The 72089-nt window shown below is 42.8% G+C and overlaps 1 protein-coding gene across 1 annotated transcript; it reads left to right on the top strand.

Annotated features, from left to right (window-relative positions):
• Window positions 1-37000: 37000 nt before the first annotated feature.
• On the top strand, window positions 37001-60722 carry LOC309554607 (uncharacterized protein; the record flags this gene model as incomplete). The annotated part of the gene is made up of 3 exons (XM_082256328.1): window positions 37001-37072; window positions 43554-44127; window positions 60676-60722. The coding sequence occupies 3 exons, from the start codon at window positions 37001-37003 to the stop codon at window positions 60720-60722; spliced, it is 693 nt and encodes a 230-aa protein (XP_082112454.1).
• Between the last annotated feature and the right edge of the window lie 11367 nt (window positions 60723-72089).

Below are 72089 nucleotides of genomic sequence, written 5' to 3'. Positions count from 1 at the left end.
GTGGTGTATCTGGACTTCGCAAAGGCCTTTGACACCGTTCCTCACAAACGCTTACTGTACAAACTAAGGAAGGTAGGTATGGATCATAAGGTGAGTACCTGGATAGAGACCTGGCTCCAGGGGAGAGTCCAGAGGGTGGTGATTAATGGGGAGTACTCGGATTGGGCGGGTGTGGAAAGTGGGGTCCCCCAGGGTTCTGTCCTGGGACCAATCCTGTTTAATTTATTCATAAATGATCTAGAGGAGGGGATATCTAGTACAATCTCAGTATTTGCAGATGATACTAAATTAGGCATGCCAATATCTTCTATGCAGGATGTGGAAATCTTGCAAGCAGACCTGAACAAAATAACGGGGTGGGCAACCACATGGCAGATGAGGTTTAATGTAGAAAAATGTAAAGTAATGCACTTGGGTGCCAGAAACCAGAAAGCAAGCTATTCACTAGGGGGTGAACCTCTGGGTGAGTCTAGGATGGAAAAGGACTTGGGGGTACTGGTAGACAACAGGCTTGGCAGTGGCATGCAATGCCAAGCCGCCGCAAGCAAAGCCAACAGAATACTGGGATGTATAAAAAGGGGGATTCACTCCAGAAATAAAGAGATTATTCTCCCGCTCTACAAGACTCTGGTCCGGCCACATCTGGAGTATGCTGTCCAGTTCTGGGCACCGGTCCGCAGGAAGGATGTGCTGGAACTGGAGAAAGTCCAGAGGAGGGCAACAAAAATAATTAGGGGAATGGAGGACATCGGCTATGAGGAAAGACTACAAGCACTGAACCTATTCTCTCTGGAGAAGAGACGATTGAGGGGGGATATGATATCAATGTACAAATACTGTACTGGCGACCCTAGCATAAGGAACAAACTATTCAGAGAAAGGGAATACAATAAGACACGTGGCCACTCACTAAAACTTGAGGAAAGGCGGTTTAACCTTAAAGTGCGTAAGGGGTTCTTCACTGTAAGAGCGGTAAGGATGTGGAATTCTCTTCCACAAGCAGTCGTATCAGCGGGGAGCATAGATAGTTTCAAAAAACTATTAGATGTACACCTTAAAGACCACAACATACAGGGGTACACAATGTACGGTTAAAAGCAAACACACACGCATCATGGGTTGAACTGGATGGACTTGTGTCTTTTTTCAACCTCACTAACTATGTAACTATGTAACTATGTAACTATTCAAAGTCAAGAGACAACAGTATTCATCCAAAACATCTCTAATCTTGTTCACTCTGCACTACATTGTGGCCCCTACCCCTAACCCTCAATGTATCCGTGCATATATGTCTGTTTCTTGTGAGATTTCAAGTTAAAGTGCACCAAACACCATTTTACATGAAATAAAGTGCAATTACATACATCTTTGGACTTCTTGAAACATTTGGTAATAAAAGCCCCATTGTGGAAATACACCCGTTAATTATATGCACATTTAAAGAGACAGCACCTTTTTCCAAAAAAACCTCTAATCTTGTTCCCAGTGCACTGCATTATGTCCCCATCATACACATTGGCTGAGCCGTTGATTAGGAGCAAAAGAAAGGTGCGGTTAAGCAAAAAAGTCATTTTTGAAGGTTTGGTATGCTGTCATTCTGGTTCTGGACATGCTACAGAGCTGAAACTTCACAGGTACACCTTTTAGAACCCCCAGACACTAAATCCAAAGAAATCTCTTTTTTTTTTTTTTTTTAATTTTTTCAATAATTGGCTATCTATCAAAAACGACAATTTTTAAGAACTTTTTTTTGTGTGATTAATAGTCCCTGGGGCATGACCCAGAACCCTAGGCACTTTTTAGGGGCATTTATTGGGTTTTAGGGCTTAAAAATGGTGTTTTTTGATTACAGAAGTTCGGGTCCCATTGATTTCAATGGGGTTCTGAAATCCGAACCGAACTTTCGTGAAGTTCGGGTGTTCTGGTCGAACCGAACTTTTCAAAAGTTCGATCATCCCTAGTAATTAAATCAGTAGGCATAAAGGAGAGAAAAATCTGAAAAGCCACCAGGCCCACGATAGAACTGGTGGCTAGGATCTCTGCCATGTAACACTGCTCTATGGCCGTTTCGCGTGAAGACGCTTCCTCAGGAGCAGCTTTCATGCATGTCAGAGTGTCTTTATATATGGTATCCTCACCTGTTTAATTAATTCCCTTGTTTGGGGACACTGGAAACAAATACGGAGCGTCACTTCCGGTTCTGGAGCCATTTTTAATGATGTAATTTCCTGTTTTGATCATAGAGACGTCAAAGGAAATCATAGAGAGGCGGCCGGAACGTCACTTCCGGTTTAAGCACCATCTTAATTTCCTTATTCCCTGTTGTAATGCAGTCTGAACAGCGGCCGGATCGTCATTTCCAGTATCGCTGTACCTAGACTGCATACACCACCGGTGACGAAAAAAAACAGAAAAAAATCTCGTCCCCATTTTGGTGGTGTATGGAAAACTGAGTTCAATATATTTATTTATATACCTTTTTGCACTTATACTGTATATATGCTCATATATGTTTCATTGTTTTATGTTTTAAGCGCTGCAACCTATATATATTTTTTCACATGTTTTCAGTGTTTTTATATTCACACTGTTTGCAAGCTGCTAGTAGAGTATTTTAAGGTGCTGACTTCACTTTATTATTTTAGGTGAAGATATATTACATTTTTGTGGTCCGTCAGAATCATAAAAGGTTTTAGGGTCTCTTCCAAGAGATGTCTCCACTTGGCCAGTGCCAGTTTAATTGGTTGCCCACATCATAAATTATTTCCGCAGGAGAACATTTTTTCAAAAAAAAAAATGCGGCTGTGTGAATCTTGCCAGATCTTGGTTGTCTTTGAGATAACACAGCCCCAGCTCCCACTTCAGAGGCATCCACTTCAACAATATACTGAATATCTGGGTTGGGATGCTGGAGAACTGGAGCCATGCTAAATATTTCCTTTAATTTCTGAAAAGCAAATACAATTACAGTTTGCCCCTTTCTTGGTCATAGCAGTAAGGGGGGTAGCAATGGTAGCAAACATTTTTATGAAGCATCTGTAATAATTGGCAAACCACAGGAAACTTTGGACCCCTTTTAGAGTGTTTGGTTGGGGCCACTGGAGAACAGCCATCAGTTTTTGTGGATCCATTTGGAAACCTTCAGGACTTATGATATACCCCAAGAGGTATATCATACCTGAGTTTTATGAAAAGCACACTTGTTAAACTTGGCATAAATGTGGTTTTCACGTAAGCGCTGTAACACCTGCTTCACTTGAAAAACATGTTCCTGGTAAGATTTCGAAAAAAGATTAATGTCATCTTGGTATATTATGACAAATGGGTTCCTGAAGTATTGGAACAGTTCATTCATGAAACATTGGAAAACATCAGGGGCATTGCAGAGACCAAATGGCATAACTAGATATTCATAATGCCCATACCGAGTATTAAAAGTGGTCCTCCACTCATCACCTTCCTTTACTCAAATCAAGTTATATGCCCCCGTAAGTCCAGTTTTGTAAAAATAGTAGCTCCTTTTAACACTTCAAATAACTCCAGACTGAGAGGCAAAGGGTAAGAATCTTTTACAGTAATTTGATTCAGTCCTCGATAATCAATGCATGGCCTAAGACCTCCATCATTCTTTTCAATAAAGAAGAATCCTGCCCCAACAGGTAAAGAGTAACGGCGGACAACACTTCTCTTTAAACTGTCCTGTATGTATTCCTCCAAAGACTTCTGCTCTGCCTGAGACAGAGGATACGCCTTTCCTCTGGGAAGAAGTGCTCCAGGAATCAGGTTGATTGCACAGTCAAAGGTACGGTGTGGAGGTAGGACTTCTGCTTTCTGTTTGCAGAATACAGCTGCAAAATGTGAGTATTCATGTGGCAATGTAGGTGATGTCTTCACAGAAGCCAAGATACCTGAGTTTAGTCTCTGGTGGTGATGGATGCAATTCAATAGACAGGCAGACCCCCGGCATGTTAATTCTCCATTTGGCCAGTCAAAAGATGGGTTATGTTGTAGCAACAAGGGTTAACCCAGAATCATAGGCAGGTAGGGAGATTCAATTATAGATACAGTAGTAGATAAAGTTATCTTCTCCTTGTGCAGGGCACTGATTTGAAGGATATGATTTCATTTAATGTTAGCTGTAAGCAAAAAACGCATACAGGAAATACTAGAACACTTAACTTTAAAAGAGCAAATTTTCCAAGGATGAGGGCTGCTCTCCAGTATTTAGACTTGGAGGAATATTGGCAAAGGATGCAGCAGTTCCAAAACAAGTTAAAAATGCTAAGAATTAAGTTAAGAATGCTTTACACAGCGTATAAGGGTGATGTCACAGCACAACGGGAATCTAACAGGGGAAGAGGTGAAAGTCATCCTCCTCCTACCATGACCACGCCGGCAAGGACAGGACGCTTTACAGACGTGTTGTTGATGGAGGACATGCAGAGCTTTTTAAATCCTTTGCATCGCCACAGCCCTTTGGGGTCCACCCTCAGAGAACGACTCGACCGACAGGTAGCAGACTACCTCGCATTCACTGCTGATATTGACACTCTGAGGAGCGATGAACCCCTTGACTACTGGGTGTGCAGGCTTGACCTGTGGCCTGTGCTATCCCAATTTGCGATAGAACTTCTGGCCTGCCCCGCTTCAAGTGTCCTGTCAGAAAGGACCTTCAGTGCAGCAGGAGGTATTGTCACTGAGAAGAGAAGTCGCCTAGGTCAAAAAAGTCTAGATTACCTCACCTTAATTAAGATGAATGAGGCATAGATCCCGAAGGGACTGACAGTGGGGGATGCATTTGACTAAAACTGGCCTGATGAAATGCCTTGGGCTAAAAATGGTCCACACGCTGCTGTATTTAATCTCTGCATGCTGGATGACTTGCGTGACTACCAAGTAGGGTTCAAGCCGCAATGTTTTAGTGCACTTTCTGCCTGGAAAACCTAATTTTTCAGGCATGTGTACATGCCTAATTTTTCTGGCCTCTGGTGCTGCACTGTGGCTGCAAAAACAAAACAAAAAAAAGGCACATACATGTGTCAATTCCCCTTCGTGATCGTTACCTTGTTGTGGTGAAGGGGCTTGCATATCACAATGAAGCGATCACCTCTATGAGTGTGTTGGCAATGTTGGCACACCCCAGATGATAAGGTCGTTGCTTCATTGTGAATCGACTAAAAGCGATCGGCTGGATAATTTTTCATAGAAAAAGCATTAATTTTCTTTGTGATCATCTAAGGTGATCATTAAAGCCTACTAGGCCAACAATGGGCCCACACTGCAGAATCATTGTTTTCTGGGTCACTTAACTGTCACTGAACTATCTCAGCATGACCATAGGCTTTGAAAAACCACCATCGCCTGCAATCTCCCAAACGTGCACACGAGCACAGTCATCACTACACCAAGATTTACGCATAGAGGAATAAAATTTATATCAACTATGGGTTTGGGGTCTATATGCCTGTATTTCATCCAGTGTCATTTACTGTTATGTGTTATTACCACCCGGCTACGACTTACTGTGTTGGATGTATTTCTTTCTTTTCGTTTTTCTGTTGTTTGTAACGAAAAAGTTTTTCTAATAAAAATTATCTGATTTAAAAAAACTCTTTGCGATTGTCTAAAATCTATTCGATACACATCCCCTAAAAGGAGACGTAACAGGGATTAAACTGATAAGAATAGTACTACTTAACTCATATAGGATGGCACAGTACATTGCACGGCGCACGCGCAGTGCCCCAAATTGGAAGTAAAAGGACCGACTAACCATCTTTTTCCATCTCCCGGTTCCTAAAATCTATTCCATACACCGACCCCTGATAGGGGACAAAACAGAGATTAAACTGGTAAGAACAGATTTTTTTAATTTAAAAAAAAGAGGACAGCCTCTGCGGAGCTGGGTATTTTTTGGCCGCGTTACTGAATGCTCATGCACAATGGCTGTAGGCTCATGCGTCCTTTTGCAGAGGTGACAAACCTGGTCAGTCAAACCCAAGGCAACATCATCAACCTCATCCCATATGCATTTTTTCTGGAGCGTGCCCTGCGAAGAGTGCTGGATCAGGCCGTAGATGAGCATGAAGAGGAAGAGTTGTGGTCACCATCACCACCAAAATCAGCCTTGTCGTTGTCAATTGCTGGACCTGCGGCAAAGCAGAGAGAGGAGTCTGAAGAAGAGGAGTCAGAGGAGGAAGGTGGCTTTGAGGAGGTGGAAGACCAACCACAGCAGGCGTCCCAGGATGCTTATTGTCACCTTTCGGGGACCCTTGGTGTTGTACGTGGCTGGGTGGAAGAAGAGACCTTCAATGACGTCAGTGAGGACAAGGAACGGGACATGGCTAGCTTGGTATCCAACCTTGTGCAAATGGGGAGTTTGCGGTTGTGCAAATGGACTGTTTGGGGTTGTTTGCGGTGCGTTAAAGGGGGAATTTGGTCTGTCAGAGTTTGGTCTGTCACTGTGAACCGGGCGTAACCCTTACACTACCTGAGCGATACAACATCATACCTGATCGTATACACACACTGGATGTTTTAAAGCACGTTATTCCAAACAATTTAGGAATGTTAGGTGATTTATGCCCTTTATGGATTAAAACCCGACTCTGTATCAACTACGTAATTTTCCATGGGAGTTTTGCCATGGATCCCCCTCCGGCATGCCACAGTCCGGGTGTTAGTCCCCTTGAAACAACTTTTCCATCACTATTGTGGCCAGAAAGAGTCCCTGTGGGTTTTAAAATTCGCCTGCCTATTGAAGTCTATGGTGGTTCGCCCGGTTCGCCCGTTCGCGAACATTTGCGGAAGTGTCACACTTTCGGGCTGGTCTTGACTCACATCCTGCAGGAGGTCTACACATCTACCCTCTTTTTCTTCATGAATCTTTCCATGACGGTGTTTCTTTTGCCACTTAATTACAGCTAAAATTCCTTGCCTATCAGTGCCTTTGGCCCTGGGTTTTTCCTGCCGTTTATTTGGTGGTCTCACTGATCCCCTCGGTTTGTCCTCCTCCCTTTGTTGCAATTGGGATTATGTCATACCTCCTTCCAACTATCCAGAGACCGGATTGTGCATATTTGATTGTCATGTATGGCTTTATCTATTTGACTTACCATCATTATAGGTACTTTGTACTCCACAAAATATGTTTAACACCCCTGAAGACAGATAACCTCCAGAAACGCGTAGGGTGTATTCATTATTACCATATGTGTCTTTGCCTATGTACCTATATACTCATATGATGATGTCATTTTACGGCTAGCCACCCACATGTTGTCCTATGTATTTATGTCATCTTTTGTATTTCCCATTTCCCTTTTATATACTTGTGTAAAAAAAAATTGAATTTTTTTATATAAAGATTATCGCTTTTTTGCTTTGATTAATATTTAAATTATGATTTAAGACCTAAAAACTCCCCCTGGGGGTTTTCCCTCTTTGTTCCTATGTTTCGGGATGCGGTCTTCTTAACTAACTCCATATTCCCCCAACCAGCCCTCTTTACGTTAAATTATATACCGGACACTTTCCCCACCTCTCTTTGGGGGGCCCACAAAGCGGTCCTGCGGAGTCACCTCATTCAATTGGGAGCCAATGTCAAAAGAGAGAGCCAAATTGACATTGATCGCCTTGAGGAAGAATTCAAGAGACTGAGCAAAGCCCATAAACGTAATCCGATGTCGGACTCCCTAGCGAAACTGGAAGAAATCAAACTATCTCTCAATCTGGCCCTCACTACCAAAGTGGAAAAGAGCTTACAATGGCAGGGTGCCCGAATTTATGCCTCTAAAGACAAACTTGGTGCTAAATTGGCTGCTAAATTGACCCCCAAGTACAGGGTGGTCTCCCTAGCCAAAATTAAATCAACTGCAGATGAACTCACTAGCAATCCAAATTTAATCATGGACTCTTTCCACTCCTTTTATTCCGCCCTTTATGCTGACCCGAATCCTAAGGCAAGTAATGTTATAGAATCCTTTTTGGACAGTGTGCCTCTCCCCCAACTCACAAACACCACATAATTCCCTCCTTGAAGCGCCTATCACTGAACAGGAAGTTTTAGACGTCATCAAAGCCCTCTCGCCAGGCCCTGATGGGTTCTCTAATTAATAGTCCTTTGCGGGCACCCTCTTCCCTTATTTAGCCAGGTTCTTCAACTCCCTCAGAGGGGGCACTCCACTGGATAGTTCATCTAATAAGGCTTATATTTTAGTCATTCCCAAACCGGGAAAAGACCACTCTGAAGTAGGGAACTATAGGCCCATTTCTCTCATCAACAACGATCTTAAAATCCTAACTTAAATTCTTGCGAACCGTCTGTCTAGCTTCATTAATAAATATATACATAAAGATCAGGTGGGATTTATTCCCGGACGACAGGGGCCTGACCAGATCAGGAGGATAATCTACGCTATCACATTGCTGAAATCGGTTTTATCCTATCCCTAGATTTACAAAAAGCCTTTGATTCTCTGTGGTGGCCTTTCCTCTTCACCACCCTTGAAAAATGGGGCTTCGGTCCCTCTTTCCTCTCTACACTCCAAGCCTTGTACTCCTACCCTATGGCTCAAGTAAGACTACAAAGCTTATACTCAGCAGACATCCCGATACGTAGAGGTACGAGGCAAGGCTGCCCGCTATCTCCACTTATCTTTGCCATTGCCCTGGAATCTTTGGCAATAGCCATACGTCAACATTCCGATATACAAGGCCTTAGATGTGGCAACACTATCCATGTGCCCTATTTGTGGATGACATACTACTATTTGTCACTGCTCCCCTTAATCTCCCTTCTTAATGATTTTGGTAATGTTTCTGGCCTCCGGGTTATCATGAGTAAATCCCTTGCCCTTAATATTAACCTTCCCATTCCCCTGGTAGCTCGCCTCAAGGACCACTTCCCCTTTTCATGGCATCTCAATGCTATACCGTACTTGGGGGTCTCTATTACTGCCTCTATAGACAAGCTCTACTCAGCCAACTATCCTTCCCTGATTAAAAGATTAACAGCTGATTTATCGGATTGGACTCAATGCAATATCTCCTGGTTAGGTAGAATCAATGTCATCAAAATGACTCTCCTTCCACGTATACTATACCTTTTCGTGCCCTCCCTATCCCAGTGATCAAGTCACACATATTGAAACTACAAACTAGTATTTTCAAATTCATTTGGGGTAGGAAGGGTCACAGATTGAACAGAAGCACACTTTATCGCTCCAGGAAACAAGGGGGTCTTGGGGTTCCAGACATCTGGAAATATTAAATGGCTCAATTCTCCATCATATACTCTAAGGGGGACAAGCCAGACTGGTTCCATATGGAGCGACAGACCATCCCTCTACACACTATTGACTACCTAGTATGGCGACCCCCCAACTCCCGCCCCCCCCCCCCATTTTGGCTCCTTCCCTCTCTCATTCTTTTACTCTCTGTGATTCTGTACATAGAACTCATAAAATTACCTCCCCTTGGGCCCCTCTCTCTCATATTTTTAACAATCCTGACTTTCCTTCGGGTACAGATATTAAAGCCTTTAAATGGTGGACAGACAAAGGCCTCTATAGAATAGGCCACTTTTTTGATCTGACGGGTCCTTTAACTTATCCTCACTGTTTAAATAAACTGAAGATGCCACCTGCAGAGAGATTCCATTTCTTCCAAATTACACACTTCCTCAGATCCTTACAGAAGGAGTTCCCAGAACCTTTTCAGGTTACCCCCTATGAACAATGGTGCTTGAAAATATATGACATCAAGGGTGGGATCTCACTAATTTATGCTGCTCTAATTGATTCACAGGACAAAACTGCCTATATGCTGAAATTGGAGAAGGACCTGAATACGGATTGGGACCTCTCTACCTGGCACAAATGTGCTGAGCGCGCCTTCTGAGGTATTCACAACATAGGGCTCATGGAAGCCAATACTAAAGTCCTAATGAGATGGTATATGGTACCCGCCCACCTAGCTGCAATTTTTCCCACAACCCCCCTGGTCTGCCTCCAGGGCTGTAACCTGATAGACTCCCTCTTACACACTTTCTGGGAATGTCCCAAAATCTGCAGCTTCTGGCACCATGTTTTTCGCATGACCCACCAAATTATGGGTATATCACTTAATCAATCGCCTGAATATGCTCTCTTATGCCACCATGTTCCGAAGGCCCCCAAGCATGCCCAATCCCTTATCTTCTACATCTTTCTTGGAGCAAAAATTACAATAGCTAAACAGTGGAAACTACCCACTGTCTCTTTCCATTTAGCTAATAATGACACAGGAGAAAATGTTTAGCATACTAAATGACTCCAAAGTCGAAATTTGAGAAGATCTGGGAACCTTGGGCATCCTTCCTGAATGTGACATTGTAAACATTAAAACATACCAACACAGCAAGATTTATATTGACAGCGCCTACTCGGTCCGGGGGGTCCTGACCACGGGAACTTATTTTTCTCTTCTTTTCACTCTATCATCTATTATTTTTCTCTTCTTCCTCTCTATCCTCCAGTTCCTCTGTTTTCTCCTGTTATCTCCCTTATTTTCCTTGGTTCTCCTCCATACTCTTCAACGGCCTCCTTCCAGATTTAATACGAAAACTCCTTCCGCTGCTTATCGCAAAACGACTTTATCACCGCCAAAAAGCTTTATGTTTGTAGAAGGCGGATATTATTAATAACCTCCCATATTTTGATTTTTTTTGTGATCGGTCCTTTCTTGAGTAGAACTTCATATTTGTGGCTAATTCCCCTGAGACACAGTGTGTTCCCTATTGGGGTGTCTCCGGAGACTTGGCCTGTACTATTGGGGTTCTTGCCCTTTTGTATTGGACCTTGTCCTAAGTTACTCGCAGTACCTTGTGCATTGCTTAACCTGCTCTACATAGTTTTTTCTGTTTCAGTGGTTTTGTGACCTTGTTTCGCCTCTGGTCCGCGTTCTATGATATTTGCAACCAATTTGTTTACTTTTTTGGTTTCTCAATTCTGTTAATCATTTTTTGAAAATCTAATAAAAATTATTGAAACCAAAATCCTGGGCAGTGAATGGTTTTCTAACGAAAATTACAAGAAACTATCTGAACTAGTTGCTCCACATATGGTATCAGTCTTCAACTTAGCCGCTACCTCTGGATCCCTACCTCCTGAAATGTCACATGCTGTAATTGTGACAATTCCCAAGCCCAACAAAGACCCCCCTATAGATACTAGTTATAGACCGATCACTCTTTTCAATACAAACATAAAAATCTATGCTACACTGCTTGCCTCTAGACTCCAAAAAGTGCTGACTACTCTTACCAACCTACACCAAGTGAGCTTTGCCTCAGGTCGTCAGGCCCCTGATGGGACCTGGGGACTATTAAACCTCATTACACAAGTTGGTTTCTCATAAATGCCTTCTCTGCTCCTTTCCTTGGATGCAGAGAAGGCATTTGACAGAGTTCACTGGGGATTTCTTGGAGAAGTACTACATAAATTTGGGGAAACGGGCTGGTTGCATTATGCCATTTTATTGCTTTATACTTCACTATTAGCAAATGTTCTTACGTCAGGCATCTTATCCAATACCATCCACATAACAAACAGAATGAGACAGGGTTGTCCCTTCTTGCCAATTAAATTTACACTAATCAAGGAGCACCTGGCAGAATGTATTAGGATGAATCCTATTATCACTGGTATTCCTATGGCTGGTCTTGAATACAAAATTAGTCTTTTGGGGATGACGTCATGCTCATAGTATCAAATCCAATATCCTCTTTATGGGAGATCCAAAATGTTTTGTCCCAAATTAGTGCTGCTTCCTTCTACAAAGTAAATGCCGCTAAATCCCAGATCTTAGGGCTAAATATCTTGACTCCTCTCAGAATCTCCCTAGCCAAATGATTTCTCTTTACCTGGGCCTCTAACTCTAGTATGTTCCTTCCAGCTCCCACCAAACATCTCCCAGTAACTTCCGATCATGCACGGTCTTTCGTAGCTGATTTTTCCCCGACGTACTGTGTACACATTAAACTAAAATTGGTCGTGCTGAGGACGGGCGATGAAAATTTTGGTGTTTGTCCCTCCGTTTTTTTTCGTTGAAGATGTCGGGATCGGCTGCTGAAAGTTGTGTACACATTAGCCAAAAATCGGACAATGTTACCTCGGGCGGGAATTTTCGGCAGATTTTCTACTAGTGTGTACCCACTTTACTGGGCACATATATCCCCCACCTGCCCAGGCACTTTCAGCGCTGTCACACTTTGAATGACAATTGCAGGGTCATGCAACACTGTGCCCAAATGACATTTTTATCACTTTTTCCACACAAATAGAGCTTTCTTTTGGTGGTATTTAATAACCATTGGGTTTTTTATTTTTTGCTAAACAAACACAAAAATATCGAAAATGTTGAAAAAAGAAAAACAGTTTTCATAGTTTGTTATAAAAGTTTTTAAACAGGTACATTTTCTCCTTCATTGATGTGTGCTTATGAGGCTGCACTGAAGTGCACTTTTAGGCTGCACTGATGTGAACTGATAGGCTGAACTGATAGGCACTGAAAATGTTGCACTGATGGGCACTGATAGGTGGCACTAATGGGCACTGATGAGGCAGCATTGGTGGGCACTGATCAAGAGGCACTGATGAAGCTGCACTGATAGGTGGTGCTGATAGGGGGCACCGATAGGTGGTACTGAAGTGCACTGATAGGCGGCACTGAAGGGAACTAACAGCGGCGCTGATAGGCAACACCGATAGGTGGAAGAGATGATGCACTGATATGTGGCACTGATGGGCACTGATAGGCACTGGTAGGTGGCACTAATAGGTGGCACTGATGATGAGGCACCGATGGACACTGATTGGTGGCACTGGTTGGGCACTGATCAAGAGGCAATGATGAGGCTGCCCAGATAGGTGGAAATGAAGGGCACTGATAGGCAGAACTGAAGGGCACTGAGAGGTGGCACTGATAGGCGACACTGGTAGGTGGCAATGATGGGCACTGATGAGCACTGGTAGGTAGCACTGCTATGTGGCACTGATAGGCACTAATTGGCAGCACTGATACGCACTGATTAGTGGCACTGGTGGGCACTGATAGGTGGCACAAATGGGCACTGGAAGGTGGCACTGATGGGCATTGGTTAGCAGTACTGCAGTAGGTGGCACTGGTTAGGAGCAATGGCAGGCACTGTTAGCAACACTGGCATGGGACCAATGTCCCTTTTACAGATGCCGGTAATTGGCTTATTTTTGTCTCCTCAAGCTGTTAGTAAAAAAAGCCTATTAATGGCTTCTGGCAGGGGACATGCGAGCAGTGCAGGAAGCGGGAGGAATCCCAATTATGCTCTCCCAGCAATTTAAGCCGGCGCTGTAGCCGTCTTTCGTGCCCAAGTGGTTAATGGAAGATAGAAAAATTATTCAAGCTAAAAAAAATTACAGATAAGGATATTAAAAATAGACAAAAATAACAGCAAAATAAATTTCTATTAAAAATTAAATTGTATGTGTATTCTCCTTAGGTGATGTAATCTGATCAGTTAATCTTTTGTCCATGATAACAATGAGTGGTGTTGAATTGTTCATACATTTAAATAAGCAATTGTTGCTATTAAAATTTTATCAGATTCGGATCTTTGAAGCTAGACCCAAATGTGGAATGTTCTTAATGGCTTTCTGATGACCATTAGCAAGCACTGGAGTAAGCATCCTGCTAAGAGTTTTTATGGCATCCAATTAGCCAGTTACAAAAACACCAGGCTAAGAAATGTTTTATGATTGTCATTAGGAAGATAGCAATTTTATGACATGCTTAATTGAATTCACTGCTTATCAAGGTTTTGGCTTGGCCAGTACTGCTCATGATAGTTCTTAACATTTATGATTCACTAATTTACAAGCTGTGTAGCCCTGCCCATGATGTTTAGGCATTCCATTGTCTACAGATGAGCTGCTGTAATGGAACTTAAGATGTTTTGACTGTGTAGGAAATTCTCTTATAATTGTTGGAGGGATAGATCTCCTTATCACTCAATTTGGGGCTCATCAGTTCTCCTTATCATCACAGGGCTGCAGCTCTATTCACATCTATTGATCCTGGGTAGAGGAAGTTACACGTTGAAGTAGGCCACTAATGACATGGAGAGATACACAAGTATTTGGGTGGGGAGGTAGGGATCTAGGTTAGATGGCTAGAGATGGAGGTCGATGGGTTTTTGTTAAAAGCTAAACTTTCCTAAATAAAACCAATGGATCAGCAAACTTTTTCTAATGCAACATCCCTCACAAATAATAGCTGTGCTACAGTAAGTGTGGAGTAGAACAAAAGTCAATTTTTAATTACAATGTATTTTGTGTAATGTCATTTATTTTTAGGTATATTGATTCAGGATAGACCCTTATTCATAAAATCACTAGTTCTAAACATACATATCATTTTACTGGAGATTATTGGATGTTAGCCAGTTATCATGGCTTTCATATTCTGTGCCGCAGAGCTATTTAAGCTCACTTTCAATCAACTTGTCAATTCGTGCTCAACAAGGAGTCCTGCCGGCATTAAATGTCATGTCTGTATTGTTTCTTATCTACTCATCAATATTTATCCATACCTATGATAGCATTGTTTAGCTGTGTGGTATATGTGTTTAATTTAGATTCTGAAGCACATGCTTTATTGGAATATTTGATTTTATTTTCCACCAGAACCAATAAAAACACAATACCAATTTTATCAATACTGTGATTTAAATAAAACAAAAGAGCAACAAACAGTATGTAACAAAATAAATAGTTTTTTGCCCCAATTGCAGAGGTGTCCACTACTCTAATGAGACTTATACACACCATTTGTGTATCTATACACTGGTTTATAGCTATCCATTGGAAATACTTCTCTATTCATAGTTACATAGTTACATAGTAGGTAAGGTTGAATAAAGACAATAGTCCATCTAGTTCACCCTGTGTAGGTGTGTGTGGCTGTAATCATCTCACATACCCCTGAATGTTCTGATCCTTGAGATGTAAGTCTAAGAGTCTTTTGAAAGCCACCATACTACCCGCAGAAACCACCTCTTGTGGTAGAGAATTCCACAATCTTGTTGCCCTAACAGTAAAGAACCCCCCGCGTTGCCTGAGGTTAAAACGCTTCTCCTCTAATCGCATTGTATGCCCTCGAGTCCTCATGCAATCCCTTCGAATGAACAGCTTTTTTTCTAAGCTGGGATCCCCATTAAGATATTTATAAATTGCTATCATGTCCCCCCTCAGACGTCTCTTCTCCAGGGAGAATAAATCGAGCGATTGTAGACGCTCTTCATAGTGAAGGTCCTCCAATCCCCTAATTAGTTTAGTTGCCCTTCTCTGGACTCTCTCCAGCTCCAACACATCCCTCGTGAGGACTGGCGACCAGAACTGGACGGAATACTCCAGATGCGGTCGGACCAGAGTTTTATAAAGTGGAAGGATTATAGTCTTATCTCTGGAATGCATCCCTTTCTTTATGCATGCTAATGTTCTGCTGGCTTTGGCAGCTGCCGCTTGACATTGCATGCTGTTGCCTAATCTATCATCAACCAAGACTCCCAGATCCTTCTCCATTTTTGATTCCCCCAAGGGTTCCCCTCCTAACGTGTATTGTGTTTTTATGTTTTTAGTCCCCAAGTGCAAAACCTTACACTTCTCCACGTTAAACCTCATTTGCCATGTCGTTGCCCACTCTGTAATTTTGTCCAGGTCATTCTGTAGGATATCTGCTTCATGTTGTGAAGTTATTGCCCTGGCCAATTTTGTGTCATCTGCAAAAACTGATATCGAACTACTGATCCCGACCTCAATGTTGTTTATGAATAAATTGAACAAGGTTGGTCCCAAGACTGAGCCTTGGGGGACCCCGCTTACCACCTCAGACCAGTCTGAGTATGTGCTGTTTATTACTACCCTTTGGACACGCCTTTTAAGCCAGTTCCGTATCCAAGAGCAAACCCTGCTATCGATACCTGCAGACCTTATTTTATAAATTAAGCGCTTGTGGGGAACTGTATCAAACGCCTTAGCGAAATCCAAGTACACCACATCCACTGGTCTCCCCCTATAAAGCTCACAGCTCACCTCCTCGTAGAATGTTAAGAGATTGGTTTGACAAGAACGCCCATTTGTAAACCCGTGCTGATTACTGCTGATGATGTTGTTGTCTTTAGCAAACTCTACGATATAGTCCCTTATCATCCCCTCCAGAAGTTTACATACTACTGATGTCAAACTGACAGGCCTATAATTTCCCGGGATATGCCTCTGGCCCTTTTTGAATATTGGAATCACGTTAGCTTTCTTCCAATCCCCTGGTACATCTCCTGTCCTAATACTGTCCGCAAAGATCAGGAACAGTGGTCTGGATATAACCTTACTGAGTTCCTTGAGTACTCTCGGATGTACGCCATCCGGGCCTGGTGATTTGTTTGTGTTAAGTTTATCCAGCCTTTCCCTGATTTCACCCTCTGTTAGCCATAGTGGCAAGTCCTGTGTATTACTACTAGCCATACAGTCATGGTCAGTGTACCCCTCCTTTTCCTGTGTAAAGACTGACGAGAAAAAAGCATTCAGCATGGTTGCTTTTTCAGTGTCCTCTGTAACCATCCTCCAATCCTATCCTATTCCTATTACACAGTTGAAAATAAGAGTTAACTCTATATGCCGTATGGAGAAAATATTTCATACTGTATACAATTCTATGTCCTTTTTGACTCTAAATGGGATTCCTGGTTCACACATTCGAATACATTCCTTAATTGACTGCATAACGCAGGGGTGGGGAACCTTTTTTCTGCCAAGGGCCATTTGGGTATTTATAAAATCATTCGGGGGCCGTACAAAATTATCAACTTAAATATTTGCCTGTTACATTTGGTCAAACATTTAATTAACTCACCCCTAATGTGATGGCTGCAACTGCTTCTCTTTGGTGTGGTGTGCGATGTTAGCTAGTATTGATGATGTTGCTACTTGCAACTGGTTTTCCAGGTTTGCGTCGGTCAGTCTGGAGCGCAGTCGACTTTGTGGTGGTAAGTTTTGAAAAGAACTGCTGGCAGGTAATGCTGGTGTGCATAGCTGGCTGGTACTGCTGGTGGGTACAGCTGGCTGGTACTGCTGTGGGTACTGCGGGCTCAGGATGGTACTGCTGGCTTGTACTGTGCTGTGGGTACTACTGGCTGGTACTGCTGTGTGTACTGCTGGCTCAGGCTGGTCCTGCTGGCTGGTACTGTGCTGTGGGTACTGCTGGATGGTACTGCTGGCTCAGGCTGGTACTACTGGCTAGTACTGCTGGCTGGTACTGCTGGCTCAGGCTGGTATTGCTGTGGGTACTGCTGGCTGGTATTGCTGTGGGTACTGCTGGCTGGTACTGTGCTGTAGGTACTGCTGGCTGGTACTGTTGTGGGTACTGCTGACTCTGGCTGGTGTGTGATGTTAGCTGGTATTGATGATGTTGCTACTCGCAACTGGTTTTCCAGGTTTGCGTCGGTCAGTCTGGAGCGCAGTCGACTTTGTGGTAGTAAGTTTTGAAAAGAACTGCTGGCAGGTAATGCTGGTGGGCATAGCTGGCTGGTACTGCTGGTGGGTACAGCTGGCTGGTACTGCTGTGGGTACTGCAGGCTCAGGCTGGTACTGCTGGCTTGTACTGTGCTGTGGGTACTGCTGGCTGGTACTGCTGTGTGTACTGCTGGCTCAGGCTGGTACTGCTGTGGGTATTGCTGATTCAGGCTGGTACTGTGCTGTGGGTATTGCTGGCTGGTACTGCCTTGGGTACTGCTGGCTCAGGCTGGTCCTGCTGGCTGGTACTGTGCTGTGGGTACTGCTGGCTGGTACTACTGGCTAGTACTGCTGGCTGGTACTGCTGGCTCAGGCTGGTACTGCTGGCTGGTATTGCTGTGGGTACTGCTGGCTGGTATTGCTGTGGGTACTACTGGCTGGTACTGTGCTGTAGGTACTGCTGGCTGGTACTGTTGTGGGTACTGCTGACTCTGGCTGGTACTGCTGTGAGTACTACTGGCTCTGGCTGGTACTGCTTTGGGTACTGCTGGTTCTGCTGTGGGTACTGCTGACTCTGGCTGGTACTGCTGGTTCTGGCAGGTACTGCTGGCTCTGGCTTATATTGCTGTGAGTACTGCTGGCTCTGGCTGGTACTGCTGGCTCTGACTGGTACTGCTGTGAGTACTGCTGGTTCTGGCTGGTACTGCTGTGAGTACTGATGGCTCTGGCTGGTACTGCTGGCTCTGGCTGGTACTGCTGTGTGTGCTGCTGGCGGGAAATGCTGGCTAGCAGCGGTGCCCCGCTGGAGGAAGAGGCGATGTTTCCTGTATTGGTCAAAGGCGGAGTGCATTTGATATCACTCCGCCTGTGACTCACTCAGACTGTCACAACGGATCCGGAACTATACGGGAAGCATTGGCTCCATTCTGACAGATCAGCTGAGAGACACAGACTCAGCTACACGGGGGGGCCGGACCAAATGACTTCAAGGGCCGCATACGGCCCCCGGGACATAGGTTCCCCACCCCTGGTGTAACGGATTGTACCTCATTATCCAATTGGTAGCCGTTATCTCAAAGCTCAATTTTCTTGATAAATTTTTACATATATTTTTGTAGTCTGTATTTGACCACTGTCATAGCTGTTTCCTCTATGTAAATTATTATTATTTGTTCTTGCCAAGTGTACACTTTTTTAATATGTACATCTTATTGTAGCTCTAATATACCCTGTCCAGTATGTTTCTACCAATATACGGTGTGTCTTTGTACCACATTTTTTCCCCAAATAAAAAGTTTGTTACATAAAAAAAATATATATATATACAGTGCCTTGTGAAAGTATTCAGCCCCCTTGAACTTTGCAACCTTTTGCCACATTTCAGGCTTCAAACATAAAGATATAAAACTGTAATTTTTGTGAAGAATCAACAACAAGTGGGACACAATCATGAAGTGGAACGAAATTTATTGGATATTTCAAACTTTGTTAACAAATAAAAACTGAAAAATTGGGCGTGCAAAATTATTCAGCCCCTTTACTTTCAGTGCAGCAAACTCTCTCCAGAAGTACAGTGAGGATCTCTGAATGATCCAATGTTGACCTAAATGACTAATGATGATAAATAGAATCCACCTGTGTGTAATCAAGTCTCCGTATAAATGCACCTGCACTGTGATAGTCTCAGAGGTCTGTTTAAAGCGCAGAGAGCATCATGAAGAACAAGGAACACACCAGGCAGGTCCGAGATACTGTTGTGGAGAAGTTTAAAGCCGGATTTGGATACAAAAAGATTTCCCAAGCTTTAAACATCCCAAGGAGCACTGTGCAAGCGATAATATTTAAATGGAAGGAGTATCAGACCACTGCAAATCTACCAAGACCTGGCCGTCCCTCTAAACTTTCAGCTCATACAAGGAGAAGACAGATCAGAGATGCAGCCAAGAGGCCCATAATCACTCTGGATGAACTGCAGAGATCTACAGCTCAGGTGGGAGACTCTGTCCATAGGAAAACAATCAGTCGTATACTGCACAAATCTGGCCTTTATGGAAGAGTGGCAAGAAGAAAGCCATTTCTTAAAGATATCCATAAAAAGTGTAATTTAAAGTTTGCCACAAGCCACCTGGGAGACACACCAAACATGTGAAAGAAGGTGCTCTGGCCAGATGAAACCAAAATTGAACTTTTTGGCAACAATGCAAAACGTTATTTTTGGCGTAAAAGCAACACAGCTCATCACCCTGAACACACCATCCCCACTGTCAAACATGATGGTGGTAGCATCATGGTTTGGGCCTGCTTTTCTTCAGCAAGGACAGGGAAGATGGTTAAAATTGATGGGAAGATGGATGGAGCCAAATACAAGACCATTCTGGAAGAAAAGACCTGAGACTGGGACGGAGATTTGTCTTCCAACAAGTCAATGATCCAAAACATAAAGCAAAATCTACAATGGAATGGTTCACAAATAAACATATCCAGGTGTTAGAATGGCCAAGTCAAAGTCCAGACCTGAATCCAATCGAGAATCTGTGGAAAGAACTGAAACGCTCTCCATTTAACCTCACTGAGTTCAAGCTGTTTTGCAAGGAGGAATGGGCAAAAATTTCAGTCTCTCGATGTGCAAAACTGATAGAGACATACCCCAAGCGACTTATAGCTGTAATCGCAGCAAAAGGTGGAGCTACAAAGTATTAACTTAAGGGGGCTGAATAATCCTGACCAGATGTCATATGACGGTGGCAGGATAATGCGCTCTGCGTGCCCCCTCCCGGCGGCGTGTCACTCTGACATAGGCTCTTTACCATTTGACCAGCTGTGTCCAATCACAGCTGGTCACATAGTACACAGGAAGAGCCATTGATCGGCTTTCCTTAGTTCGTGCCTGACAGGCACGAGTAGAGGAGAGCCGATCTGCGGCTCTCCTGACAGGGGGGGGGTCTGCACTGGTAATCAGAGCATTGATTACCAGTGCAGACCCTTGGGGGGGTGCCACTAGAACCACCCGGGATTCCCACACATGACCCCAGGGATGCCCACCATGGCCACCAGGGATGGCAATCAGGGCTCAGGGAGCCCTCACCTTCAGTGCTGCCTGCCAGTGCCCTCCCCATCAGTGCTGCCCACCAGTGCCCATCATTGCCATCTATCAGTGCTGCCCACCAGTGCCCATTATTGCCCACCAGTGCTGCCTATCAGTGCCCATTAGTGTCCATCAGTGCCACCTATCAGTGCCCACCAATGCTGCATATCAGTGCTACCTATCAGTGCCACATATTAGTGCCCATCAGTGCTGCATATCAGTGCCACATATTAGTGCCACCCCATCAGTGCCACCCCATCAGTGCCACCCCATCAGTGCCTCCTCATCAGTGCCTGTCAGTGCGGCCTCAACAGTGCTCATCAGTGCAGGAAAAAACATATCTATTTGCAAAATTGTATAACATAAACAAAAAAACTTTTTTTTTTCAAACTTTTCTGTATTTTTTTATTTGTTTATCAAAAAAGAAAAAATCTTGCGGTGATCAAATACCACCAAAAGAAAGCTCTATTTGTGGGGAAATAAATACATAAATTTGGTTTAGGTACAGTGTTGCATGACTGCGCAATTGTCATTCAAAATGCAACAGCGCTAAAAGCTGAAAATTGGCCTGGGCAGGAAGGGGGTGAAAGTGCTCTGTATTGAAGTGGTTAACTGGTATTCGCCATGCAAAGCTGTACCCAAACAAAATTTATGTCCTTTTTTAACACAAACAGAGCTTTCTTTTGGTGGTATTTGATTATCACTGGGCTTTTTATTTTTTGTGATATAAATGAAAAAAGAAATAAAATGTTGAAAAACAAAAGATATTTTCTAATTTCGGTATTAAAAAATATCCAATAAACTCAAATTTCATCATAAATTTAGACCAAAATGTATTTAGCTACATAATAAAAACAATCAGCGCAGACAAGAAATATGTGAATAAAAACTAAAAGCAGAAATGCATGCTGAACACCGACACAGGAAACACAGTGTAAATCCCAGACAGAAATAAATACAGTAAAATGGTGCAGCGCAAATCACATTCCACAGAGATTATTAAAATATCAGCAACAATAGGAAGATGGATAGAGGAACCGTCCATAAACACAGATAAAGTCCCAAAAGACCATTAAAGTGCATAGAATCCACATGAGGTGCTGGAATGCAGGAAATAATCAGTGTACATCCCCTTCACCAAAGGCACACTTATTATTTTCAGGTTCTTATATAGCACTGTCAATTTACGCAGCACTTTACATCTACATTGCACATTCACATCAGTTATGCGCTCACCTCAACATTTGACCCCTGTATTACCAGCGGGTCAAAAACGCAAACAGCATCAATCCTTCCAGTTAATGACACTACCAGGATACAGCAAACCTCCTAGGTCCAGCCGCTTCCCCAAGCTTGGAATTATTTTTCTGAAATTCTTTTTTCACTTAGGACTCTTTGGACAGTCCAACGTTGCCACAAACTCAGGACACAGGACCCAGAAACAGAGCACTAAGGGACACTGCCGCCCCCAGCGCAGACGCGTCACAGTTCTACATAGTCACTATGTAGACTGTCCAAAGAGTCCTAAGTGAAAAAAGAATTTCAGAAAAATAATTCCAAGCTTGGGGAAGCGGCTGGACCTAGGAGGTTTGTTGTATCCTGGTAGTGTCATTAACCGGAAGGATTGATGCTGTTTGCATTTTTGACCCGCTGGTAATACAGGGTCAAATGTTGAGGTGAGCGCATATGTGTGCCTTTGGTGAAGGGGATGTACACTGATTATTTCCTGTGTTCCAGCACCTCATGTGGATTCTATGCACCTTAATGATCTTTTGGGACTTTACCTGTGTTTATGGACAGTTCCTCTATCCATCTTCCTATTGTGGCTGATATTTTAATAATCTCTGTGGAATGTGATTTGCGCTGCACCATTTTACTGTATGTATTTATGTCTGGTAAAAATCCAAATAAGTGTATATTATTGGTTTGTGTGAAAGTTATTGTGTCTCCCAACTATGGTATATACAGTATACTGGAATTTATGCAGCTTTTACTTTCTGACTGCCTACCACATTTCTTGAGGTGCTAAAATGCTAGGGCAAAACAAAGTTGTCACTTAAATTATATATTGCTCATGCCATGCCATACCATGGGTATATGTCAATTACATCCCAAAACACATCTGCTGCTTCTAATGAGTACAGAGATACCACATGTTTGAGACTTTTTGGGAGTCAACCGCGTCCTTTGGGATTTCAAAGGGTGTAAATTGCTTATTTCCACTTCCTGATTACATATCACAGTTTTCGAAGGCCCTGAAATACCAATATAGCAATAGCAATATAGCAAGGAAAGGAGTGAATGCTCCCTCCTGAACTATACCAGGACACATGCCCTCAACATGGTGGGTGCTTAGGGTTGGGGGGGCGATGTTAATCTGGACAAGAGCCTCTTTGCCACAATCCTGGGTGGTGGTTATGGGGGGTCTGTGGGCAGGGGCTTATCAGAATCTGGAAGCCCCCTTTAACACTTTAACAAGGGGGCCCCCAGATCCCACCCCCTAATGTAAATGAGTAGTACCCCTACCCTTTCACCAAAAAAGTGCACAAAGTGAGCAAAGACATAACACAATTAAAAAATAAAAAACAATGTCCCCCGCTGTAGATCCATCGTCAATCACGCCGCACCAGAAAAAAGAAAAACAAAAAACGTCCAGTCTTGTCAAAAGCTCCTGCAGTCTCCCCTGTCTCAACTTTCTTAAATAGCCAAGGGGCAGGAGCACCAATCCATATGACCGGGTGGCCCTGTCTTATTGTGACGTCTTAGACTGAGGCAAACTGGGTCATTGACGTCAGAAGGAGGTGGGGTCACCAGGTGACATCATCAAGTGACTTCAACCTTAGGTATATAAGAAAATAGAGGATGGCGGAGCAGGCAGACAGTGGGAGGGTTTTTTTTTTCAGCTCCGGCGGTATGGCAGATATCGTAAATAACAATGGATCTACACTGGTGGACATTGTTTTTTATTTTTTAATGAAGGGCTTATTAAAAACTTGTGTTGTCTTTACTCACTTTGGACACTTTTTTGGTGAATAGGTAGGGGTATACTCATTCACATAAGGCGGTGGGATCACGGGGCCCCCTTGTTAAGGGGACTTCAAGATTCTGATAAGCCCCCCCACCCACAGACTTCCATAACCACCGCCCAGGTTTTTTTCGAAGAGGCTCTTGTCCCCATCAACATTGATGGGGGGTACCCCACGCCATTTTTTTTTTTCAATTTTAGTGTGGGGTTCCCCTCAAAATCCATACCAGACCAGAAGGGCCTGGTATGGATTGGGGGGACCCCACGCTGTATTTTTTCTGAATTTTCTATTGTAAGCATTCTTTTGTTTACATTCATCTGTCAGTGGGGAAGCCCATTGACAGCTGATAAGTCATCAGTTGTTAAGGACGCGGCAGCCGGTTGTTAAGGACAACTCCTCCTTAACAACCAGCTATTCTTCACACAGAGTTTGAATCAGTCGATCGTTTTCATGTGGAATTAGTTAGAAAATGAATAAACAAAATTAAATTTAATTAAACAAAAGGAATTACAAAATGCTTAATGAAATCAAATTAGTAACATATCGAATCCATCCGAAACGAAAGAAAATTTGCCATTCTGCCCACGTCTAGTTATGGAAAAAGCTCATTAACCAGACTCTACCTCTGTATACTATAAATTATTAACATATGAAGCCAGAGGATGTCACAAAAAGTTTTTTGCTGATTTGGTGTTCTGCTATACTCCATATTTGTTGGGCCATGTATGCAATTTTTTATTTTGTTTTTTAGGCCACTACCTCAGCAGCTAACCTTTATCTTTTCTCCTGCACAGGTGATTGTACTTGTCATACTTGGTTAGGGTAATGCTAGTGTAGTTTGTTTGCAGGATGTCCCTGCCTGTTTGATTTTCTATCCTCCTTTAAGTTCTGTTTTCTTTTTATTTCTTGAAATCAGTGGTCCATTTTGACTTGTTAAAAGTGTGTTTCAGATACTATTATTATGCCCTAATTCATTTTTGTCTTAATATTTTGTAACCATCTTGATTTATGGGACTATATGTATATGTGACAGACGTGCAACTGTGGAATATATATTTGTTACTGTATTTTTTCAATAAAACACAGTTAAATAAAATAAAAAAAATTACCTAAAGTGGAGATTGGTTTCATAACATGGTCTGACCATGTCGTATCTCTTTAATAGCATGTTCAAGCTCTAGATTACAAGCCTCCACTGTAGAGAGATTAAACACCTCTCCAATATACAATCCTGTCCACAGGAAAAAGATCAAAACTGAACTCACCTAATATTTTCAATCCAACAATGATTCTGATGCAGACCTCAGTTTAGTATGGAGAGCTCACAAAGCTTTTTTTAGAGGTATCTTCAATAAACTGAGTGCCCGTGAGAAAAAAGAAACATAGTCTAGAAATATAGGTGCTTACAGATAAAATGTGTACATTGGAACACCAGAACAAACAATATAATAACATGCATGTCCATGAGCTGAAAAATATCTGACACAAACAGTACATCTCGTAATAACCAATATGAGTATATGATGAAAAGATTAAAGCTCATCTTTATACTCAAGGCGACAACACAGGGGCAATCCTTGCAAAGTAAAACACAAATAAAGAAGGCTAAACTAGAAACTATTTACAAGACATGATGTAGATAACAAATTCCAAAATTTAACAAATCAACTTAGTATATGTTAACCTTTACAATTTAGAGTATTCACCAGCAAAACCACACCCAACATCAGAAGACATCCTAAAGTTTTTGCAAAATTTACACCTTCCTAAAATCCACCCAGAACAACTTGAGGCCATTTCAGGGCCATTTTTCACTGAAGAAATAGATTTGACACTTAAAGCCCAAGGCTCAGATTGGTTTGCAATGAATACTATAAGATACAGTATATGAATGTTTTGTCACATCATCTACATCCGATCTTTAATTAGGCAGCAAAATCAGGGAAATTCTGATGGGGATCTTTAGAGACACTTAAAATAATGCTTTCAAAACCTTATACTAAACCTAAAGAAGTCCCCAACTGGTCCTGTGAATTACTGGATATTGGATTTTATCCCACATCTAGTCAAAATAAATCTGGTGTGAATTTGTAAAGGCCTATGCATGGGCTCCTGACAGGACAAAGATTTATGGACCTGATTAAATAGGCTGAAAATTGACAAATGTCGTCTTTTCTCCTATCTCTGGAATGGAGAAGGCATTCAATAGTGTGCATTGGTGATATCTGAGTGTAGTTTTTACAAGCTTTTACTTTACAGAGATCATAGGTTCTATAAATGTGCTTTACACTTCCCCTAATGCCTTCCCCTGTACAGTATATTAGGTATGCTCTTTTCACCCTTCCAAATAATTAACAGTATATATTATTTTCTTAACTAACTAATTGTAATCTTTTTTAGCCAAGTCTTCCTTTACTAAGTGAACAATTCTAACTTTCAAATGATAAGTCTAAATTTTAATTTTTGGGCTAAAACAAATATATTTTGCATATTCTCATTCATGGGCACCCTCTATTTTACCAAAATACCTGGGAGTGTGTTTAACTTCATTTAGCACTAATAATTTCCTAATTAGTAAATCTACCCTTCTAAAGGAAGTGCCAAAATAATGTAGGAATAGGAAGGATTTCAATGATTAACATGTTTGTGCATTTACATATCTTAGCCCCCGTTCACATGGAATGCGGCTTTAAAATTGTGCAACTTCATCTGAAATTGCACAATTTCAAAGCTTCCTCCCAGTGTGACTTCAGGTGGGACTTTGAAGACATCTGTGCTGCTTAATGCACAGATGATTATTCAAGTTGCACCTGAAATCGGCAAGCATACTACTACATGTACTACTACATGTACTATTTTTTCAAATCGGTGTGGCACCGCAAAGTCGGCGCTGCACCGATTTGAACAATGTGATTGCCGACAATAGGATGTGACCTGTCATGCGATTTGATCTGTCAAATCGCATGACAGGTCACTCCAATGTGAACGGGGGCTTATATAGTGTATATTCATATTCTGGTTTGCTCGTTATATGTACAACTACAAAGCATTATGAATTTCTACAGTACATATGGGCAATCAAAAGACTATGCATGAACAAGAACACATTGGAGGAGATTTAAGTGGAGCACTCAGAATCTAGTGCAAAGGTGCATGGAAGCCAATCAGCTTCTAAATTCAGTTCAATCAGGCTTTGACAATAAAAAAAAGATGAGTGGTTTCTCTGCAGAGCTGCATCAGATTTTGCACACTCCAATTTTAGTAAATCTCCCCCACTTTATACTCCTAATACCTGAGTGGACTCATGGACCCACTAAAAAACTCCATGGGCACACTACTAAACATATTATTCTTATGACAATGAGCTGTCCATTGAAAACATAGATTCAATACTGGGAGTTGACAGGCCCTAGCATGGTAGACAATCCCTTTTTAAAACAGGATCCCCAAACCCATAAGTGAACCTTGTAACACATAACATCTCTTATAAAGACTTTTACAAATTAAACATTTACTATAATTTGCCCAGTTAGTGAAAAACCTCTTAAGCCTAAAAATATTGGATGAACCCTCTGCACACTGCTATACCCTTTCAAGCAAACTTTTCAATAAAAAAAAGGATATTTAGTTCACATATATTGCAATACATTTTCAACCACTTGCCAACCAGCCGCTGCATATACTGCAGCAAAGTTAAGCAATTGCACGAAACAATGTACTTGAGGCGGGAGACTAGCAAGGATGATTGGCTAGCAGGGATGTCAATTAACAGGTCCGGCAGACCCGATGTCTACTGGCCATCTGCTATCATCCCCGGGAGAGGCAGAACGGCGATCTGCTTATGTAAACAAGGCAAGGGGACAAGATGGAGCTCTTGTGTTCCTGCTAAGCAGGAACCAGGATCTCTGTCTTCCCCCAATCAGTGTAGCCCCCCCCCCCCCCATAGTAATTAAGTAGCCTCTAGGGACACACTTAACACTTTGATCTCCCCTGATGTTAACCCCTTCCCTGCCAGTGTCATTAGTGCAGTGACAGTGCATTTTTTAGCCCTGATCCCTGTATTGGTGTCACTAGTCCCCAAAAAGTTTCAAAAGTGTCAGATGTCAGATTGCAGTCCTGCTAAAAATCACCGACCACCGCCATTACTAGTAAACAAAATAAATATACAAAAATTCCATAAGAATATTGCATAGTTTGTAGACGCTATAAAGTTTGCGCAAGCCAATCAATATACGCTTGTTGGGATTTTTTTTTTTAACCAAAAATATGTCGCAGAATACATATTGGCCTAAATTGATGAAAAAATTACATTTTTAAAACATTTTTATTGGCTATGTTTTATAGCAGAAAGTAAAAAAAATATATATCATTTTTTTTTTTTTAATTGTCGCATTTTTTTGTTGATAGCACAGAAAATAAAAACCATAGAGGTGATCAAATACCACAAAAAGGAAATTCTATTTGTGGGGAAAAAAATTACATACATTTTATTTGGGTACAGCGTGGCACGACTGCGCAATTGTCAGTTAAAGTAACAAAGTGCCGTATCGCAAAAAATGGCCTGGTCATTAAGGGGGTAAAATCTTCCGGTCCAGAAGTGGTTAAGCTGGCCAACTGCGTCAACGCAATCTCTCTTTAGCCAGCCCTCCTCTGCTCTGCCACTGCAAATGTTACTGTGGACCCAATGTCAACGTGGGCCAACAGACACAAAATGGGGGAGAGCTATACAAGTTTTAGGTCTGGCCACTGACCTTCAATACAATGGAAAGAAGATATACCTGTGCTCAGATCCCAATAGCTTGTAATTGCATATAATCTATCATGTGCTAAAGGGGTGTGACCACATATTAACACTAAAAATACTGGATGGTCCCTCATGTAAAAGCTATTCAATTAGGATGGATCAATCCCTTGACTAGCAAAAATCGCCTTTACCGTGTGCCAGGTGGGCACACTAAAATGTAGGCCATTCTTTTATCTTTTATTTTTTTACTTAAATAAAACATTATTACACTATATTTTGGCTTCCTATTGTCTCTATACCTATATACCTGCCTGAGACCACCATCATAGGATTCAGAGATAAGGAGGAGTGAGGGGAGTTATCCCAGAGGCAATATCCAGTCCCATTGAGTTTAGCAGCCAGAGGAGAATTGATGTGGAGGAGACAGGTGGAGGATTGATCCATCCTAATTGAATACGGATCAAAGATCTGGTAAGCAGGATTGATTACCAAAAATATCACAAAAAAAGCATGAGGTGGAGCACTGGAATTGAAGATTTATATATATTTTTTAAATTTTTATATGTTTTGTGTACAATAATATTACATGGACGAAATAACCACTATTTTGCACAATATATTGTTTGAATTACTTATTTAATAATTGGGCACAAACCGCAGTGATAAGGTATATTTAATTTATTGCTTGATGATTTTAATTAGATCATTGCACAACCATAGTTATATATTGGCCATCCTTGAGCCATTCAGGTGACACACTCCCAGTGCACAGATTTCTGTTTTGGTTTATATATTATTTTTTGGATTGAATCATTGAATTTTCCCCAAAACTGGGCCACTGTTAAACATATGTTTTTTATATTTTGAACACACAGAGAGGTACACCTATCACATTTATTGAGCATGGAATTACATATGAGGTAATTGGAGTCACTCACATTTGCCCACATCAGTACTGCACACCTAAACCATACTGCAGAAAATATAAATATACACTTACCATAAAATAAGGAATCCACTAATACCAGCGCCTTCTTCATTTAGTAATATCAGTTTTATTTTGTGGCATACACAAAAGAAAGGGGCGGCAGGTATTAATTCAATACCACCAAGGAGCAGAACCAGGCGCCTTCACCCACATAATACATGATTGGTAAGTTGCAATCTACTACATTTTTGGTTTTTGGTTTAATAGCACTTTAATAATGAATCAAACATACTGTAACATAGAGTAACATACAGTAGATGTTAGAGAAAATTTACTTTTAGTTCATGTGTAATATACTGTACGTGTTTTATTAGGGAAAGGTTCTCCAATGTTGTTTTAGTTACAGCAACATATTTAAAAGGAATGGATGATTTCATGGCCTCTGGCTATGAAATGAAACTTTAAGAAAACAACCAAGAAAATGAATACATTTGATATATATAGCAAGGATGAATAGGCAATTGTACATAATGCTGGATCAAACTGCATTATATATTATGCCTATAGATTCATGTAGTTAAGTCTTTTGTCAGTTGTTTATTGAAATAGTTATAGAACTTCATTTCAATTAAGTTATATAATATGCCATCACCCTTATTACATCCAGCTGATTGACAGAACAGCTTACAATATTAAAAAGAAAGCTTCTATTGTTCTTTGGGTGCAGGGATTTTATCTAGCTCAAAAGTGAGTGTTCAGTTTTTTTGTGAAGCTCCCAAATACATACTACATACTATCACACTGATGACACCCCTTGTGTTTTTTATGGAATCACTGAAGCCATATTTTAAGATCTGCACACTCCTGTTAGCCACCACCTTCACTTGCTGATCAAGAGGTGGCACTTGTAAGAAAAAGCAATAAGGTTGATGCCAGAAAATCCAAAAGCTAATAGTGGCACATGGGAGTCACTTAAAACAAGATACTGAGCGACAGTATATCAAAACACCATGGGCAAAGGGAGAGGGTTGGGGGGTTTCCAGTTTCAATCCCACTTTAAATTTGACAGCAAATGCCACGCCCCTTAACTGCCCCAATTTACCCAATACAGTACCAGTTTTCAAACATGCACTTTTGCAGCACCATGTACTACCATATACTGGGTCTTGATGTTAAAGTGTTAGTATACTCCACTTTTTACCTTCAGGTAAGCCTACAGTATAATAAGGCTTACCTGTAGGTATAATTAATATCTCCTAAACCTGCAAGGTTTAGGAGATATTCATCCTGCATGCAGCCACTGAAACCAGCGGCGCATGCGCTCTGAAGGTCCGGCGGACCTTCAGAGCTCTTTGTCGGATCCTTGCCGGAAAGTAACTCCCACGTGCATGCGCAGGAGTGACGTCATTGCGGCTCCAGCCACTCACAGCTCCGGAGCCGCCGAACCAGGAAGAGACTCAGAGGGAACATAGGTATGAATGGGGGGGTGACCAGCGCTATGGAGTGATGGAGACAAATGTGTATAGGTGTAGAAGCTGCCACCAACCAGCCCCTAAAAAAATTAGGAGCCAACAATGTATGAGAAAAAAGGGGGAGAGGTTGGAAACGGCGCTACCTGGTATTATAGATGTGCCAAGGTGCTACAAAGTAATCTTATCATAAACCATATAACATATAAATGTTGAGACAATATGTAATATAATAAAGTGGTTAGTGCAGAAACGCAGAGACAAAAACGCAGAGACAAAAAATGGGCTAAATGTAATACGCCCTAGATATACTTTAAGTGCTGTGAGAAATTAAATAAATAAAGCTGATATCACTAAGTGCAAAATATATTTTATTGGGAAGTGTAAAAGGATGTATCAGAACAAAGATGTCCTCGAGTCCTCATGCAATTTGTTCATTCGAAGGAATTGCATGAGGACTCGAGGACATACAATGCGATTAGAGGAGAAGCGTTTTAACCTCAGGCAACGTGGGGGGTTCTTTACTGTTAGGGCTACAAGATTGTGGAATTGTCTACCACAAGAGGTGGTTTCTGCGGGTAGTATGGTGACTTTCAAAAGACTCTTAGACTTACATCTCAAGGATCAGGAGATTGAGGGCTATGTTAGATGATTACAGTCACACACACCTACACAGGTTGAACTGGATGGACTATTGTCTTTATTCAACCTCGCCTACTATGTAACTATGTAACTATGTGCACCAGAATCTTAAGTGGTAAAAATGAAAGAACCTCACGGTTCCACTCACCCCTAAGTCCAGAATTGAGGATTTTGTCGCATTTAGTCTGTAATATGAAACTTTGCTAAAGCTTTAAAGAGCATGGTATGCAGCCGGAAGGGAACGGGAGTGATTTGTCAGCATGAGGATGATGTCATCCGCAAACAAAGGGGCTCAATAATCAGGTTAAACAAAGATGGGGATAGTGGGCAGCCCTGTCTAGTACCATTAGTTATGGGAAATGGTTTCGAGAGGACACCAGAAATATTTACTTGTGCCAAGGGGCTGGAGTATAGTGCGGAAATAGCCAGCAGTATAGAGCCGGAAAAGCCAAACTTCTTCAAGGTGGAGTACATGTACCCCCAATGAACCCTGTCGAAGGCCTTCTCCGCATCTATAGTCAATAACACTGATGGTATTTTGTTGAGGGTGGCATAATTAGTAATGTCAATAACCCGTCTAGTAGCATCAGAGGTATGGCGTCCCGGCATAAACCCCATCTGATCACGTTTGATGAGGTCAGGTAACACGCATTGAATACGTTTGGCTATAATTTTAGCGAAGAGTTTGGTGTCCGAGTTGAGGAGGGAAATCGGGCGAAAATTGGCAGGGGGTTGTGGGATCTTTGCCCGGTTTGGGGAGAGTAGAAATATATGCTATAAGCATATCCGGAGGCAGGAAGCCACCAGAAGTCGCTTTCCCAAAAACTTCAGCCAAGTGTGGAGATAGGGTAGGAGAGAATTGCTGATAGTACTCGTTAATGAGCCCATCCGGGCCCGGGAATTTACCTTTAGGCAGGGTTTTGATGCAATCCTCTATTTGTTTCGTGGTGATGGGGAGATTTAAGGAGTAGAGTTGGGAGTCCGTAAGGGTGGGTAATTTTAAGGAATTTAGGAAGTTATTGATGGTGTGTTCTGTGGGTTGGTGTTCGCCAGGGCAATCTTTCAAACTGTATAAAGAAGCATAGAAGTCAGCAAAAGAGTCAGCTATGTCCTGGGGGTGAGATATCCTTTGTGAAGATGATGTATCTAACAGAAAGGGAATTCTTGATCTAGCCTGTTTCTGTTTGACCCTGGAGGTCAGATGTTTACCAGCCTTACTCACTTGTGTGTAGTGGGTTTTCTTAAGGTTGTTCAGAAATTTGTCAGATTGTTCCAAAAACAACAGACAGAGCTCATGTCTGAGACGTGTCAACATGGATGAGCATGCATCCGAGGGGGACTGTTTGTTCTTAGTTTCTAGAGTATGCAGTTGGGATAGGAGATCGTTTAATTTAGTTTGACGCCATTTTTTGGCCCTGGCTTGCTGCTGGATGCACACTCCCCTTATAAAAGCTTTGTGTGCACCCCACAGCACCCAGAGAAATTGACAGAGGGGGCGTTAATATCAAAGAATTTGCAAAGGTTCTTCCTGATATGGGAATATGAGTTGGAGTCTTGCAAGATCCTGCTGTCACATCTCCAAAGAAAAGTTGTCTGAACAGGTGTCCCCTCCTCAATAGTCAGTTCAACTGCTGCATGGTCGGACCAAGTTATATCTCTGACTACCAAGGAGGAAGACTTCTCCAAGAGACACAGATCTGTGACAAACAGATCTATGTGAGAATATGAATGGTGGCGATTGGAAAAGAACGTGTAATCCCTCTCGGATGCGTGCAAACATCTCCAAGCATCAAACAAGCGTTCTGTATGCAACAAATTACCCAGAGATATTTGTTGGCCCCCGGAAGGACATGAGGAGTCCAGCCCTGGGTCGACAACTAGATTAAAGTCCCCACACATCAATAAATGCCCATATTTAACCCAGGATACTTGTTTGAGCAATAAAGGGAAAGAAAGCTGCGCACAAAAAAGTGATACTAAAGGCTGCTAGTACAAAGTATATCAAACCCAGAAAATTGTAGAGATGGTACAGCGCCACTAAATAAGTAACTAACTGATGGATTTAAAGAGGTAAACCAAAGTCCATAAGTCCATAAGAGAGAAAGTTCAGATGCTGGGACTATGACCGTGAGTCCCACAACAATCTTGCAAGTAGAGTTTCAGGCAGAGATCACATAAACAATAAGGATGTATCCTTACCGGACAGTTGGACCCCCTGTTACGGAAGGTCAAAACGGGCATGCGATATCAACCACCAGGAACAAAACTGCGTCCAAATTCCTCTCCAATCAACCACAGACAATCCGGGTAGGACCATGGATCCGGCGGACCTCACTGAACCCCAGGTGCACACAGGGGATGACCTCCAATAAGACAAATGGGGGCGCACATGGTGAAGTATGTACGAATCTTTTATTAAATAAAAGGTAAAAAACTCACATGTGGCTGCTTGACACAGGCATGTTAGATATCATCGATTTGCCACGGCTCGAATAGCGTGACTGCATGGGGGCTTAGCGTGCCTGACGCGTTTCGTCCTGCAAAAGGCATTTTGAAAGGTCATCCCCTGTGTGCACCTGGGGTTCAGTGAGGTCCGCCGGATCCATGGTCCTACCCGGATTGTCTGTGGTTGATTGGAGAGGAATTTGGACGCAGTTTTGTTCCTGGTGGTTGATATCGCATGCCCGTTTTGACCTTCCGTAACAGGGGGTCCAACTGTCCGGTAAGGATACATCCTTATTGTTTATGTGATCTCTGCCTGAAACTCTACTTGCAAGATTGTTGTGGGACTCACGGTCATAGTCCCAGCATCTGAACTTTCTCTCTTATGGACTTATGGACTTTGGTTTACCTCTTTAAATTCATCAGTTAGTTACTTATTTAGTGGCGCTGTACCATCTCTACTTGTTTGAGCAACCTGCACAAAAAACAAAGCTGGTGGGTATTCGGAGCGTACAGGGCCCCGATCGCCAGGGGGTGATCATTAACATCACAGGTGACGATAATGAAGCAACCAGATGGATCTGTTATGGAAGTTCTCAGGGGGAAAGTCAGTGTGCCTTTCAATGCTAGCATTACACCTGCTTTCTTTTGCGGACCATTGGCAAGAAATACATGAGGGAAGTCCCTGTGAAAACATCGGGGATGGTTGTTGGACTGAAAAGCGCTCTAAGTGCAGACAAATTTATTCTAAAATAAAAACAATAGCTGTAGCGACTCACAAGATGCAACGGTATTCAGGCTTTTTTGCATCAAATATGATATGAAGCTCTTCTAGGTGGTGCCATCTATCCACACTACAGGCAGTATACACTGAAACACCGTCCGTCACATGGGAGGAAGAGAGCCGGCTATCTCTTAGCGGCGTCCGGGGAGGCAACTGCGGTGTGGAGATGTGGAGATGACGGCTACGTCACCAGGGAGCTGGAATGCTTGGTATCATACCAAGCCGATCATGTCACAGCAGTCCGGGAACAGTCAGAGCTGTCCCTGGTAACCCTGAGGGCCATGGAGGGATGCAAACATCCTTAGGCCAGGGACACTGACAAGTTGAGTGTATACCGTGAAACAATAGAGCCCCAAATAAATGTAATTTGGACTTGGCCGAACGTTTGCGGGAGACCACCTGCCAAGGTTCTTCTTGGTGCATGGGTTGAGGTGGTCGATCCCGATGGAATCGGAGGAAGAATGTTCCATGAACGGAGAGCTGTGAGGCCCTCTTCCAAGGTCCGGACTGAGACAGAAGAGCCAGCATTCGGGATGAGTAGAGTAGCTGGGTACCTCCACTTATGAGGAATGTTGTTGTTCCGCAGAGCCTTGGTAATTGTAGCAAGGTTACGTCTGCTTTGGAGGGTATGCCTGGAAAGGTCAGGTAACAGTTGAATGCTGTTGTATTCAGCTGGTGTAGATGTAGCATTGCGAATAGCCCGCATGAGCTGATCCTTTATGTGGTAAAAGTGGACCCTCAATAGTACATCTCTGGGGAGGTCCCCTGCAATAAAGGAAGGCTTGGGGAGCCTGTGGATCCTGTCTATCAGAAGGTCAGAGGCCGATACAGAAGACAGCAAGGCACGAAAGAGAGCCGTGACATACGGCAGTAGTTGGTCGGGTGGCACAGATTCTGGGATGCCCCTGATTTTTATATTGTTCCTTCTGGAACGGTCCTCCAGATCAGCTACTTTGGTTTTTAGCCATTGAATTTCATCTCTCTGGGTGTTAAAAGCTTCCACCATGTCATTAAAAGAGGATGTGTGAGTGGAAACTGCATGTTCCACGCTGTCCACCCTGGATCCCAAGGAATGTATTTCAGATTTAAACTGATGCATGCAGGACATCATGTCAGTGTGCATAGAGGTTTTTAGCATGAAAAGCATATCTTTTAGAACTGATACAGAGACAGGATGGTCCCCTGATGGAAAGGCAGCAAAGGGATCAGGTACAGTCTGAGAGACAGTCATTGCAGCAGAGGGAGATTGAGTAGCATGCATACCTGTATACTGCTGAGGCCTGTGTGGAGATACCATTCTGGGCTTATTCTTGGCCGAGCTCCTGGAAGAGGGTGACAAGGGGGGCGATGGTGGTGATGCAGAGTCTGAGGATGTCCCGCTGTCCGGGTTCGCCACCATTCTCACCGGAGGAGAGGGAGATGGCAGTGGATTCTGCAGGCCTGATGAGTGGTGCTCTGTGTGATGGCGCGGGCCGCCGCTGCCATGTTTCTGTAGCCCAGAACCTTGCTGGATGAAGAACCCTGCCAGCTTGTTCAGCTGACCGGGTCTTTCTTGCGGCGAGTCATTGCTTCCTCGGGAGCAGGGGGGCTTGCGGAGGTAGATGAAGGCGTCCGTAGATGGTCAGGGGGCCGTGGATGTGGTCAGTGTCCCAGATGGCTAGCGGGGCGGAGCTAGAAAGCCGCCATTCACTCCGCCGGAAGCCACGCCCCTCTGGTATAGCTTTCTAATCAAATACTGCTTAATGCTGAGATTTGCTCTTTCATGCACCTTTTGTAATCCTTCTCGTATTTATTTTGCAGTTTCACACTTACATATATGTGTAATTTGATCATTGTCTATGCTAAGAGAGATTGTGTTGTGAGCTTTTTTGGCTTTCTCTATCTGGTCATTTGAAGGGGGTTCTAGCCTGACCTCATTTATACAATGTAACGTACCTTTTCTTATTAGCAGGCTTTTCATCTTGAATTTCCAAAACTGGTACTTCTGGTTTGTCAGATTTGCAAATAAAAGCTTTGCTGCAGATGTGTTATTGGCCATTTTCTTTTGTTCTGTTGCAGTCTTCTTTCTGTTGCTGTATCTTGTACTTCTTTGCTTTTAGAAATTCTGTTTACCATGTAACCAATTTTGTCTAGAGCTTTTACCAATTCTGTCTAGAGTTTACCATAGAGCAGCTAAAAACATTTAAACACTGCCATCTACTGGCTGAAGAATATATGTGTAGTTGTACAAAAATACATTAACAGCATATTCCAACAGGATTTAACCCAGGTAAATGAGTAATTGTCAGTAAAATTACAAGTTGTAGAGAAAGAGCTGGAGGAATGTAAACATGCTGTAACATTGCTTTTGATAAAATGGCTGAAAAATCAAATCCCGCAAATCAAAACAATACATCCAAAATTAAGTTTGATACCAAAGAATATACTGTAAGCAAATATATACATGAGATGATTTAATGTGGTTGTAAATTATATATTTTTTATTTTTCTGAACATAATAAAGAGGTTTATACATACATGCTCTTCCCAATGGTTTTGAACCAAACCTCCTCTTCTAAGGGTTCCCCACCAGTGCTCTTAGCTCCTCTTTTCTGTGCACCCCATATGAAGCTAAAACTAAAGATGTTTTGAGAGAATTGTTGAAGGCATTATATGCCAACAAATGTATCCTTGTCATGGAAGTTTAGACAAATGAAGAATGAATGCTCATATGAGATAGGATAGTCAATTTAACAGAATATATAATAACTGGAAATCCAGGCTTTGAACATGGTGGTTTGCTTCACAGGGCAATGTTATTAGAAACATTTAATAGTGATATTTTATTAAGAGCAGGGAATTTATGGAGAAAATCAAATAGAGAGGCTGTAGGATTTGCAGCAAAATTGTTTAGGGCAGATGCTAAATGTAAACATCAGGAGATAAAAATGTAATCAAATAACCAAGGGACATTACCAGGTCAAGTACATGTGATTCTAATGTGCAAAACAAAGCTAACAAAAAAAATATGCAAAAATCCAAGACATGAATACCATTGTCTCAGTTAAAACAAGAACACAACCGTATGAAAATTAAATATTATAAAATTAAATTAGAGCATAATAAATTAATTGCATAAAATGCAAATCTTCATAAACAGTTGAGAAAATTACAGGGTGCCATAGGTAAAGAGAAAGAAAAAGATGGAGGTCCTTCAGAACTGTTTTTGAATGCAAATTACACCTCTATGGGAGTAGAGGTGAATTAGCATAGAACTGTAAAAATGGAAATAGTAGCTAATTGTTTTATCTTCAAACACAATGTTTAAGGACTCTACTACAAAGTAATTATTTTTGTGGAGAGTTTTTTGTCTTTCAGATCTGTTGAAGACAGGTGAATCTATACAGCCAGAAATACACTTTTGCAAGTAAATTACAGAAACATGAAAGGTCTGCATATTTTGCCCGAAAATTGTAACAGATAAACAAATGTTGTATTGGTCCAGTTAATTACAAGGATCTTCAGAATAATGGTTTCTCTTAATGTTCATCCAGCACTGGACTACACATTGTGACTTTATTCTTGCTTTTATTTTTCTTAAAACCAGAGAGAAACATTCAAACTTTATATTCATCATCATAAAATGTGTATATACTGTATGTAAAATATAATGTGAGATGCTACACAATGGCTATGCATAGCATAACTAACTGGGTGCCTGAGCAATTATACATAGAGGCTAAGACTGGGTAGGTTAGAAAATGACATTATGGGAGCTTTTCTCTAATATTTATAAGAGGGGTGAGTGGAATTTATCACTTCTGTCATGATTCAAAATTTTGTAAACCATTTGTTTATAATATGCTGAAGATTATGACATAATGATTTAAATAACTGTCTATCTTGATGATGAAGAGTTTTGAATGGATAAAATGAATGCCAAATTGACACTAATTAAACAATCTTATGGTCAGAGTCTATATGTACTGAATGTCCCGAGTAACTGTTCTATATATTGAAGGCAAGGTGGGGTGACAAAAGGCCTATAGCAAAGGCAAAAGCAAATCGCTTCTGGTAGATTTTATTTAATGATGGACATGTGATAAAGATTCCTGTGATAATTCCCTTTAAAGATGAACCCCTGAGCTTGGAGATGGAGAGGATCCTGGACATGTGGATTGGAGCTCCTAGAGCAGTGGCAACAAGCAGTACTTTCAGTTAGATGGTGAAAGGTGCCTCGTGTAACAAAGGCCAAACCCAGGACTAGACTGTGAGAACAGCTTGCTTTTATCCAATGCTCAATATTCTTGTGTGGACTGAAGATAACTTACAAGCAGTTATAAAGCCTAACAGCTAAATGAACCACTGATATTTGTCAAATCCTTTTGCTTATCATGGTCATATTTTTTTATAACTGTTCAATGGGTGAAGAGAGATGCAACCATTTTAAAAATAAATATTTATTTTATCTGAGCCATTGTGAAGCATTCATTACTTCATAAAGAATAATGTAAGCCTATCAAAGTAATATGTTCTTTAGGATTTGTGGATCAATTCCAATTAGAACCGATCCAAGTGGGGATTTATAGGATATGTAATTTTTTTATGTGTAGTATACAAGACATATATATTTATAAATATTTTATTATAGCTTTTTATGTGACAACACTGAAGAAATTACACTTTGCTACAATGTAAAGTAGTGAGTGTACAGCTTGTATAACAGTGTAAATTCGCTGTCCCCTCAAAATAACTCAACACATAGCCAATAATGTCTAAACCGCTGGCGACAAAAGTGCGTAAACCCTGAAAGGAAAATGTCCAAATTAGGTCCAGTTAGCCAATTCCCTCCAGGTGTGTTAAATTTGGTGTTATTGCTCTCACTCTCTCATACTGGTCACTGTAAGTTCAACATGGCACCTCATGGCAGAACTCATGGCAGAACTCATGGCAGAAATGTAGAAGAAATTGTTTCTCTACATAAAGATGGCCTAGGCCAGGGGTAATGAATTAAAATTCAAGGAGGTCCGGTTGCTAAAATTTTCTTTGGGCCGAGGTCCGAATCTCAAGTCTGTGCTATGACTCAGAAAGATTGTAATCACTGCATGTCTTATCAAAAAATGAGACGTACAATTTCCATAGCATTTCAACAATATACAGCTGCAAGAAAAAGTATGTGAACCCTTCGGAATGATATGGATTTCTGCACAAATTGGTCATAAAATGTGATCTGATCATCATCTAAGTCACAACAATAGACAATCACAGTCTGCTTAAACTAATAACACACAAAGAATGAAATGTTGCCATGTTTTTGTTGAACACACCATGTAAACATTCACAGTGCAGGTGTAAAAAGTATGTGAACCCCTAGACTAATGACATCTCCAAGAGCTAATTGGAGTGAGATGTCAGCCAACTGGAGTCCAATCAATGAGATGAGAGCTCTCAGAAGACCTATGATTAAGAATTGTTGACTTGCATAAAGCTGGAAAGGGATATAAAAGTATCTCCAAAGGCCTTGCTGTTCATCAGTCCACGGTAAGACACATTGTCTATATATGGAGAAAGTTCAGCACTGCTGCTACTCTCCCTAGGAGTGGCCGTCCTGTAAAGATGACTAGAAGAGCACAGCGCAGACTGCTCAATGAGGTGAAGAAGAATCCTAGAGTGTCAGGTAAAGACTTACAAAAGTCACTGGCAAATTCTAACATCCCTGTAAAACACTAAACAAGAATACATTTCATGGGAGGATACCACAGAGGAAGCCACTGCTGTTCAAACAAAACATTGATGCACGTTTACAGTTTGCACAAGAGCACCTGGATGTTCCACAGCAGTACTGGCAAAATATCCTGTGGACAGATGAAACCAAAGTTTAGTTGTTTGGAAGAAACACACAACACTATGTGTGGCGAAAAAGAGGCACAGCACACCAACATCAAAACCTCATCCCAACTGTGAAGTATGGTGGTGGGGGCATCATGGTTTGGGGCTGCTTTGCTGCATCAGGGCTTGGACGGATTGCTATCATTGAAGCTCAACAGAAGATGGGTGTTGCAACAGGACAATGACCCAAAGCATAGAAGTAAATCAACAACAAAATGGATTAAACAGAAGAAAATACGCCTTCTGAAGTGGCCCAGTCAGAGTCCTGACCTCAACACGATTGAGATGCTGTGGCATGACCTCAAGAAAGCGATTCACACCAGACATCCCAAGAATATTGCTGACCTTAAACAGTTCTTTAAAGAGGAATGGTCAAGAATTACTCCTGACCGTTGTGCACGTCTGATCTGCAACTACAGGAAACGTTTGGTTGAAGGTATTGCTGCCAAAGGAGGTTCAACCAGTTATTAAATCCAAGGGTTCACATACTTTTTCCACCTGCACTGTGAATGTTTACATGGTGTGTTAAATAAAAACATGGCAACATTTCATTCTTTGTGTGTTATTAGTTTAAGCAGACTGTAATTGTCTATTGTTGTGACTTAGATGATGATGATCAGATCACAATTTATGACCAATTTGTGCAGAAATCCATATCATTCCAAAGGGTTCACATACTTTTTCTTGCAGCTGTATTTTGTCAAGTTTCAGTTACGACATTAAACATGTGATCAGTTGGAACTAGGATAGCTTTGCATTTGCTCTTGTCTTTGTATGAATACAAGCAACTATCCTTAACAAAAACAACATGGAAATAAATCAATAACTCTTTTATAAAACCCATCCATTTTTCAAGTAAAATCAAATTGCACCTTCTAACTTAAACAAGGTGTCAATTTGAAAAAGTGCACAAACTATCCTCAGTTTTATTTTTAAATTTGTTACCACCCAAAAACCTTCCCTGTCTAATGAGAAAAATGGGCTTTTGATTGTCCTGCCAGTAGTTTGAATCTTGGCTTAAATTGAGTTTCTGCCATTCTCATGCACATGTGTAGGTGCTCATTGGTGAGCCTGGAACGATACTTGGTTTTAATAATGTTCATAGTGGAGAAAGCTGACTCACAGCTGTACGTAGATCCAAACATGGTCAAGATGTGTAGAGTTACCTTGATTAGACAAGAAAAATCAGTCTCAGGCACAGTCTGTAACCAGAAGTCAGCAAGATCAGTTCCTCCAAAGTGCTCTCTTAAGGCCCGTACACACGTACCGATCGTCAGCCGACAGAACGTCCTACAAATGTTCGCGGCTGGCGTGTTTGTTGTTTGTCTGTTGAAAAGTGCTCAAAACTTGCCCAGGACATTTGTCTGCCGACAGAAAATGACGTCACTACGTTCCACGCACGTTCGCCGCTACAAAAGAGGAAGTGAGTGTTTGGCCGTGACCCTTCTGGGCATCTCGCGCTGATTTCGGTAGCATTTGTTTGGTTGACGACATTTCGCTATTTTCCGAGACATCGTTCGAGAATTTATTATGGCGACCGTGAATTCGTCCGTTGCTGTCGTTAGTGTTGGAGTTTTGGCTCTGAGACGACGTACGAGCAATAGGAAGAAGAAGCGGACCTCCTGGACGAAAAATTGGTTGCTTAACCGTGATCAATTTTCTCATATGTCCTTGCTGAGGGAGCTCCAGGAAAATAATCCTGATGACTTCAGGAATTATTTGAGGATGACGGATCCCATCTTTTACCGTCTTCTTGCCCTGGTGTCCCCCTATATTCTGAAGCAGGATACTTGTATGCGGCTTGCAATTACTCCTGAGCAAAGGTTAATTGCGACGTTGAGGTATCTTGCAACAGGGAGAAGCCTGCAGGATCTGAAGTTCACCACAGGCATCTCCCCCCAAGCACTTGGAGTCATCATCCCTGAGACCTGCTCTGCCATCATCAAGGTCTTGCAGAAGGACTATATCAAGGTATGTTTGATTTTTTACATTACATGTATTAGTTGTTTCACCAGAATTATTAGGTTTTTGGATGTACAGCAATTGACACAGGCCATTATTTTGTAACTACCCTCTGTCCGCATGCACATAGTAGTAAAGATGTAGATTATCTTAACCATTTGTAAAATTACCCACTAACCACCCCAGAATTTTCTCCTATGTGTCCCTAAATGCATTGCCTGTTAACAGTATTTTTAATTTGGGTCATTTTATTACTTTTTCTCAAACAATTATTCCTTGGCCAATGTTTTATTACCTAGTTTATGATTTATCTAAAATACATCAGTCCATCCATTCCCACCTATGATTGTGTATGTTTATGTAATGATGTTAAAACCTTCACTGACCACAAGCCCTTATTGATGTATAAATGCCCAGTTTTACTTACCCATCCCCCACCCACATGCTAAATCTCAAAGTCAGCATATACCAAAGCTCAAGCTCTGAGGTCTTCAAACTACGGCCCTCCAGTTGTTCAGGAACTACAATTTCCATCATGCCTAGTCATGTCTGTGAATGTCATAGAATTACAAGGCCTCATGGGATGTGTAGTTCTGCAACAGCTGGAGGGCCATAGTTTGTAAATCTCTGCTCTAGCTGGTGAGTATAATGGGCCATACACACTATAAGATTGTCAGAACAATTTATCCTTCCGATTTACCTAAACCAAATAATATGAGGTCCAACAAACACTTTCAAATCCTATGCAATCTGGTAGGCCCTTGCACTACATAGAAAAGGTAAATCTGCAGGAAAAAGTCTTCAGAGAATCTTATAGTGTGTATGGCCCTTTACAATATAAGAACAATAGGAGGTTGAAAATAAATGTATGTATATGTTACATCCCCTAATCCAAACGTTTGCCTTCCTGTTGTTTATATTTTTAACAAGTTGCATAAGCATTTAACAGACAACTGTGTGTGTAATTAATAATGTGATGTGCTCAAGCACTAATTTTTCTTTATTTTTTGTTTCCCCACAGTTTCCTTCAAACGCAGAGCAATGGCTGGAGATTTCTGCTCAATTTCTGGAGAAGTAGAATTTTCCCAATTGTGGGGGTGCTATTGATGGGAAGCACGTCCGCATTGTCCCCCCTCCGAATTCCGGCACATTTTATTATAATTATAAAGGTTTTTTTAGTATAGTCATGCTAGCCATAGTTAATGCAAACTATGAGTTTATTTATTTGGATATTGGCAAAAATGGCCGCAATTCGGATGGGGGAGTTATTGAGCAGACGGAGTTCGCTCGTCGTCTAAAGAACGGCACTCTGAACCTGCCATCCAGGGAGCAAACTGTTGAGGGTATGAGCTTTGTGTTTATCGCAGATGATGCTTTTGCGCTTGGGGAGCATCTCATGAAGCCCTACCCTCAGAGGAACCTCACCCCCGACCAAAGGATTTACAACTACCGGTTGTCCAGAGCTCGCAGAGTTGTGGAGAATGCCTTCGGGATAATGGCCAACCGGTTCCGGATATTCCTGACGTCCATACACCTGGCACTGTACAAAGTGGATAATGTGGTCTTGTGTTGCTGCATTTTGCACAACTTCCTACGCAGGAATGTACACAATTATGTTTTGCAGCAACTGGATACAGACCCTGCTATGCCAGGTACAAGTGGAGAGGCCCAACCTCCAGACCAAGTGGAGTCCATGACGTCAATGCAAGTTGGACGGTCAGGATTGGCATCACACAGGGCCCGTCAGATCCGCCAGGAATATCTGGACTATTTCTTGGGGAGAGGAGCTGTGTCATGGCAGCAATCAATGTCACACACACATTAATGTTGTTAAAGATTTGACACACAAGATAAATGTTAGCGATCTATTATTTTAGAACACATTAAACAAAAATTGCTATAAATTTTCTGTATTGTGGATTCTAATCATTTGGGCACATATGGCCAACATAATTTTTGGTGTAAATCATGTGTTATATATGTGTGACTTTGGAAGGGTTAATACATTCATCATTGGGTTTCTTTGCTGTAGTCTCTCACCAGCTGATCCAAAGTGATGATGGCCATGTGTTATTTTTTAGCCAGTGGTGTAAATACAAGGGCCTTCTGCACCCCATAAAATTTCCACAAACCCTCTCACATTGAGAACTAGGTCACACCTAGTGATGTCGCGAACCTAAAATTCGCGGTTCGCGAACGGCGAACGCGAACATCGGCAAATGTTCGCGAACCGGCGAACCGGGCGAACCGCCATAGACTTCAATAGGCAGGCGAATTTTAAAACACACAGGGACTCTTTCTGGCCACAATAGTGATGGAAAAGTTGTTTCAAGGGGACTAACACCTGGACTGTGGCATGCCGGAGAGGGATCACGCAAAAAAAAGTTCTTAAAAATTATAATTTTTTGATAGAGAGCCAATTATTGGAAAAATTAAAAAAAAATAAAAATAAAAAATTTCTTTGGATTTAGCATCTGGGGGGTCTAAAAAGTGTACCTGTGAAGTTTCAGCTCTGTAGCATGTCCAGAACCCCTAAAAAACAGCATTTTTCTTATATTTTCAGGAATATGGCTTCTCTGCGGCTGGCTTTTTCTCTTGCAGGCATTTAGCGGGCATTTTTTTAGGCAGGCATGTCATTTTTTGTATTTAGTGTCTGGGGGGTCTAAAAAGTGTACCTGTCAATTTTCAGCTCTGTAGCATGTCCAGAACCCCTAAAAAACAGCATTTTTCTTATATTTTCAGGAATATGGCTTCTCTGCGGCTGGCTTTTTCTCTTGCAGGCATTTAGCGGGCATTTTTTTAGGCAGGCATGTCATTTTTTGTATTTAGTGTCTGGGGGGTCACAAAAGTGTACCTGTCAAGTTTCAGCTCTGTAGCATGTCCAGAACCCCTAAAAAACAGCATTTTTCTTATATTTTCAGGAATATGGCTTCTCTGCGGCTGGCTTTTTCTCTTGCAGGCATTTATCGGGCATTTTTTTAGGCAGGCATGTCATTTTTTGTATTTAGTGTCTGGGGGGTCACAAAAGTGTACCTGTCAAGTTTCAGCTCTGTAGCATGTCCAGAACCCCTAAAAAACAGCATTTTTCTTATATTTTCAGGAATATGGCTTCTCTGCGGCTGGCTTTTTCTCTTGCAGGCATTTATCGGGCATTTTTTTAGGCAGGCATGTCATTTTTTGTATTTAGTGTCTGGGGGGTCACAAAAGTGTACCTGTCAAGTTTCAGCTCTGTAGCATGTCCAGAACCCCTAAAAAACAGCATTTTTCTTATATTTTCAGGAATACGGCTTCTCTGCGGCTGTCTTTTTCTCTTGCAGGCATTTATCGGGCATTTTTTTAGGCAGGCATGTCATTTTTTGTATTTAGTGTCTGGGGGGTCACAAAAGTGTACCTGTCAAGTTTCAGCTCTGTAGCATGTCCAGAACCCCTAAAAAACAGCATTTTTCTTATATTTTCAGGAATACGGCTTCTCTGCGGCTGTCTTTTTCTCTTGCAGGCATTTATCGGGCATTTTTTTAGGCAGGCATGTCATTTTTTGTATTTAGTGTCTGGGGGGTCACAAAAGTGTACCTGTCAAGTTTCAGCTCTGTAGCATGTCCAGAACCCCTAAAAAACAGCATTTTTCTTATATTTTCAGGAATACGGCTTCTCTGCGGCTGTCTTTTTCTCTTGCAGGCATTTATCGGGCATTTTTTTAGGCAGGCATGTCATTTTTTGTATTTAGTGTCTGGGGGGTCACAAAAGTGTACCTGTCAAGTTTCAGCTCTGTAGCATGTCCAGAACCCCTAAAAAACAGCATTTTTCTTATATTTTCAGGAATACGGCTTCTCTGCGGCTGTCTTTTTCTCTTGCAGGCATTTATCGGGCATTTTTTTAGGCAGGCATGTCATTTTTTGTATTTAGTGTCTGGGGGGTCACAAAAGTGTACCTGTCAAGTTTCAGCTCTGTAGCATGTCCAGAACCCCTAAAAAACAGCATTTTTCTTATATTTTCAGGAATACGGCTTCTCTGCGGCTGTCTTTTTCTCTTGCAGGCATTTATCGGGCATTTTTTTAGGCAGGCATGTCATTTTTTGTATTTAGTGTCTGGGGGGTCACAAAAGTGTACCTGTCAAGTTTCAGCTCTGTAGCATGTCCAGAACCCCTAAAAAACAGCATTTTTCTTATATTTTCAGGAATACGGCTTCTCTGCGGCTGTCTTTTACTCTTGCAGGCATTTATCGGGCATTTTTTTAGGCAGGCATGTCATTTTTTGTATTTAGTGTCTGGAGGGTCACAAAAGTGTACCTGTCAAGTTTCAGCTCTGTAGCATGTCCAGAACCCCTAAAAAACAGCATTTTTCTTATATTTTCAGGAATACGGCTTCTCTGCGGCTGTCTTTTTCTCTTGCAGGCATTTATCAGGCATTTTTTTAGGCAGGCATGTCATTTTTTGTATTTAGTGTCTGGGGGGTCACAAAAGTGTACCTGTCAAGTTTCAGCTCTGTAGCATGTCCAGAACCCCTAAAAAACAGCATTTTTCTTATATTTTCAGGAATACGGCTTCTCTGCGGCTGTCTTTTTCTCTTGCAGGCATTTATCGGGCATTTTTTTAGGCAGGCATGTCATTTTTTGTATTTAGTGTCTGGGGGGTCTAAAAAGTGTACCTGTCAAGTTTCAGCTCTGTAGTATGTCCACAACCCAAAAAAAACAGCATTTTTCTTATGATTTTTAGTAGAAAACTAATGCAGTGTCTTTCCAGCTGTCTTTTTTTCTTTCTGGCAAGCTGAAATATGATATGCCAAGGCAAACATGCCTATCAGTTGAGCTATGACACAGACAACACTGCACACATGGGGAAATATGTAAAACAAAAAACAGGAAAAGGAAATTAGGTGACGGTCACAAAACATGATATTGTGATTGGCCAAATAAAAAGTCACCTCGCGATGAGGTCGCGCCAAAGTCGCGCTAAGTCGCGCCAAAGTCGCACTGGAAGCGACGCTACTTTAGTGGTAGCGGCAGTGTAAACCAGCACTAAAACATCCAGTGTGTGAATACGATCAGGTATGATGTTTTATCGGTCAAGTAGTGTAAGGGTTACGCCCGTCGCCCGCTTCACAGTGACAGACCAAACTCTGACAGACCAAACTCCCCGTTTAACAGTCAGTCAGTCCATTTGCACAACCGCAAACTCCCAATTTGCACAAGGTTGGATACCAAGCTAGCCATGTCCCGTTCCTTGTCCTCACTGACATCATTGAAGGTCTCTTCCTCCACCCAGCCACATACAACACCAAGGGTCCCCGAAAGGTGAGAACAAGCCCCCTGGGACGCCTGCTGTGGCTGGTATTCCACCTCCTCAAAGCCACCTTCCTCCTCTGACTTCTCTTCTTCAGACTCCTCTCTCTGCGTTGCCACAGGTCCAGCAATTGACAACGACAAGGCTGCTTCTGGTGGTGATGAGGACCACAACTCTTCCTCTTCATGCTCATCTACAGCCTGATCCAGTACTCTTCGCAGGGCACGCTCCAGAAAAAACGCATATGGGATGAGGTCGATGATGTTGCCTTGGGTTCGACTGACCACCAGGGTTGTCATCTCCGCAAAAGGACGCATGAGCCTACAGCCATTGTTCATGAGCATTCAGTAACGCGGCCAAAAAATACCCAGCTCCGCAGAAAGAATGAAAGAAAATGAATGTTTTTTTTTATGAAAAATTATCCTGCGGATCGCTTTTGGTCTGTACACAATGAAGCAACGACCTTATCATCTGGGGTGTGCCAACACAATCCTAGAGGTGATCGCTTCATTGTGATACGCAAGCCCCTTCACCACGACAAGGTAACGATCACGAAGGGGAATTGACACATGTATGTGCCTTTTTTTTTGTTTTTTGTTTTTTTGCAGCCACAGTGTAGCACCAGAGGCCAGAAAAATTAGGCATGTACACATGCATGAAAAAGTAGGTATTGTTGCAGCCGCTGCTGTAGCAGCGGCCTGAAAAATTGAGGTTTTAAGGCAGAAAGTGCACTAAAACATTGCTGCTTGAACCGTAGTTGGTGGCGGAGACGTCACGTAAGTCATCCGGCATGCAGAGAATGATTATATACAGCAGCGTGTGGACCATTTTTAGGCCAAGGCATCTCAGTCATCACCAGGCCTTTTTTAGTCAAATGCATCCCCCACTGTCAGTCCCTTCGGGATCCATGCCTCATTCATCTTAATAAACGTGAGGTAATCAAGACTTTTTTGACCTAGGCGACTTCTCTTCTCAGTGACAATACCTCCTGCTGCGCTGAAGGTCCTTTCTGACAGCACACTTGAAGCGGGGCAGGCCAGAAGTTCAATGGCAAACTGGGATAGCTCAGGCCACAGGTCAAGCCTGCACACCCAGTAGTCAAGGGGTTCATCGCTCCTCAGAGTGTCGATATCTGCAGTTAAGGCAAGGTAGTCTGCTACCTGTCGGTCGAGTCGTTCTCTGAGGGTGGACCCCGAAGGGCTGTGGCGATGCATAGGACTAAAAAAGCTCCGCATGTCCTCCATCAACAAGACGTCTGTAAAGCGTCCTGTCCTTGCCGGCGTGGTTGTGGTGGTAGGAGGAGGATTACTTTCACCTCTTCCCCTGTTGGATTCCCGTTGTGCTGTGACATCACCCTTATACGCTGTGTAGAGCATAGTTTTTAACTTATTTTGTAGCTGCTGCATCCTTTGCGACTGCCGGTAATTGGGTAACATGTCACAGACTTTCTGCTTATACCGGGGGTCTAGTAGCGTGGCCACCCAGTACAGGTCGTTCTCCTTCAGCCTTTTTATACGAGGGTCTCTCAACAGGCATGACAGCATGAAAGACCCCATTTGCACAAGGTTGGATGCCGAGCTACTCATGTCCAATTCCTCGTCCTCACTGATGTCATTGAAGGTGTGTTCTTCCCCCCAGCCACGTACAACACCACGGGTACCAGATAGGTGACAACGAGCACCCTGGGATGCCTGCTGTGGTTGGTGTTCCTCCTCCTCAAAGCCACATTCCTCCTCTGACTCCTCTTCCTCACACTCCTCTTCCAGTGTTGCCGCAGGTCCAGCAATCGATGGTAAGGCTGTTTCTGGTGGTGGTGATGGTGACCACAACTCTTCCTCTTCCTCTTCACGCTCATCTACGGCCTGATCCAGCACTCTTCGCAGGGCACGCTCCAGGAAAAAAACATATGGGATGATGTCGCTGATGGTGCCTTCAGTGCGACTCACTAGGTTTGTCACCTCCTCAAAAGGACGCATGAGCCTACAGGCATTGCGCATGAGCGTCCAGTAGCGTGGCAAAAAAATACCCAGCTCCACAGAGGCTGTCCTAGCACCCCGGTCATACAAATACTCGTTGACCGCTTTTTCTTGTTGGAGCAGGCGGTCGAACATTAGCAGTGTTGAATTCCAACGTGTCGGGCTGTCGCAAATCAAGCGCCTCACTGGCATGTTGTTTCGCCGCTGAATATCTGCAAAGTGCGCCATGGCCGTGTAGGAACGCCTGAAATGGCCACACACCTTCCTGGCCTGCTTGAGGACGTCCTGTAAGCCTGGGTACTTCTGCACAAAACGTTGCACAATCAGATTCAACACATGTGCCATGCACGGCACATGTGTCAACTTGCCCAAATTCAATGCCGCCAACAAATTGCTCCCGTTGTCACACACCACTTTGCCGATCTCCAGTTGGTGCGGGGTCAGCCACTGATCCACCTGTGCATTCAGGGCGGACAGTAGTGCTGGTCCGGTGTGACTCTCTGCTTTCAGGCAAGTCAACCCCAAGACAGCGTGACACTGTCGTATCCGGCATGTGGAATAGCCCCTGGGGAGCTGGGGGGGTGCAGTTGGTGTGGAGCAAGACGCAACAGCAGAAGAGGACTCAGCCGAGGAGGTTAGCAAAGAGGATGGAGTAGGAGGAGTAGAGGAGGTGGCAGCAGGCCTGCCTGCAAGTCGTGGCGGTGTCACCAACTCCTCTGCAGCAGAGCCACGCATTCCATGCTTGGCAGCCGCCAGCAGGTTTACCCAATGCGCAGTGTACGTTATATACCTGCCCTGACCGTGCTTTGCAGACCAGCTATCAGTGGTCAGATGGACCCTTGCCCCAACACTGTGTGCCAGACGTGACATGATTTCCTTTTCCACAATAGAGTACAGGTTGGGGATTGCCTTTTGTGAAAAATAATTTCGGCCGGGTACCTTCCACTGCGGTGTCCCAATAGCGACAAATTTTTTGAAGGCCTCAGACTCCACCAGCTTGTATGGTAAAAGCTGGCGGGCTAAGAGTTCCGACAAGCCAGCTGTCAGATGCCGGGCAAGGGGGTGACTCTGCGAGATTGGCTTTTTGCGCTCAAACATTTCCTTCACAGACACCTGACTGTGGGCAGGTGACGAGCAGGAACTGCTGAAGGTGAGAGGCGGAGGGGCGGGTTGTTGATAGGGGGCATGGAGGACAGCAGTGGTTGACGTGGCTGAAGATGCTGGACCAGGAGGAGGATGGTGGCTTTCAGTTTGTGTGCTGCTTTTACTCATGTGTTGATCCCATAGGCGTTTGTGATGTGAGATCATGTGCCTTCGCAAAGCAGTTGTACCTAGGTGGGTGTTGGACTTCCCACGACTCAGTTTCTTTTGGCACAGGTTACAAATGGCATCGCTGATATCAGAGGCAGACACACAAAAAAAATGCCACACTGCTGAGCTTTGCAAGGACGGCATTCTGGTGGTGGCAACAGCTTGCGTTGATTGGCGTGCTGTCTGGCTGACCCCGGGTGCCGAATCTACATGCTGTCTGACTGCGCCACTAGCTCCTTGCGATGACCTCCTCCCCCTGCTTCCAACTCGTCTCCTCCTCCTCTCTGTCTCCCCATCTGAACTTTCCCCCTCTTCTTCTGCTCTTCGAGCAGGCACCCAGGTGACATCCACAGACACATCGTCATCATCAGCCGCTTCACTTGACAACTCAGCAAAGGCAGCAGCAGCAGGTACAACATCATCATCATCACAATGTACGTCCATGTGTATAATGCTGCCTGACTGAGACATATCCCCGTTATCTACATCCTCTGGCACTAATAGTTGCGCATCACTTATTTCTTCAAACTGATGTGAAAATAACTCCTCTGACGGATCAAGTGAAGCGGCTGTGGTGCTAGTGTTGGTGGTGGTGCCGGCGGGCTGGCGAGTGGTAAATTGAGAGGTGCCCGAAGCTGAGCTGGAGGAGGATGGTGCATTAAGGTTCCGAGCGGAAGCTGTAGACGATTGGGTGTCCTGTGTAAGCCAGTCAACTATGGCCTCAGAATTTTTTGAGTTCAGGGGCTGTGGTGGCCTCTGAACACTGGGCATTATTCTAGAGCCTAAGGAAATCACAGCACCACGACCACGACGGCCCTTGCGGGGTGGCCTGCCTCTGCCTGTCATTTTTTTTTTAATGTGTTGTTACTGTTGTACTATGAGTGCAAGCTGCTGTGCCACCTTATATATCAGTGGTGGGTGGGCAGTGGCACAGTACACTCTCTGTGGACCTGACAGCAGTCACTGGCACCCAGGCAACTGCAATTTAAAAAATATATATATTTTTTTTTACTTTGCAAGCTGCTGTGCCACCTTATATATCAGTGGTGGGTGGGCAGTGGCACAGTACACTCTCTGTGGACCTGACAGCAGTCACTGGCACCCAGACAACTGCAATTTAAAAAATATATATATATTTTTTTACTTTGCAAGCTGCTGTGCCACCTTATATATCAGTGGTGGGTGGGCAGTGGCACATTACACTCTCTGTGGACCTGACAGCAGTCACTGGCACCCAGGCAACTGCAATTTAAAAATATATATATATATTTTTTACTTTGCAAGCTGCTGTGCCACCTTATATATCAGTGGTGGGTGGGCAGTGGCACAGTACACTCTCTGTGGACCTGACAGCAGTCACTGGCACCCAGGCAACTGCAATTTAAAAAAATATATATATTTTTTTTACTTTGCAAGCTGCTGTGCCACCTTATATATCAGTGGTGGGTGGGCAGTGGCACAGTACACTCTCTGTGGACCTGACAGCAGTCACTGGCACCCAGGCAACTGCAATTTAAAAAAATATATATTTTTTTTTTACTTTGCAAGCTGCTGTGCCACCTTATATATCAGTGGTGGGTGGGCACACAGTGGCACTGCAGTGGGCACAGTACACTCTGTGGACCTGACAGTCACTGGCAGCCCAGGCAACTGCAATAATAAAAAATATTTTTTTTTTCAATTTATTGCAACAAGATGCTGTGCCAACGTATATATATCAGTGGTGGGCAGTGCACTGCAGTGGGTACAGTGCACTCTGTGGACCTGACACAGCACTCACTGCAATTATGACAGAGAAAAAAAAAATATTTTTTAAAATGCCAGGTACTGTGCCTGTGCCACCCGAAATGAGTGTGGTGTGCACACAGTACAGTCTGTGGTAGGTCTGTGGCCTCTCACACACAGCGGGCAGGCAACTGCAGTGTACAATAGATATATATATATATATATATATATATAAAGAAAAAAATCTATTACCTTACCAGCCCTTGAAAGGGCTTTTGGGGACACTATATATATATATATATGTATATATATATAAATAAAAAAATCCTCAATTACCAGCCCTTAAAAGGGCTTTTGGGGACACTAGATAGATATAGATATATATATATATATGAAGAAACAACTCAATTACCAGCCCTTAAAAGGGCTTTTGGGGACGCTAGGTATATATATATATATATATATAAAAAAAAAAAAAACCACAAATACCAGCCCTTAGAAGGGCTTTTTGGGGTGCTGATATTACAGCAGTAGTGGACCAAGAACACTGCAAGACCAGGAACACTGACTAACTGTCCCTAGCTTAACAGCAGCAGCAGCAGCAGCAGCAGCAGCTCTCCCTACTCTCACTACACACACTGCTTCAGAATGATCTAAGATGGATGCTGCCCTTGCTTATTTATAGGAGGTGGGAGGGTGTGGGAGGGAGGTACGCTGATTGGCTGGAAATGTGTCTGCTGACTGTAAAGTTCAGGGTCAAAGTTTGCCTCAATGATGTCTTATGGGGGGCGGACCGAACATCGCATATGTTCGCCGGCAGCGGCGAACGCGAACATGCTAAGTTCGCCGGGAACTGTTCGCCGGCGAACAGTTCTATACATCTCTAGTCACACCCAAGGTTCATCTAATGTCATCTTACATTGGTGGTCATTGTCCAGAAGGTGCCCATACTATATATTTCATATAATACATTAGGGTATTAACAACGTACCTACACCTGTTATGTTGTGTTCGTTTATGACATCCTTCTCACTGCCCACCAATGTTAGGATATTTCAGTGTTATGTGAAACTTGATCATTGTTCATCTCAAAGTGTTATATATATATAGGTAATGGAAAGTGAACTAGAGCAACGAACAAGCAATACACTATAGATTACACTGATCTCCCTACACTGATTGCTACTGGCAATATCAATGCCATATTGAATCCTAGGACTGCTAGTACCTTGAGTGTTGAGTCACACTTATGCGATGTGGGAAGTCTGCGACTTTGCAGCCTTCCAGCATTGCATAAGGGTGACCCGCCACTTACTTTTTGCACAGGATTGTATTCCACAAGTGTTTAGCACTGTGCGATCCAATCCAGATACATCCGAAATAAAGGGTCATGTGCGACTTGTATGCGCGTTCATTGCGAATGTAGCCATACAAAGTGTATATGTCTCAATTCACACTGCACATCTGATGGCATGTAATATCGTAGCGCACTGCTCCTTTATTACATGCGATCAGATGTTCATGCGAAAATCATCTATACATTTTGTATGGCTCAATTCGCACTGCAATCGCACAAAAGTCGCACATGATGCATTTATTCAGCCGCATCAGGATAGGATCGCACAGTCGTTCAAACTTGTGTGATCCGATCCTGTGTGAAATGTCAGATCGCACTGTGATATGCGTTAAAACTGGGGTTATCTTTAACATTTCATTGACACCTCCAGCAACTCGCATATGGCAGTGTCCAAAATGCTTTCATTAACATGTAAATATGGGAATAGGCCAGCCATCATACATTTAGTGCTTCTTTACACAGCTTTAGACCTCGACCCCCCAACGAAAGTCTAATAAAGAATTGAACACACATTGTTGAAAGTAAAAATGTTTTAGTATCAAACATTCACAGGGTTAGGGTTAGGGTTAGGGTGTTGTAAAGTGCTTTTCCCAAACTTGGGTACACTCTTTAACATCTGAGTGTCATAAAACTGGCATAAAAGATTATATAAAATTTTGAACATCAGGAACATCCCGATACAAACATTAAAAACTTTTAAAAATGTTTTTTTAGAATTTGCCAAGCATGTCCACAAAATCACGCATTTTGGTTTGCAATGCCGTTGCAGTCTCCTTTATTTGCTCTAGGTCTGAGCAGCATTGAAGAGCCTCACGGGTCAATTTGGCCAAAGTGCAACTATGTAATACATGATCTGGAAAATAAAATACAACGGAGTCAATGTGAATCACCTACATGAGGTCATAATAGAGAAACATTTGGTGTGCAGGTAATCTTAAAATCCTCTCGAGTTAATACCTACCCTGTTCTTATGCTCTTTTGCCCTAGGCTCTTCTTCTTCCTCCTGTCCTCCTCCAATGCTGTTGCTGATGATTCTGACGGTCTCCTGAGCTTACTATATATTCATTAGGGGTGTGAACGCATGATGACATCATTGTGAGGGCATGGTCGTAATGTATATATATTAAGATGCAGAGACCAGAGACGGGCAGAATGCACGGCAACAGCATCGGAGGAGGACAGGAGGAAGAAGAAGAGCCTAGGGCAAAAGAGCAGACAACATAAGAGCAGAAGATTGGACAGCAGAAGACTGGAGAGGAGAAGATCCAAAGAGCAGAGTGGAGAAGACCGGATGAAGATCTTTAAGAACATTTCATAAACGTCTCCTGTTGTTATTCACATACACTTCCATTTATGTGGTTAATGTGTAGGGGTACTATGTACCCCATACCCATTCACATAGTGATTGGGGTCTGGGATCTGGGGGCCACCCTTTGTTAAAGGTTGCTTCCAAAGTCCTAGGAACCCCCTGGCCGCATGACCCCCAAAAACCACCAGACAGGGTTGTGGGGATGAGGCCCTTGTCCTCCTCTACATGGGAGCAAGGTGCTTTTGGGTGTGCGGTGCAGAGGCCCCCTGGCCCAAAGCAATAAAACCCCCCCATGTTGAGGGCATGTGTCCTGCTGTGGTCCAGGGGGTGTTTGGTCCGCTTGCTCGTTCTCTTTCCTGGCCTGACAAGCTGCATGCTTGGATAAGGGTCTGGTAGGGGTTTTGGGGGTAACCCACGCTGTCTTTTTGTTGTGGGCATAGCCTCAAACTCAATACCACACACCAAAGGCCTGGTTGTGAACTTGGGGGGGGACACCCACGGTGGGTTATTCAATTTGTCTGTGTAGTTCCCCCTCAAAAATCTTCACAGCGCAAGTGGCCACGCAAGTCAGAGCATCCTGATCCGACTTACGGTGCCACTTCCATTCAAATAAAGAGGCTCCCATAGGGAACTAGTGTTGACAATTGGAGGCTACAAATAACACTGATAAAAATCATTATGAAAAAACCTACGTGGGCACACAACTGGCTCTCTGACACTTGGTCCTGGATCCTCCACAGTTTCGGAAGTGGCTTCCATGCTGCTTGCCAAGTTGCCAGGAGATCGGGGTTCTGACATGGCTGGGGATGCCACATCCTGGCATGACGCAACATCTGCAATGTAAATTTGTAAGGGAATACAAGAATATAAGGTTAAACAATCATTGCAAATACACATATTTCTATGATCCCACTACACAAAAATCTGTGCCTACCAACCTTCTTGTTGCTCTGGTGTCTGGTCACTTGTTGGCTCCACCAGGATTATTTCCGGAATAATGTCTTCATCTACATAATACAAAAAAGTTGCCATATCATAAAAGTCACAAGAGGTACATTTGTTAGGACATGGTGCCCTGCTTGATAGCTCTTTTAGTAACAAATATGAAGACGTGTACATGGTTATCTACGAAAAATATGGTACATTAATGTTTGACTGTGCATAGGAACCAATTACCTTTAGTGGAATCTGTGCCACCATCTGGGCCCATGTCCTCATCTTCTTCCACAACTGCCGATGGAGCTGCCAAACCTCTCCTCCTCCTTTCCCATAGTTTGGCACGGAGTTTTCGTTTTTCTCCTATTTAAAGGTTTGATTAATAATCTGTGATTAATAGGAATGTTTGCAGAGAAGATTCGTGCAGGAAAGAACGTTCGTTGCAACACAATACATATATTTTTAACTTTGGCTTCCTGACTTTTAATGTCATATACTAAAACATCAACAATAGATCGATCTAATCACGACATGACAACTAAAATGAGTAATCTAACTTTTTACATAGACATCATAATCTAGACATGTTAATACAACATACACAAAATTATAAAAAACATATTGCATGTTTAAAAAAATAAATAAAAAATAAAACTTACTTTTTTTCAAAATCCGATGGATTTGGCCCAGCTGATCCTGCTCACGGTGTTTCAGGTCAGACCACCGTTTCCTAATTTGATCTTTCGATCGCTCCACACCGAATTTTTTTAGCAAACAGGCCACCACCTTATCCATGATGCCATCTTTCCTGGCATTGGGCCGGTCGTAATTTGCCAACTTGCCATCATAGTCCATTTTTTCTAAAATGGAGACCATCTCCACCATTTCTGGCTTTGTCATGGGTGTAGCCCTTGATTTTCTGGTGGCCCAATCACTTCGGCCCCCACTTGATGAACTCTGAGATCTTTCAGACATTCTTCTTGATTAAAAGATTGTTCCACTGCTTCAGGTGTGTGTGTCGCATGTAGGCCTGATCTTCAGCACGTACACACCCCTGCACAAGCCCGCCACTGGAGGAGGAGATGACGCATGGGCTGTATTTAGAGGACGCCAGATCTTTCGGCCGACGATTCGCTAGCGGACATATCGAGGGTTGGAGCACGATCGAACGGCGAATCACGACTTTTCCCCACAAACAAAGGTACGACTATTTTAATAGAAAGTGTGTGTTTTGGGCCCTATACAGCTTTTACTATGAATATCTTTATTATGTCCCAAAATACATGCTATTTTAATATGTTTTGTGTTGTGTTGTGTCTTGCAGGCATATACTGTCATGCAAAATGGTGGACAATTACACCACACACAACTTTCTCATCAGTTTCATTGATGAGTTCAGGCAACTGCCCTGTTTGTGGAAAGTCAAGTCGGCAGAATATAAAAATAAGAAACTAAAACAACAGGCCATTGAACACCTAGTGGCCTTCTACAAGCCCATCTGTCCTGGGGCAAATGTGGAGTATGTACGGCGAAAAATTGACAGCATTCGCAGTGCCTACAGGCGGGAGGTTAAGAAAATTGAGGATACCACCAAGTCTGGAGCAGGTGCACAGAATGTACATGTACCACGGCTGTGGTACTTTGATAACCTGCGATTCCTGGCAGACACCTTGGAATCGAGGCCATCCATCTCAACACTGCCTTCGACTTCGGCAGAGGGCTCAGTGTCAGTTGATCCAAGCCAGGATGAAGATATCCTGGAGGAGAGTTTTACTCAGGTATGGCATTTCACTATATATTGTCTGCTAAAATTTAATCATGTAACAAAATTTTAAGCTAAAGCATAATTGACCCTTTATGTAAACTGGCATAGCAAGGGGTTGGCATGACAGGCAACCGCCAGGGGCGCAGGCCAAGGGGGGTGGGTCGCAAAAACATTGGCATTGTTTTAATGATTTTTTGAACAATCCACTCAGCCTGCACACCCCAGAACCCCCAGTTTGCAGGCGGATTCATGCAGGTGTAAAACATTGAGAGCTGCTTCATGCAGGTGTAAAACATTGAGAGCAGCTGAGCCAAAAGACCAGGAGACTGAGACTGCCTCTCACTGCATCCCCAGCACACCTCTGGTCTTACAAACACTGCTGCATCCCCAGCACACCTCTGGTCCTAACAAACACTGCTGTAGCCTCAGCATTCCTCCGGCTCAACCTTTTTTAAAACAAAACTAACAAACTAACAGCTCCTGCAAATTATACATCCATCCTTGCTTCCATGTCTCTGGTCTCTCACTGTGGGTCAGCAAGGCAGGTGGCTCCCTTATTCATGTTTTCCTGCAACGCTTCACCCTTAATGAAGCCCTCTGCAAGTTCAGGCCCCTCTCTCTCTGCAACCCCCTTCCTCTCTCTCTCACACCACCTCTTTCTCTCCCTCTCTCTATCTCTCACCCCTCTCTTTCTTGTTTTTCACACCTGAGACAATGATTGCCCACTAGAGAGCTCTACACTGGGCAAACAAGGGACAAATGAAAAACATTTAATGCCCTTTTATATTTTTTTTTGGGGGGGGTTACATTTTTACATTGATCTTGGGGGGGGGGGTTGTTGCCAAATACAGCTCCTCAACAAGGGCACTGGAGACCCTAGATACGCCACTGTATATAAAGTCTGCTATTTGTTCACAATAATATAACAAACATGCATTTTTATATACGCTATAACATTTTAAACAATTGTTCATTTCATCAACAGGGAAGTGTCACTGAGGAGGAGGCAGGTTGCAGCCAGGAGCCTGGGGAGCCTGCGGAGCCTGATGAACTCTTTCCACCACCACCTCCTCCTGCCAAAAGGAGGCAAAAGAGGAAACACATCGACGACATCACCAATGAATTTATACAGGAGGCCACCATAGCCCTACGTCACAAACCGGAGGCCAATGAGTCCTTCGGCAACATGACGGGCAAAATTTTATATAAGGTGGACCTCAGGCAGTGTCAGTATGCCAGAAAAATTATTCTGGATGTGCTGCAAAACGCTGAAAACGGCATCCTTAATGAGCACAGCCATGCATGCCAGGAGCACCCATGCCCTCCACCTCCACCTCCACAACAGCCACCACCTCGCCAAATGCCACATGGCCAGTGGCAATATGGCCAGCAGAATCCAAACCTGCCCTCATGGCAGCCTGATTATAGCTATCACCAACTTTAATTTTTGTAACCCCCTATTATTTATTTTACCCCTGTTTGGCAGTTTCTAATTTAATTTAGTCCAAATGGACCTTTTTTATGTTTTTTTTTTTTATACGGAGAGCATTGATGTTTTCATTTGTTTTTTCAGAGATCCAAAAAATAAAGAAAATTGTAACTAAAAAATGGCCTATCTGAATTTGTTAACATGTTTAATATTGTGCATAACCTGAAAAATATGTTTTATACATTAATTCATAAAAGAATAAAGGGTCATATCAATAGTTAGATCTTTGCTGTTAAAAAAAAAAAAAAATGGTGAAGAGTTCAAATTATTTAATTATAAAATTTGATAGAACAGATAGAATATACAAACATTATCTTCATCATAACAGAACACATGCCTTTTTATTAGAAAAGTATGGCATTATGAGCAGCATCTTCCTTCTTCTCACATTTATCAAGATGAGCATGTGCTCCGCATTTCACCTATTTCTTGGACTGCCGCCAGCCGAAAGTTCTTTCTGGATAAAATGTTGAGTTTACTAGAGAAAATTCTTCCGGGACCTCATTTGGTTTGATCATGTGTGTTGGGATTTGTAGCTGTGTGTCGGCTGATTTCTGTACTGACTGGCGAACAATCTGCCGTTCTGGTGTCGGCATACAAAAATTTCAATGCTTGCAAGACAGATTCTTGTCCACAGAATGTGCGCTGACAGCTGTCGGAGGCACCATACTAACAAGCGTACAATCGGCAGATCTTTCGTCCGCCGACGTTTGTATGCTGACGATCGGTACGTGTGTACGGGCCTTTAGTGCAACATTTGTTTGCAGATCAATAAGTTCTTTCTGTAGAGATCCCTCATGTGCCCACTTGAAGGTCTGCATCACCTCCTTTGAAAACACTCTGACATCTTAAATGAGGAATGGATTGTGGATGAGCAGGAGGATCTGCTGTCCAAGACTGAAGCTGTCAAACCTTTTACTGAAGTTTCCAATTAGTTTATCTATGAAATCAACAAAAAGAGATACATCTCTCTTTCCTTGAATCTGTTCTTTCACCTTTTTAAATCTGAAGCTTTAAATTTAGTTCATTAATGTGTGATGTTATGTCCATTAGGAAAGCAATATTATCCATTGTGCTCTCATCTTGTAAAAACAGAGTAAACAGTTTTGCTTTCTGGCTTTTGAGTTGTACTAAGAAAGCTGCTTCTTCAGTTCGAGTGGACCAAAAGCTTTCCAATACACTGCCTTTACTCAACCACCTAACATTGTTGTGAAGTAAAAGGTCATTTGCATTTGCCTCAACTTCTTTAAGAAACTCTCTAATGCCCCGTACACACGTGCTGATCGTCGGCCGAACGATCGGCCGTCTTTTGTCCCCGGGCTGTCGTGTCTGTTGAAAAGTGCAAAAGACTGCACAAGAATTTTGTCCGCCGACTACAGCCGACTGCAGAAGGGATGTCGTGAGATGGTTAACTTTCCCTGTGTTTTTTCTTTTCTGAGCATGCCCAGTCTTGCAAATCTGCTGTCTGTCGGCCGAATTCTGTATTGACTGGCGAACAATCGGCCACTCTGGTGTCGGCATACAAAAATTATAATGCTTGCACGACAGATTCTTTTCGGCCGAAAGTGCGCTGTCGGCTGTCGGAAGCATCATACTAACAAGCCTACAATCGGCCGATCGGTCGTCGGCTGAAGCTTTTCGGCCGACAATCTGCACGTGTGTACGGGCCTTTAGTAAATGATGTTGATGGGTGAGGATACCCTGAGGAAGTTGATGAGTTTCATCATTGTGTCCATGATTTCTGCAAACTTTTCTGATAGAATGGCACACAGGACAGTCTAATGAATGATGAAGTGAATGATGCAATGGTAAGCAATAAGGTCAGGGTTGTCCTTTTTCAGTCGCGCCACAGCTCCTCTTTCTTTTCCTACCATAGCAGGGGCTCCATCTGTGGTGACTGAGACCACTTTTTTCAGATCTATCTTCCTCTTTTTCAGAATCTCCCTAATGGCCTCATATATGTCTTCTCCTCTTGTATGTGTCTCAAGTGGTGTTACACCTAACAGGTCCTCACAGAGTTTTTTGTTTCTTTGTGAAAAAATCTTACATACACCAAAAGCTGGGCATTATCAGTTATATCTGTTGATTCATCAATGGCTTAAGAGATGCATACTGCACTCTGAATAGCTGCATCAAGTGTGCCAATACATCCTCTGTTAATATTTCAGTATTTTTTGTTGCCGTTGACGCTGATAGTGGGATTTGGTTGATTTTTTCACATAGCCCTTTCTGTTTTTTTCCCTCAAGTAAAGTTTCAGCAACAGCATTCAAGCACTCCTTAACAAACGTTCCATCTGGCCATTTGTGTTGCCCCAAAATCCATGCTACTTTAAGTGAACATTCATTTGCACGCTGCTGGGCTATAAATGAATGTGAGATGACTTTGGTGGATCTGTCATACTGGGCTCTTCACCTCGGAATGCTGTGGATATGTTTGCTCAAATGAACCGTGTTTTGTTTCGTTGTGGCGCTTCACATTTCTGCTTTTTATTATCGCCACCTTTTCGCAACAAATGAGACAAACTGGTTTTAAACTTCCCATAGGAAGAATGAACATGTATTGGTCTGTCCATTTATCTTTGAAAGCTCGGTTTTCAGCATCTACCTTCCTTTTCTTGAAACAACCCATGCTCTCTGGCTCTTTTGCTACTATTTCCTCCACACACTCTGGTAATACTCTGTAAATGTAAATGTCCCCATTAGTGTTCCCCCTTACATCAGCTGCCCCTATCAGAGTCATTCATTACATTGGGTGCCCCCATCGGACTACCCCCATAAATCAGTTGCCACCATCAGAGTACTCCCTCAGGTATTCTCATCAGAGTGCCCACTTACATCAGGTTTCTGCAATGGAAAGCCCTCTTACATCGGATGTTTCCCATTAGTGTTTTCCCTTACATCTTTTGTCCCCATCAGAGTACCCCATTATATAAGGTTCCCCCATTACAGTGCCCCCTTACATAGGGTGTCCTCTTTAGAGTGCCCCCTTACATTAGGTGTCACCATAAGAGTGCCTCCTTACATCAGGTATCCCCACCACATCAGGTGTGCCCATCAGAGTGCCCTTTTGATTAGGTGTGCCCATCAGAGTGCCCCTTTACATCGGGTGTCGTCATCACATTGCCCACTTACATCAGGCATTCCCGTCAGCGTACCGCCTTACTTTAGAAATCCCCATCAGTGTGCCTCCTAACATAAAATGTGCCCATCAGTGTGCCCCTTAACATAAAATGTGCCCATCAGCATGCCCCTTAACATAAAATGTGCCCATCAGCATGCCCCTTAACATAATATAAGTGGCATACTGCTAGGCATGTCCTGAAGAAGCGTGCTGCGTCACGCGAAACGCGTCGACGTCATACACCACTACGCCCGCGGACTCCACCCTCCACCCTATCGAAAACTCTGACCGTGTACACAGCCCGAATACTCGATGCTCGATGCCCAGCCCTGATTGGTAGACGGATAAGCTCCCACGCTCTCTGGCGGACACTAAGGCTTGCCCCCCCCAACGGACTCACCATGGCCGGACATACAATCGGACTGATTTCTGACGGACAGCACTAAGCGGACATCACACGGACTCAGACCATCCACACGGTCAGTAAACGGCTCTGTTCCTGTGACTATATATTTTCTTACATGCCTGTCTTGTTGATATCTATAGAGACGGAAGGCTGACTGAATGATCGGAGACATACTAAGTGTGTCTATCAGCAAGCATAACCCTATACACCGGACTGCAATATCCACAGACCATAGGACATTCAGCTACAGAGCGCTCTGACTGCTCAGATACATACACTGGTTGAACACTAGACCGGGTATGCAAATCAATGTTTAAAGTCACATGTTTGTCTGCCTGCTTCGCTTACTTATCTGTCCGTTTAAGTCATATGTCCGTGCCGCTTTATATGGTGTCTACTGCTGTGCTATGTGTTTAAAGACTCACCTGGAGCAGCCATTCAATATATGTCCATTTGCCAGAGAGGGATGTGGTAGAGCCATCAATTACCCTTGCATACCATGTGGGTGTGAGGATCCTGCACCGAACGGCCATATACGGAGACCTTTGATAACCACCAACTAAAACTCTTATATCAAGATTTTTACGGATATCCCCAACTGGATGTTTCTACTGGGGGTGGTTCTCTCCATACATGTTATGTTCACACTCCAAGAGCGCTACAATTAATTTCATTTTTGTCATGAACACTTTTTGAATATTTTTTGAATTTTCAAGTGATCGCTGGATTTTTCAATGTGCAATTGGGGTGGTGGGTGGAGTTTGTAGCGTAGTGGTGCCAATTTTCACTAGACAGGACCTTTTGCAGTGTTTCATCTTTATGTTGATAGGTAATTTTATTATAACATTCTGTGCAATGTTGATGCTGTTGTTTACATTTTTATTTCATATATTTTTTCATTCAATAAAGCTTTATGTGATTTAATTTACCTCACCTTTGTTGTAGCCATACTTTGCAACTGCTTCTCTTTATCCCTTTTTGTCTCATAAATTTTTAGTTGCTTGGCACACAGGCTATATGCCGTTGGGTTTGAGGTAATATATTTTATATACATACATAACACCCCCATACCCCATTGTGGGTTGAGTGGGCTTCCTAAGGTCCGGTATTCCTCCCCCCCCCATCCCCTTGGAATACATACTGCTAGGCACATTTTATGTTAAGGGGTACACTAATGGGCACATTTTATGTTAAGGGGCACTCTGATGGGCACAAAAAAATGTGCCCATCACAGAACTCCTTTACATCATGTGTCCCCATGACAGTGCTCCTTTACATCAAGTGTCCGCATCACAATGCCAGCTTACATCAGGCATTCCCGTCAGAGTGCCCCCTTACATTAGGTATCCCCATCACAGTGCTCCTTTACATCAGTTGTCCCCATCACAGTGCCACCTTATGTCAGGCATTCCCGTCAGAGTGCCCCCTTACATCTGGTGTCCCTATCATAGTGCTTCTTTACATCAGGTGGCACCATCACAGTACCACCTTACATCAGGCATTCCCGTCAGAGTGCCCCCTTACATCAGTTGTCCCCATCAGTGTGCCCCCTTAACATAAATTGTGCCCATCAGAGTGCCCCTTAACATAAAATATGCACTTTTTTTATAGGGCACTCTAATGAGCACAACAAAATATGCCCATCAGTCTACACACGTTATAAAACTTTCTCATAAGCTTTAAGAAGTGCAGCTATTGTATTAAACCACATTGCTTTCTCCCCTTTAACATATGCCCCACATACCTTTAGGGCAGGAGTCCGCAAGCTCTGCCAGGAGTCGAGCCAGGAACCATGAGCCACGAGCAGCAGGGGGCGGGGTGCGCACATAATGTCATGCCCCAACTCGCTGCCCAGCTGAGAGGGAGCCACAGTCAGGAGCAGGGGGGCGGGGCGCGAGGCACGCACGTGACGTCCCGCCCCTACTCGCGGCCTGATTGGGAGTGATCCGGGAGCTACAGTAAGAAGGAGGGGGCATGGCGCACACACAGGACATCACTGGTTGCTGGGACACCCGTGGTCTCAGCAAACCAATGACTGATAACAGGTAGCGGCCTCGCGGTCGCAAGCATCGTGGGGTCCGTCCTTGGACCGCGGGCCGCCATTTAGTGATGGTTGTTCTAGGCTATAAGAAGATTGCAAAGACCCTGACACTGAGCTGCAGCACTGTGGCCAAGACCATACAGTGGTTTAACAGGACAGGTTCCACTCAGAATAAGCCTCGCCATGGTTGACCAAAGAAGTTGAGTGTATTTGCTCAGCATCATATCCAGAGGTTGTCATTGGGAAATAGACGTATAAGTGCTGCCAGCATTGCTGCAGAGGTTAAAGAGGTGGGGGGTCAGCCTGTGAGTGCTCAGACCATACACGGCACACTGCATCAAATTGGTCTGCATGGCTGTCGTCCCAGAAGGAAGTCTCTTCTAAAGCACAAGAAAGCCAGCAAACAGTTTGCTGAAGACAAGCAGACTAAGGACATGGATTACTGGAACCATGTCCTGGTCTCATGAGACCAAGATAAACGTATTTGGTTCAGGTGGTGTGTGGCGGCAACCAGGTGAGGAGTACAAAGACAAATGTGTTTTGCCTACTGTTAAGCATGTTGGTGGGAGTGTCTTGGTCTGGGGCTGCATGAGTGCTCCAGACAATGGGGAGCTACAGTTCATTGAGGGAACCATGAATGCCAACATGTACTGTGACATACTGAAGCAGAGCATGATCCCCTCCCTTCTGAGACTGGGCCGCAGGGCAGTATTCTAACATGATAACGATCCCAAACACACCTCCAAGATGACCACTGCCTTGCTAAAGAAGCTGAGGGTAAAGTTGATGGACTTGCCAAGCATGTCTCCAGTCCTAAACCCTATTGAGCATCTGTCGGGCATCCTCAAACCGAAGGTGGAGGAGCGCAAGGTCTTTAACATCCATCAGCTCCGTGATGTGGTCATGGAGGTGTGGAAGAGGACTCCAGTTGCAACCTGTGAAGCTCTGGGCAACTCCATGCCCAAGAGGGTTAAGTCACAACTGGAAAATAATGGTGGTCGCACAAAATATTGACACTTTGGGCCCAAATTGGAAATTTTCACTTAGGAGTGTACTCACTTTTGGCGCAGCAGTTTAGACATTAATGGCTGTGTGTTGAGTTATTTTGAGGGGACTGAAAATTTACACTGTTATACAAGCTGTACACTTACTACTTTACATTATAGCAAAGTGTCATTTCTTTAGTTTTGTCAAATAAAAAGTATATATATACTGTATATATGTACACAGTATATATACTGTATGTATGTATACAGTATATACTGGATGGGTGGAAGTCTATGTGCTAATATGTGACAGGAGAACTAAGCACTCTAAAGGCTTCTGATCATTATATTAGTCTGCAAGTACTCTGCTGGACTTTGTCATCTATTTTGGAATCCAATAAATGCTGCTTTCTCGAAAGAACCATGTTGCTGCAGAAATTCTTTTGGATTGGAAGAGTTTGCGTCCTACACCTGTCGATGTACACCTGTTTCAACAACAATATGAATAACTACAATAGATTATTAGTCATCTTCATTATTTATATTTACACACTTCACAGCCCCCCCTCTTCTTTTCACAGCCGCGTTTAACATCACAGCACCTTCATTTCAAAGCCACCCCCCCCCCCCTATCAATATCATAGTCCACTCTTAACATCACAGATCCCCTTTAGAATACAGAACCCTTCCACATCACAGTCCCCCTTTACACCATAAACACTGATTCTCATTACAGCCTCCTGTCTTCTCATCACAATCCTCCCTTCACATCATAGTCCTCCCTTTGCATCACCATCACATCCCCCTTCACATCAAAGCTCCCCCTTAACATAATAGTCCCCTTCCACAGAACAGTCATCCCTTTACATCACAGTCCACCTTCACATCACAGGCTCTCCTTCACATCACAGCTACCTTTAACATCACAGCCCCTTCAAATCACAGTCCTCCTTCACATCACATTCCCAGCTTTACATCATATCCCCCTTTACATCACAGCTCCCTTCCCATCACTATTACCCCTTTACATCACAGCCCCCCTTTCATATCACTACCTTTACAGACCCTCCCGCAAAGCACAGCACCCCTTTGCATCACAACCCCTCTTTACATCACAGTTTCCCCTTCATACCACAGCCTCCCTGATCACATCACCCCCTGATCACAATCCTTCTACCCAGCAGTGTCCTCAGACTCCTTCACATCACAGCACCCTCTTTACAACATGCCCTGAATATGCCATGAGTAGTCAGTTTTCTGTGCTGTGTGTTACATATTTTTGATCAATGTACCAGGCTTCAAAGACCTCCTGCAATCCAGGGACAGAACTGTCACGAGTTATACCTTATTCTCCTCTATGCATTTTAAAGTATGCTCTTTAGGAGATGCAGTTTCACAAAAAGAAAACTCACATTTTTTTCCCATTAGCATTTCCTTCATATCTTTAAGTCTAACATCTCTTCAAAAAAGAGAAGTGCTTATTGTTGTGAAGGACTCTGCGGCATTTACTCACATGTTGACATTCACAGATGACTCTGACAGGTACCTTATTCTGATGTATGAAATTAATAACACTAAATATACCCTGGTTAATGAGAAGCAGCTCCCTTTTTTGAAAATACTATGAAAAAAGTCAACAATGTGCTCCAGGGATATGTGCTTTTGAGTGGAGACTTTAACGCACTGCCAAACACATTTCTGGACATATCTAACACATACTGATAATGAGTGCTAGCAATAGCAAATATCTAGAGACAAAGTAGGGGTTTCCAGGCTGATTTGGGAGAAGGAAGACCAGAGAAACAATACATTAAAATAAAATCATTTATTGATATATCTTAAAAGAAAGTTTATATACAATGGGGGATGTATAATGACACACATAAAACATCCCTCATATACAAGACATATATTAAAAACCACAGCACAGAAATATCTCCCTGTTATGGGAGCAATACATGCTTCAAGCTGATGTTGGTGCAAGAAGTCTTTGATGATATTCGGTTTGTGGGTCCCAATGCGGCGAGCGGCGTGATTCATTGTTTGGCGCCAAATGGACAATATATAAACCTCCCCGGGGGCATTAGGACCTCTAGGCAGGCACATACGGAAAATCACCGGTACCAAGGTATGTAGCATACATCCCTATAGACATCGATATCGACTACCTACCACTCGAGCCCCATATTAAGGATTTATATTCTGTTTTTCTAGGCTACCTATAGGGTCATGAATGGGTATCATGACTCTGAATGGTGTATAACCTAAACCATTCTATAGCCTGCCTCCATATACTTATGGTGAACTATCTGGAAGGTATGTGACCCTTTATATGGATTGCTTAATATTAGCATTTGTAGTACCACTAGGAAGGGGGTAAAATCTTCCGGTCTTAAAGTGATTAAAAATACACTCAATGTGAATTTTTTTGTCAAAAACATATAGCTAAATACATTTTGGCCTAAATATATGACAAAACTTGAATATATTGGATATTTTTTAACTGTCAAATTAGAAAATGTAAATTTTTCGCAAAATTTTCTCTCTTTTTTTATTAATATCGCAAAAAATAAAAAGCGCAGAGGTGATAAAACTCAACCAAAATAAAGCTCTGTGGGAAAAAAAGGACGTATATTTTGTTTGGGTACAGCATTGCACGACCGCGCAATTGTCAGTTAAAGTCGCGCAGTGCCAAGTTGAAAAAAGTCGGTCGCGGCGTGCTGACGTCACCTCGATGAGACGCTCAGGCGGGTGTTTGGAACTGTCCGGCCGGCAGCTCCGATTCAGCGCAGTTTTTAAGCATTCTATGTAAGTGCAATACTTTATTGTCTATTTTTAATAAAACCGGTTTACACTATGGATATCTCCATCATTGCTTTTATATGATTGTTGGAGCCATTTCTGTGGGTCGGCCTCTACACCACCAGGGCCCGCTAGTGTATGGGAGATTGGATATTCCCCGGGGACATCTGGAACTAAGATTTGGCATTCATTTGGCTTATCTCTGGTAAGCAGATTGTTTTGGTGAAGCTTCCCAGCGGGTCCTCAGCTCATTGGAAGTTACTCTTTATGCACATCTGTTTCTATTATCTGGTAATTGCATTTAGATCCAGGTGGTGGCTTATCCATAAGGCCTTCTTTGAGCTATATATTGATCTGCCTTCATATTGATCTGCCTTCATTTAACAACTATCTGGTAATTACAACACGTAAGGTGGTGGTGCATTCATAGCTTCTATCATCCTTTGAACTGCTGTGTATTTGTTTATTTATATCAACATCTGGTAAGCAGCCTGTGTTGGTGGTGGGTTGTACTAGCACCTTCCTTTTTTCCTTTGGCACATTCGGGAGTGACTCACCTGAATATTATACAGTATCACGCTATGTTTTATTTGTTTTTCATCCACACACATAATATATCGTGATCCTGGGACGGCCATCGCTGTGGAGGAATCCTTCGTAGATTTTCATCTGGCTCGGTCAATCCCTATTCAAGGCATATTTTACTGCTACTTCTGGTAAGCAGTAAATTTATTCATTTTCTTGCACGGGTGGATATTCGGTTGAATATATACTTTATTGGACTTTCTGAATCAAGCAACAATTTTTTAACAAACATTGGGACTTTTTGGACTCTTGATATATGTTTGTGTCACTTAGCGCAGCTTCCCCCCTCTATTTAAGTTGAAAAAAGTGGCCTGGTCATTAAGCAGCCAAATCCTCCGGGGCTAAAGTGGTTAAAGAACCTGGTCCAACAAGACTTTATTTTGGAACTATTAGAGTTTGCAACCAAACATAATTATGTTTGGTTTAAGAACGTCTTTTATTTACAGCAGAGGAGTTGCCATGGGAGCAAAATTTGCCCCTAGTTTGGTGAATTTGTTAATGGCTTAATGGGAGGATGATGTCATCTATGCCCAGGAGAAGCCAGAATTGATCCTCTGGGCTAGGTATATAGATGACATCCTCCTATGAAATGGTAATCTTGACTCATAACAGAGTTTTATGAACCAATTGAATGTCAGTGATATAGGGTATTTCTTTAACGTGAGGCAAGTAGTGAAAGAATACATTTTCTTGACCTAGAGATAGTGGTTACTAATCGCCAATTAGAAATGAAGACCTATTTCAAACCCACCAACCTTAATGGGTATATTCCGGTGGACAGTTGCCACCACAGGGCCTGGTTAAAGTCTGTCCCTTACAGTCAGTTATTACGACTACAACAAAATTGTACTAATTTCTCAGATTTAGAGTGTCAAGCACAGATATTAAAACAAAGATTTTTTGAAAAAGGTTATAACGGACATGTTAAAGATACAGAAAAACAAAAAGTGTCCACTGTAGATAGTGGTTCTCTATTAGAAGATAAACCACATCAAGTTAAAGAGGAAGTAAACCCTCCTCTGTAACTTGTACCTATAGGTAAGCCTATGATAAGGCTTACCTATAGGTACTGTAAATATCTCCTAAACATTAGGGATGATCGAACGGTTCAGGTCGACCATCGGTTCGACCAGAACATTGACTTTTCGAGGTTCGGCCGAATTTAGAACTTTTTGCTGGAAAAGTTCGGAATTCGGCAACCAGAACCGACCAAAATGCAATGGGACAGGAAGTGGGCTTTAAAAGCCCATGATTGGACCAGAACCATTAGAAAAAGCCAATTGAGGGGGCAGGAGAATGCTAGGAATGTGATTGGAGTGACTAGGGGGTCCAGAGGCCAATCATTAGTGAATACGCCCCCCAGTATATAAGATAGCCCTGCCAAATTCCTAGCATTTTAATACAGGGACATGGATAAGAGTGGAAGCAGTTCTGTTACTTCTGCTTCAAAAGTGTCATTTAGCAATTATTAGTGTGAGGAAAGGGATATCTAGTGTAGTTAGGGTGCTATTTTCCACTATAGTCAGCTTCAAAAATCTAGTTTCTGTAGGGAAAGTGTTAAGTGCCAGGGTGACCGTAGTGTAGTGTAGGGTGAACTGACACTGACTGCTATGGCAGGGTGACCAAACCCTTCCATTTCAGGGTGACCGCTATAGAGAAAAGATTGTTTCTCTTATGTGACTTACAGAGCAGCGATATGGCTTCTCGCCAGTCAGCTTGCTTTTTGGCTGCAGGCGTTTATTGGGCTTTTTTGAGGACATGTTTGGAGTCAGGCATGACATCTGAACTTGTGTATAGGGGTATATACACACACACACATGTATGTATATATACACCTACACATATATAGGTGTGAAAAGAGCAGAACACTATGCTTGCACTAATGAAATAATTAACAGGCATATGGCTCCGCTCCTATCACACCTATATGTGTGTATGTGTATAATACATATAAGTGTGTGTGTATATATACCCCTATACACAAGTTCAGATGTCATGCCTGACTCCAAAGACCCCAAAAAATGCCCCAAAAAAACGCCTGCAATAACACACCTGGGCGTTTTTTTTGGCGCAGGCGTTTTTTGGGCATTTTTTGGGGTCTTTGGAGGCAGGCAAAACATCTGAACTTCTGTATAGGGGTATATATACACACACATGTATGTATATATACACCTACACATATATAGGTGTGAAAAGAGCAGAACACTATGCTTGCGCTAATGAAATAATTAACAGGCATATGGCTCCGCTCCTATCACACCTATATGTGTGTATGTGTATAATACATATAAGTGTGTGTGTATATATACCCCTATACACAAGTTTAGATGTCATGCCTGACTCCAAAGACCCCCCCAAAAAATGCCCAAAAAAACACCTGCGCCAAAAAAAAAACGCCCAGGTGTGTTATTGCAGGCATTTTTTTGGGGTCTTTGGAGTCAGGCATGACATCTGAACTTGTGTATAGGGGTATATATACACACACACATATATATTATACACATACACACATATAGGTGTAATAGG

Source organism: Pelophylax lessonae (genome assembly GCF_965119305.1).
Source record: "Pelophylax lessonae genome assembly, chromosome: 4".
Taxonomy (NCBI): Eukaryota; Metazoa; Chordata; class Amphibia; order Anura; family Ranidae; genus Pelophylax; species Pelophylax lessonae.
Note: the sequence above shows the minus strand (reverse complement) of the source record. Positions and strands in the feature narration are given on the sequence as shown.